At 36.5% G+C, this 72,089-nt stretch overlaps 1 protein-coding gene and 1 long non-coding RNA gene across 2 annotated transcripts; both read left to right on the top strand.

The window, feature by feature from the left end:
• The first annotated feature begins 17,921 nt into the window (after positions 1–17,921).
• LOC132627358 (uncharacterized) lies at positions 17,922–48,728 on the top strand. Its single transcript, XM_060342675.1, has 5 exons — positions 17,922–18,065; positions 32,178–32,187; positions 46,946–47,250; positions 48,348–48,531; positions 48,685–48,728. The coding sequence occupies exons 1-5, from the start codon at positions 17,922–17,924 to the stop codon at positions 48,726–48,728; spliced, it is 687 nt and encodes a 228-aa protein (XP_060198658.1).
• Positions 38,650–39,194, top strand: LOC132617172 (uncharacterized). Its single transcript, XR_009573730.1, has 3 exons — positions 38,650–38,706; positions 38,836–38,954; positions 39,033–39,194. It is a non-coding gene; the product is annotated as an uncharacterized LOC132617172 (long non-coding RNA).
• Positions 48,729–72,089: the final 23,361 nt, after the last annotated feature.

Genomic DNA, 72,089 nt, shown 5'->3' with positions numbered 1-72,089 from the left:
GACGAGTAAATTTCACTGGTGGTTATTGAACTTTGAGTTTTTCACATAAAGGTTACTTTTCTGTTTTGGAGTGCCCTGTCATATTTTCAACATCAAATATAAAATTCATGTGAGATTTACTTTTTAGTTAACTTGGCCAAAGTTGGATGACATTTACGCAATAAAAGATACACAAGTAATTTTGTGTGATAAACTTTAAGTTAGATGGCTTTTACGTAACAAAAAAAGAAAAAAGGGTTTTTTTGAGTGATAAAATTTAAGTTGGATGACTTTTGCATAAACAAAAAATGGGAAAAGTGTATTTTTGTGTGATAGACTTTAAGTTGAACCACATTTATGTAAATCCTTGAAAAGGGACTTTTGTGTGATAAACTCAACGTGGAATGATAACCGAATATTTTTATGCGAATCAATACGGATATGCTTAAACAAATTAGGAGGATGAGAAAAACCAAGAATATCTATCATAAAATTAATTGGTTACCTTTTGCAACTCGGAAGACATCGAATGTCTAATTGAAAGAAAATACACGAAAAATATTATGAAGTCATAAAATTTATAGCGACGGAAGAACTTGATTTTTTCTTTTTAAATATTGTATTTTAGTTTTATGATCAACTTAAATTTGTATGAACGTGCCTTACATGAAATATGACATGTTAAGTAATTATACCCATTGTTGCTATCATTATAACAAAATGGAGAAACATATAACAAAAAAATAAAAAGTAAAACAAGAGAAATTGGGCTCTTACGATCTACATACAATTACAAATAATATTATCTAATATATTTTACTATGATTGAGATTGACTGGAAATAACGTGCAACTGCACGTTTATAGAAACTGGTAATATAATACAAACAAAGATTTAATGCGGGCTTGTCCCTCACTCACATAAACCTTGTCAAGGAATCACTTTAAATGTTTGAAAAATATGTTCGAAAAAAGACATACCTCAAATCCCGCTAAAATAGCACCAACGGAATTTTCAAGGTTCAACAATCACTTTACAATAGATTTAGATGATAAAGATTAGAACTTTAATCGCTTCTATGAGTTTTCCTTCAAGTTCGGAAATTAGAGCTTTTTCTAAGCTTTAAATCTTATTCTTGAATCCTCCATGAACCACTCATGGATTGTTATTGCTTACGATACCCTACACTAGTCCAAATCGTCTAAATAATTTCAATAAGTATCAAAGAACATACCTTTAAGAAGTTTCCCAAAGTCTCCTTCAATTTTGTCTTTCTTCAGTTTTCAAGGATCTATGGTTTTGAAGGATGAACTAGCGTTGATTGATGTTAGATTGATGCTGAAATGATGGGAATTGATCAAGAACTTACCTTATATGTTTTGGGAAGCCTTAGGGTTGGTTTTCTCTCAAAACGTCGGTCAAAATGAAGTGGGGAAACGTTTTATGAAGTTAGGCTTTTATAAAATTCGGGAAAAATCTCTTCAGGCATAAAATGACCTGGCGCGGCGCGTGGGGAGTCGCAGCCCATGCCGCGCATGGTATATGTTTCGACGATGTCAAAATTTTGAGATTTCTGAAAATTTGGCCTGGCGCTGCGCCCCAAGACCTGCAGGGCGCCGCACACGCCTTATATCCACTACACTAATAATGTTCAGTAAAATGGGTATAACTCATAGCACAAAGCTCCTTTTGAGCTCCACCATATATGGTTTGAAAGGTATTTCAAATACCTAAAACTTTCTTTAAGATTTTTTTTCCAAATTCTCAATGTATGTTTACATAATTGGCCTAGAATTCACACCTACCAAAACATAGACAAGTTTAAGAACTCTTATGAACTTCACTACCTGATTTGATTTCCAAAACGACTATCTTGCACCCAATTTCACCCCTAAGGAATTCATATAGCTAAAATTCCATATTAACACCAATTAAAACATTCACACTAAATTTGGATTCATGGAGTGTTTCATTATCCCCCCCCCCCCCCCCCCCCCCCCCCCAAGAATCATTCGTCCCTGAATGAAAGTCATGACCTAAGATCTTCACTAAACCTCAAATTTCTCAGAATATTTAGAGTTCTCTTACAAGACGAACTATCCCCAAGGACCACATAACTACTAAACACCCAAAGAAATGATATGGTCCTCACAAGGATACCCACAACCAAATCATTTGAGCTAGAACACAAAAGAAGGAATTCATACTTCAACCTACACCTTCGCAAGGATCCAATAACTGGAAAGTTCAACACATACCTGTAATAGGAAATAGGTGAGGGTATCTCTTCTTCGTGTCCTCCTCTTCTCCCCAAGTTGCTTCTTCAGTAATATAATTTCACCACAGGACTCTCACCGACATCTTTCGTCCTCAACCTTCTAACTTTTCAATCAAAGATCTAAATCGGTTCTTATATACACCTTAATTCTCTTCCACCAATAGTGTTTCTTTAAATCTTTATACATCTTAGTGGATCCCGGATGCACAGAGTAGTTAGAGCTATGCACTTCCACCATCAACTCTTATCGGAGACCATCAACATTAGAGACACATAAGAGCCCTTGCAATCTTAGAACATCGTCATCTACTCCAATGGTGAATGATGAGAACTCACCTCTTTCCGCTCTATCTCACAGTTTCACCAGAAGTCCATCTTTATATTGCTTGGACTTAATTCTTTCCACAATATCAGACCGCGCTTGCGTGATTCCCACTAACTCCCCATCCTTAGTTTCATCGAGTTGGACTCCAAGACTAGAAAATCTTTGAATTTTCCTGCCCATCGGCATATCTTGAGCATGAAAATATGCTAGCATACCCATAGATTTCCTACTCAAAGCATCAGCAACAACATTTGGTTTACCAGGATGATATAAGATGTTCAAGTCGTAATCTTTCAAGAACTCTAACCATTTCCTTTGCCGGAGATTCAACTCTTGCTGCTTGAAGATATATTACAAGCTCTTGTGATCAGTGAAGACATCACAATTCTCCCCGTACAAGTAATGACGCCAAATATTTAAAGCAAAAAACACAGCAGCCAATTCCAAATCATGGGTCAAATAATTCTTCTCATGTTTCTTTAACTGTCATGAAGCATAGGCAATCAACTATCCATTTTGCATCAACACGCAACCCAAACCAATTCTGGAAGCATCACAATAGACTACATAGCCACCAGACCCTAAAGGTAGAGTCAGAACATGAGCCGAAGTCAACCTTGCCTTAAGCGCTTGAAAGCTCTTTTTAGAGGCTTCAGACCATTGGAACTTAGCAGTCTTCTGAGTTAGTTTCATCAGTGGTGCGGCTATAGATGAGAAACCTTCCATGAACTTCCAGTAGTAATTTTCCAAACCCAAGAAGCTATGAATATCCGTGTAATGTAGATCAAAGTTACAAGAAGGCATTTCACAAGGAGCCAAGCTAAGAACCTTCAAACATTGCAAGCTTTATGGATGAAGATGGAACCTATGGAAGACTCCAACATGGAAAAATTGAAGATATTTAATATATTAAGTGTTCTACCATTTTAATTTGCTTGTAACTTTAAAGAAGGACAATTAGGAATTTCTTTACAACTTTTAGCCCTTATTATAAATAGTAGAATATTAGGTTTCGTGACTAGTTTTTGATATATGATAATTGTGCCTCTTGTGAGAGCTTGAAACCCTTTGTTGACAACACTTTGTCCTAGGATTTGCAAGTAAGGCTACAACCTTCTTGAGGATTCTAATAGATTAGATGCTCTTAATTCCCAATTAAGTGGTGTTTTGGTTAGTTCACCATTACATCTTTTAATTGTTTGAATTTAATTGTGTCTATCTCTCTTTAATTTCTATCTTTTAATTTTTATCTTGTTCTTATTTTCTTGTTTCACATCAATTGGTATTCAGAGCTTGGTATAATTGAGTATTCTTATACTCAAAAATACCAAAAAGGGGGGGGGGGGGGGGGGGCTTTGTTGATTGGAAATCTATGATTGAAAACTTAAATTTGATTGGTGCTTTGTTGTTGAAAGAGGAAAACCCAAAAAAACTCCATGACCACCATTAATGGAGCTTGAAAAGGAAATATGAAAAATGGGTTTGTCAAAATTCTTAATTGCTGGGAAAAGTGATTATTGGGTTTTGGTGATGATGATATTGTGAAGCTATGGTTAAAATTTCAAGTCATTTGATAAAGATTTGAAGTAGTTTTGATACTTGAAGAAGCTTCGAACAAGAAAAAGACTATAGAAAATTCAAAGATAGCAACCTTTTTTTTTTCACCACATCCAATTTTTCAACCCATTTAAAATATAACCTTCCAACTTGTTTTTCTCATCTTGTCTTGTTAATTCTATATAGTTTACTTTAAGTATTAATTCATACTTAATTTTAAACTAGTTCTTGTCCGTTTAATTTTGTTCGTGCCAAATTATTTCGTGCTTTTTTTCTTTCACTTCGTTGTATGTTTATTTGTTTCCTTGTTCTTTAGTTTTTAATTGTCCTTTCTTGATTTACATAAATTTCACTCCATCTCGAAGAAGTAGTACCACTTGTGAATTATTTGGGCTGTGTTGATTCTCAACCTTGGGTTATTCAAGAGTGGTAAAAGGCAAGAGTGAAGTGAGTTCATTCGAGAGTGGCCGCAAAATCCCTTGGTCTTGGAGTGATACACGAGTGTGAGTGACAAACTGAGAGATACATTAAGTGAGTGAGTGGTGAGGAACTTTTTCTACTAACTATTTGTTTGTTTTTGTAGGTACAATAACTCAATTGAAGGAAGAACCCTCCAAAACGGAAATGATGCTTCAAACATTATTGGAAGAAATGAAAGATATGAAGGGAAAATTGGAAGATGTGGATAGAAGGGTGAGAAACCAAGAAATAGCAAAGAAACCACTTGAGATCTTCAATCCCACTGGGCAAAGACGAGGGATCGAGTAAGACTCCTCTTGATGCAACTCCATCACACCTCTTGATGCAAATCCATCACACTTGATTGTGCAAGATACCCTCTCCCCTAATACTACTTGACCAACAGGGGTTCACAATCAAGATACACTTCCACAAGCAAATTTCCACAACATGCCACTAGACCTCAAGTGAGAGCCCAACATCAACAACAAAACCTTAAAGAGCATGATTCTTTTGATGGTGATAATTATGACTATGGGGTAGAAAATCGTGTTCAACAAGAAAGGTTAGGTGGAAGAGGAAGAATAGGAGGAAATGAAGGTTGGCAACCGGTTGATGGTAGGGAATACAATAGAAGGAATAATGATGAAGATCGAGGATTCAACAACATCAAGGTTACACTTCCATTCTTCAAAGGAAGTAGCGACCCGAATGAATACCTTGATTGGATAGTGAAGCTTGTGAGGCAATTTACTCTCAACAATGTGAGTGATGTTAAGAAAATGAATTATGCGATAAGTCACCTCGAGGGTTTTGCGGGAGAAAATTGAAAGAGATGCTTTGGTGAATAGAAATTTTGTTACAAGTTGGGGTGATATGAAAAGATGTATGAAAGAAAGGTTTGTGGGTCAAAATTATGAACAAGATACACTAAGGAGCTTTACAATTTTAAACAAGAAGGCAAGAGTGTGGAAGAGTATTATGAGGAGTTAGAGCTTACTATTCTTCGAGCTAATGTTGATGATGAAGAGGTGAGTATTATGGAAAGATTTATTATGGATTTAAATAAGAAGATAAGGCAACCATCAGATTTGCATCATTTTGCTACTTTATATGATGCTTATAAAATGGCACTCAAAGTGGAGGGATGATAACGTCCAAATCCACTCCTCAAAGAGAAAGTGTACACGGTCGTATGCAATATATTTTACCCAACTATGAGTCGGGGTCGATCCCACAGGGAACAATATGCTAGGCGATTAAGAAAGTAAGGAACTTTCACCAACTAAGCTAAAGCCAAACGATGGATAATATTTTGGTTTTTGGAGAAAATTATAACTAATGCAAAAATGTAAACTAACCTAGAAAGCAAGTAAAATGATCAATGGTCACAAGTTTGGATACAAAGGAAATTACACTCAAGTAACGATCCAATGTATTTCATGATTTTACAACTAAGAGCGGGTTTATGTTAATAGATAATGATTTCTAAAATATCATTGAAAGTCTTCCAACCAAATCAATGAATTTCACTCTAAGCTTTTCCAAGCCTTAGAGTGTGATATTAGGCACAATCAATTTAACCTCAAGTAACTATCCTCTTCCGAGCTCAAGTTATTAGATGGGTTTAATGACCCAAATCCTTGTTAACTAATCTTTCCCAACCTAGATTTCCTCTTCCGAGCTCAATCTAAGTAAATGAGTGAGTCCTAGGGTTAGCTAATCCCTTTGGAAACATTCAAGACCGAGATTAATTAAAGAAACAATAACCCTCTTCACTAGGAATAAAAATCATTCAATACATAAGCATAACACGAGTTTCAAACCAAACTTTAATCAAGAATATTTTCATAAACAAGATTCAAGTATAGAAATGAAATACTACACACTTAAATATTCAATACAAAACAAGGAATTGAAGAAAGGATTAAGAAATATCTCATTGAAGTGCTTCCAATCTTCGCCTTCAATGGTGTAGAAAAACCCTAGCCTCCAAGCTTGTAAGAAAAATGGCCAAAGATGAAAATGTTTTTGCCCTAAGCCTCTCTTTTATGCCCCAGATTTCAGATTTGCAATTCTGCCCATTTTTGCGAATCTGTCCAGTTTTTGCAAAACTGTCCAGTTTTGACAGTTTTGCAAATCTGTCCAATTTAGCCTCTTTTTGACTTTATTTTCACTTGGTTTCTTCTGATCACTTCTAAATCATATAAAATCAACTTATCAGACTCGCAGGTCACGCTTTTTCTATCTTCGTATGTTTTGCTCTATTTTGCTCCATTTTGCTCCATTTTGGTCTATTTTGCTCCGTTATGCTCTCCGGGCATCTTATCCTACAAAACAACATAAATACACAAAAAGTAACAACAAAAGTGCTTGAAGAGTCACAAAAGCTTAAGGAATTAGCATCGAATATCCCGTAATTTCACGGCTCATCAACACCCCCAACTTAAAGTCTTTGCTTGTCCTCAAGCAAATCAAAACAAAAATCTCAATGAGGATCCACTTTAAGCACAAAAACATGACTTTGGTTGGTACCAACAATTAGGCTACAAGCATGTGAAGCTTCAACCAAATAACTCCCTCATTTCAAAATACAATTTCAAGAATGCAATAGAGATTTAAAACCATCAAGCAACAACACTCAAGCCTCAATAAGTGACTCAAAACCACTAGCTTACTAGATATGCTCATTTGACTCAACTTGGAATTTTTGAACATCACCAATCTATCGTAATCCATATGCCCTCACAAGAAAGAAAGTCCCAAAATCACTATATTCACAACAATAACGCAAGGGACAAATACACAAAGTCACTCACACTCAACAAAGAAATTCTAGTGCTTACAAATATCACACCATAAGCTTGCCCTTATTTTTAATCATCACTAACTCAAGAACATTCAGTTGGAGATCGCATAGGGACTTTTTAAGCTCGTAATGTAGGCTTAGGAAAGGGTAGGATAAGTATTTGAGATACAAGTGACTACGCCCTCCTTGAACACTACACAAACTTTCCTCTTCATTTCAAAACATCACTCCTTCCTTTGCATACTAATTCCCCAATTATTCCAACTTCTTTTTGTGCACCCATTTTCTTGATTTCTATTTTTTTTTTACAAAGATACATTTTTTTTTGCACAAAAAGTTTGCAACCTTTTTGTATTTTTCAAATTTTCTTCCTTTCTTTTGACTTTTCCACAACACCAACCTTCACCACTCTCAAGCAACACTAACACCCCCAACTTAGGCTTTTGGCCTCAAATTCACAAGTTCATGTTCAAGGAGGGAAATGTTCAAAAAAGAGACTTTTCATCGAACAGGGTAAAGGCTTGTAATGTGGCAATCAAAGAAAAGGTCATAAGCTCAAATGGGGTTACTAGTGATATTATTTATGCAATGGTAGGCTAGAAAGGCTAAAGAGGTTTTTTCAAAAATCACAAAAATATCCCAAGGTCATATCTCCAAACAACAAAATCAAAATTATTGAAAGACTAACCGGGCAAGTTCTAGATGATAAAAGTAAACACAAGAATTATTCAACAATCACTCATACACATGGCATATGAACTAGTCAAGATGGATCAATTTCACTTCCCAAGCAAGAACAACTAGTGCAATATCTCATAATCCAAAGTAAACACAACTGGTAGGTAAAGAGTCACCAAATGAGCCAAAAAGTTGTCACAAAGATCATTCTTTCCCATGCACCTTGCTTTTCAACTTCCACAAAATAATTTGGAGGGGTATTCACATTTTAATTTCACATGCAAGAGACTAACTCTATTAGTACCAAACAAGCCAAGAGTTTTCACATTTTTCCTCAAAGAAAATAAAATAATAAGAGTGACTAATCCACAACATGTCAAAAGAACAAAATTTTTAAATTTTTTGATTAAGTTTCAAAATATAATGTGCTACCTCGTGCCACCCCCAACTGTAAACATTGCAGTGTCCTCGCTGCACATAATCAAAACAAAACATAAAAATAGATTTTTTTTTGTGTGCAACTGGACAGTTTTGCACATAATCAAAACAAAACATAAAAATAGAAAAATATATATATTTTTGTGTGCAACTGGACAGTTTTGCAAAAACTGGACAGTTTTGCAGAAACTGGACAGTTTTTGCAACTGGACAGTTCTGCAGAAATTGGACAGTTCTGCAGAAACTGTTCAATTTTGCAAAAACTGGACAGTTTTGCAAAAATCGTGCAAAACAGTTTTGTTAACAGTGTTGCAATTTTCAGCAGCTACTGGTTTGGGGCTGTCCGGAAATCCGACCTGCTCAAAACAACTCCAAAAATTCTGAAACTTTGCAGATTAGTCAAAAACCATAAACTAAACTATTCTAAAAAAAAAAAATTTCAAAAACGATTTAAAATTTTTAAAACGATGGGTTGTCTCCCACCAAGTGCTTAAGTTAACGTCGCGGCACGACGGTTACCTTTACCACTTTTCCCTCCATTTGAAAGATATGAATTTGCGCCCCAACTTTGAATCAAGATTCCGGTGATGCTCATGGGGCGGTGGTAGAAAAGCAAAGAGGCCAACTCTCGGGTGTCGCATTTTGCACTTCTTGGCCCTTAAGTGAGGCATGCCATTTTGTCTTCTTGGCATAGCAAACTTCAAAATGAAAACGCTTTCTTCTTCATCTCCAAAATTCTCCATTGGATCTCCGTATCTGACTTCTTTTTATGCTTTTATTGAGCCGGGGGTCTTTCGGAAACAACCGTCCTACCTTGGTAGGAGTCAGGTCTGCGTACACTCTACCCTCCCCAGACCCTACGATGTGGGATTTCACTGGGATGTTGTTGTTGTTGTTGTTGTAAGCAAGCACAATGTTGAAAAATGGTTAGAATGTGGTCCAATGCGCTTCAATTTCAAATTCACTTCATTTTTGACATCCTCACCCAAAAATGAACTAGAGTCTTCAAAAACCATTTCATGAACTTTTTTATGCAACTCTAGTATCATTTCTTCAATCTTGGCATCTTGCATTATTTTTGGATTGGTCGGTTGACAATTCATCATTAGCTCTTGAAAATCAATGTTGACCACTTTTTCATTGGAAACTAACTTAAAACTACTAGCCATGACTATTTGATGTTGAGTATTGCATACCTCAACTTTTGCATTCAATTCGGCTTTCAAGTCACGGATAGCAATTTCAAGTTCCTTCAACTCTTGACTTTGCTCAACATGGATTTTAAAAAAAATTTCCATCATCCTTGAAATGCCTTCACGATGATCTCCATAGGCTCCAAGTTGTTGAGCTTGAGTCATAAGCCAATCTTGGCTCACAATTTCCACTTTGTGAAGGCTTTCTTCAAGTTGAGGGTCATTCAAAGCTTGTAAAAATCCACCCTTGGAGACATTCATGTTTTGGCCACTTTCTTGCCTACTTTCAACACCCTCAAGTTGTTGAGCATTATGAGTATGAACCAATGATTTCATTTGATCCTCCAAGGTGTGAATAGCTTTGTCATTGCAATTAATTGCTTGCCTCAAGTCATCAAGTGGTTGCCTCAAGTCCTTAACCGCTAAGTCCTGTTTTTTCACTTTTTCAAGGATGGTCTCCAACATGAGCATTATCCTCTCATTTTGAGCATTTGAGGCTTCTTCCACTTCCATATCCCTACTATTATCAAAATCAAAACTAGAATAGTCATAGTGGGGGTTCGGGGAAGGGAAGGACAAATAAGCACAATTGTCCCAATGATCATGTTGACCACCACACCTATCACAAATACTCCACTCATAGGTTTGGGATTGTGCGCACAATCCGCCCCCGGGAGAATTCAAATAATTTTGCCATGAGTGTGGTCCTCCACAGTAAATACAAGGGTCATCAAAGTATGAACAACTACCATCCGACCAATTTTCATTATATGATGCCATTTTTTTTTAATTTTAGAAAAAGCAAAAACTGGACAGTTTTGCAGAAACTGTGCAATTTTGCAAAAATTGGTCAGTTTTTTTTTTAAAGATAAAATAAAGCAAAGAAAGTTTGGACCAAAGCAAGTTAGCTTAAATCCCAAACTAAACCAACTACGCCAAATTGTTCCCCGGCAACGGCGCCATTTTTGATAACGTCCAAATTCACTCCTCAAAGAGAAAGTGTACACGGTCGTATGCAATATATTTTACCCAACTATGAGTCGGGGTCGATCCCACAGGGAACAATATGCTAGGCGATTAAGAAAGTAAGGAACTTTCACCAACTAAGCTAAAGCCAAACGATGGATAATATTTTGGTTTTTGGAGAAAATTATAACTAATGCAAAAATGTAAACTAACCTAGAAAGCAAGTAAAATGATCAATGGCCACAAGTTTGGATACAAAGGAAATTATACTCAAGTAACGATCCAATGTATTTCATGATTTTACAACTAAGAGCGGGTTTATGTTAATAGATAATGATTTCTAAAATATCATTGAAAGTCTTCCAACCAAATCAATGAATTTCACTCTAAGCTTTTCCAAGCCTTAGAGTATGATATTAGGCACAATCAATTTAACCTCAAGTAACTATCCTCTTCCGAGCTCAAGTTATTAGATGGGTTTAATGACCCAAATCCTTGTTAACTAATCTTTCCCAACCTAGATTTCCTCTTCTGAGCTCAATCTAAGTAAATGAGTGAGTCCTAGGGTTAGCTAATCCCTTTGGAAACATTCAAGACCGAGATTAATTAAAGAAACAATAACCCTCTTCACTAGGAATAAAAATCATTCAATACATAAGCATAACACGAGTTTCAAACCAAACTTTAATCAAGAATATTTTCATAAACAAGATTCAAGTATAGAAATGAAATACTACACACTTAAATATTCAATACAAAACAAGGAATTGAAGAAAGGATTAAGAAATATCTCATTGAAGTGCTTCCAATCTTCGCCTCCAATGGTGTAGAAAAACCCTAACCTCCAAGCTTGTAAGAAAAATGGCCAAAGATGAAAATGTTTTTGCCCTAAGCCTCTCTTTTATGCCCCAGATTTCAGATTTGCAATTCTGCCCATTTTTGCGAATCTGTCCAGTTTTTGCAAAACTGTCCAGTTTTGACAGTTTTGCAAATCTGTCCAATTTAGCCTCTTTTTGACTTTATTTTCACTTGGTTTCTTCTGATCACTTCTAAATCATATAAAATCAACTTGTCAGACTCGCAGGTCGCGCTTCTTCTATCTTCGTATGTTTTGCTCTATTTTGCTCCATTTTGCTCCATTTTGCTCCGTTATGCTCTCCGGGCATCTTATCCTACAAAACATCATAAATACATAAAAAATAACAACAAAATTGCTTGAAGAGTCACAAAATCTTAAGGAATTAGCATCGAATATCGCGTAATTTCACGGCTCATCAAGGGACATCAAAAGGAGAACAAGTCCAAGACTCAATCTTTTTCATCATGGGTTAAAAATAAGAAAGTTCGGAAATCATCTTCTACTTGGGACAACTCCAAAAGTTCAAAGCAAGAATTCAAGTCCAATTTTGACTAAGACAAATTGAAGGTTCACTACAAGGATGGAGGTGAAAAATCTAAACGTGAAACTCCATCTAAAATAAAGTGTTTTAAATGTCAATGATATGGGCATAACGCAAATGAATGTCCTAATAGAAGAACAATCATTGCATTGAATGATGGTGGTTATCAAACGGAAGATGAATCTAGGGATGACCATGAGGGGGATGATAGTAGTGATGAGTTTACTGGTAGAGGGGATGGAGAAGAAATTAATGATGATGGAAAAATTTCTCTTGTTGTAAGGAGACGTGTGAGTGCTCAACCGAGGGAAGATCTTGATCAAAGAGAGAACTTGTTTCATAATATGTGTAGAGTTCAAGAACAATGATGTTTCTTTTTCATTGATAGTGGAAGTTGTGCAAATGTTGCTAGCGTATCTATGTTGGACCAATTGAAACTTCCAACAAGAAGGCATCCAAAACCTTATAGATTGCAATGGCTCAATGAATATGGTGAACTCAAGGTGATCAAGAGAATGTTGGTAAAATTCAAGATTGAAAGTTATCATGATGAAGTGTTTTGCGATGTTGTACCAATGCGAGCTTGCTATTTATTATTGGGAAGAGCATGGAATATGATGTAGGGTCTAAACATGATGGAAGGTCGAACAAATATGCATTTTTAAGGATCGTGAAAAGCACATTCTTAACCCTCTTTCTCCCTTTCAAGTAGGTGAGGAATATAAAAAAAATGGGAGAGTTGAAAGAAAAACTTGAGAGAGGAAAGAAAGAGAGGAGTAAGGAAGTGAAAACTGGTAACTTGAGAGTGGAAAAAGGAGAGATTGAGATATCAAATGAGAAGGGTTATCACAAGAAAAGAGAGGTGATAAAGAAAAACAAAAGATCAAAAGAAGAGAGAAGATGTGCATGATTTTGCAAAATCAAGAGAGCATTGAAGAGCAAAACATTGAGGATGATACTCAAGTCATACTTATTAGACCTCAAGGTTATTATTTTCTTTCTAATAATGAACTAACCCCTTTACCTTTGCCAAGTGTTGTTTCTTCTTTGTTGCAAGGTTATAAAGATCTATTTCCGGAAGAAATGCCGAGTGGATTGCCTCTTTTAAGGGGAATCGAGCATCAAATTGACTTTGTTCCGGGTTCTCAACTACCCAAAAAAAATGGCTTATAGGAGTAACCCTCAAGATACCAAAGAATTACAAAGACAAGTGGAGGAACTTTTTGGTAACGGATTTTCGGGCCATTAATCGAATTATGGTAAAATATCGACATCCCATTTCTAGACTTGATGATATGATTGTGTGGTTCTATATTGTTTTCTAAAATTGATTTGAGAGTTGATACCATCAAATCCGAATAAAACGCTGAGATGAATGGAAAACCACTTTCAAAACTAAATTTGGTTTATATGAGTAGATGGTTATGCCTTTTGGGCTAACCAATGCACCAAGCACTTTTATGTGATTAATGAACCATGTACTTAAACCGTTTATCAATGATTTTGTTGTGGTTTATTTTGATGATATTTTGGTGTATAGTAAGTGCTTGGATGATCATGTAAAACATTTGAAGTTGATATTTGATGTGTTAAGAAATGAAAAGTTGTATGTGAATTTAAAAAAGTATTCTTTTTGTGTGAACCGTGTTGTTTTCCTTGGCTTTGTTGTAAGCTCAAGAGGAGTTGGGGTGGATGATGAGAAGGTAGAGGCTATTAGGCGTTGGCCAACCCCTAAGTCCATTAGAGAAGCATTCACGGCTTGGCAAGGTTTTATAGGAGGTTTGTGAGGGGTTTTAGTTCTCTAGCCGCTCCTCTAACCGAGGTCATTAAAACGGATAAGCCATTCGTTTGAGAAACTTAGTTCCACTCCTTTACTTCAACTTCCTAACTTTGAGAAGATGTTTGAAATTGAGTGTGATGCTAGTGGAGTAGGCATTGGTGCGGTCTTGATGCAAGAAGGTAAACACATAACTTACTTTAGTGAGAAGTTAAGAGGAACTTCATTGCAATATTCTACCTATGATAAAGAACTTTATGCTTTAGTGAGAGCTTTAGCAAATTGACACAATATTTGTGGCATAAGGAGTTTGTGATTAGAACCGATCATGAGGCTTTGAAGTATATTAGAGTCCAAAATAAGCTTAATAAGAGGCATGCCAAGTGGATAGAATTTATTGAGTTTTTTTCCCTATGTGATTAATTATAAGAAGGGAAAGAGAATATTGTGGTGGATGCTTTATCTAGAAGCTATGCATTGATGAATACTTTGATTTCTAGATTGATGGGTTTTGAGAGTTTGAAGGAGTTATATCCTAGTGATGTTGATTTTGGGAAAGTATTTGGAAAGTGTCAAGTAAGCTTGAGTGGATATTTGAAAGTTGTTAAGGAGGGTAATGAAGCTAGAACTCCTAGGTTTGAGTTGAAGGAGGGCTATTTGTTTAGGAATGGAAAACTTTGTGTACCTATGTCTTCATGGAGAGAGCTGTTGGTGAAAGAGGCTCACAATGGAGGCTTGATGGGTCATTTTGGAGTGTCAAAAACCTTAGTTAATCTTAGTGAACATTTCTTTTGGCCTAAGATGATAAGAGATGTGAAAAAAATTGTGCTAGGTGTTTGGATTGTAAGCATGCAAAATCTTGTACCCAACCCCATGACTTGTATACCCCTTTGCCTATTCTTAGCGGCCTTTGGCTAGATATTTTCATGGATTTTGTTGTTGGCCTCCCTAGAACTAGAAATAGTAAGGATAGCATCTTTGTTGTTGTGGATAGATTTTCTAAAATGGATCACTTTATTGCTTGTCATAAAAGTGATGATGCATCTTATGTTGCTACTTTATTTGTTCATAATGTGATAAAATTACATGGTGTTCCCTGAACAATTGTTAGTGATAGGGATTCAAAATTTCTTAGCCATTTTTGGAGGTGTTTGTGGGGAAATTTGGGAACCAAGTTGCTATTTTCTACTTCTTGTCATCCTCAAACGGATGGTCAAACCCAGGTGGTTAATAGAACCTTAGGTAACATGCTTAGTGCTATGGTTAAAGTGAAGTTAACTTCTTGGGAGGATCAATTGCCGTTAATTAAGTTTGCATATAATAGAACTATTCATATATCTATTGGTATAACCTCTTTTTAGTGTGTTTATGGCTTTAATGCCTTTACTCTATTAGATTTAACTCCTTTACCTAAAGATGTTATTGTGAGTATAGATGCAAAACTAAGGCAAAAGATATAAAGAGCATCCATGAGAAGGTAAGAATGCAAATTGAGAAGGCCAACAAAGATGTAACCAACATAGCCTACAAGGAACGAAAAAAAGTCACCTTTGCACCTAGTGATTGGGTGTGGGTTCATTTTTGGAAGGAAATATTTCCAAGCAAAAGGAAGAACAAGCTTATGCTAAGAAGAGATGGACCCTTTCAAGTGCTTGAAAAGATCGGAGATAATGCTTACAAAGTGGACCTACCAAGTGAGTATTTGGTCCCTAATATTTTCAATGTTAGTGATTTATCTCTTGTTGACGTAGATGTGGAAAATTCGAGGACGAATTATTTTGAAGAAGGGGAGAGCGGTGTAGATCAAAGTTACACTACTTCAAGAAGGCATTTCACAAGGAGCCAAGCTAAGGACCTTCAAACATTGAAAGCTTTATGGATGAAGATGGAACCTATGGAAGGCTCCGACATGGAAGAATCGAAGATATTTAATATATTAAGTGTTCTACCATTTTAATTTGTTTGTAACTTTAATGAAGGGCAATTAGATCTTTCTTTACTACTTTTAGCCCTTAGTACAAATAGTAGAATATTAGGTTTCATGACTAGTTTTTGACATATGATACTTTGTGCATCTTGTGAGAGCTTGAAACCCTTTGTTGAAATTCAATATTTTGTCCTAGGATTTGCAAGTAAGGCTACAACCTTCTTGAGGATTCTAATAGTTTAAGTGCTCCTAATTTCCAATTAAGTGGTGTTTTGGTTAGTTCACCATTACATCTTTTAATTGTTCGAATTTAATTGTATCTATCTCTCTTTAATTTCTATCTTTCAATTTTTATCTTGTTCTTATTTTCTTATTTCACATCACCGTCGCACTCGTGGGTCTTAGCCAGTCCTTAACAGCCGAAATTTTCTGAGGATCAACCTTCATACCTTCGTTAGACACCACAATACCACATGGCCCAAGAAAGCCACAGAGTTAAGCCAGAACTCAAACTTAGACAATTTTGCATAAAGCTTGTTCTCCTCAAGTGTCTTCAAGATTATTCTCAAGTGACCTGCATGTTCCTAACGACTTTTCGAGTACACCAGAATATTTTCAATAAAGATAATAATGAAACGATCAACGAAAAGTTTGAACACTCGATTCATCAAGTCCATAAATACAACGCGTGCATTAGTCAGAGTAAAGGACATCACCAGGAATTCAAAGTGGGCCACTCCCACAAGACCCCTAGGAAGAGATACGTGTGACATTTTGACCTATGTGCATAAGTATCATTTTGCCCGAGCGACGTCAATCTATTATTACAAGTAGTCTTATAAGTAAAGTTGTCAGAGGAATTTAGTATTTTACTTCATGGACTATATCATCTATTATGTATATATTAGATTTAATTACTCTTTTAACTATACTAAGGAAGAAAATTAATAATGTTTCAGAAAAATATTTTTTACGAGAAACATCCTTAGAGTTTTGAAAGCTACTTGTAAAACAAAAAGGTTTTCTGCACCCACTTGAAAAATAATAATTAATCTAAAGTAGCTAGATTACTATACTGTTTTCGGCTCCGCGAGTGATATAATTCAACAACATCCCAAAATAACCCAAAAAAAAAAGACAAAAAAGAAAGACTAAAGTCTAAAAGGCATGTATTTCAACTTTCATAATAAGTATGTCAACTCCAAGTGCAAAGGGTGAAAATCTTTTCCCACTAGAAAAATGCATGATTAATAAAATTACAAATATATGTAAATATATATACTGTAGCTGTTTTTTACTAGGAAGGTGATTGGGAGTCATGTCCATCTTGTGGAAATATTCCAAATCAGAGTAGTCATAGAGCGATAGCAGCTGGTAACTTTAATGGAGTATATAATAACATAGACTCGGTAGCCTTTTGTGAACTCATTTATTATCTTATAGCGTTACCTTGAAGTCATTGGTAGGAACCCATAAATTTCAAATTTTAATTTTATGGAGCGGAGAATAAGAAATATGACAACTACATGATGTTCTAATTGGTGATGTCACTAGCTTATTGTTTTAATGTAGGGGTATCAAATGGGCGGGTTGAACTGAAATTGGTCCAATCAAAATGAGTTGAGGTAATAAATGAGTTGGGCTAACATTGACCCAAAAGTAACGTGGGCTGAAATGGGTTGGGTCATGACCCACCCAACTTGATCCAATTTTTTTTAAGGGTCTATTTTGTAGAAAAACATTTTTGCGGAAATTATTTTCTAGAAATACATTTTTAGCGAAAAATATTTCTGCGGATTTTTCGAAAATATTTTTGGGCTAAGTTGGGCTAGTATTGGTCTAAGTTGGAGATCACTTTAAAATGGGTTATGTTGGGTTGGGCTAAAATCAGCCTAATGTGAAATTATCTTGAACACAACCCGTAAAATTTTGGGCAGGCAACCACCTTTTGGGCCAAATTTCACACCCTATTTTAATGCATCATGTTTTTGTTGACCTCCAGAGAACGGTTTGGTGGAATCTATAAAAGGAGTTACATTATTGGAACTAAAGTAGTACTAATGAATAGGCAAAATTTTACAAGAAACACCTAGAAAAAAAGTTTCTAAAAATACCTAGCACTCAACAGAAAAAAAATGGAAAGTAGCCGGAGGTCTAAATCAGCTAAGGCAGGTCCAAAATTGGAGAGGAAGTATATGGAGAAACATAGAAGGATTTATATGAAGTATCTCATTAACCAGCTATATTCCATGCTCCCTGCTCATGCCTCTACGTCTAAGGTTTGTTTTTTAAATTTCTTACGACTGAATTCATCGAGGTTTGGAAATTATTATGAGTTCAAAATATTATATTTATTAAAATTTAGTAATTTTGTACGTATATATTCATGTTCTATATCGAAATACTGTAAAACCTTGAACATGTGAGTTGTAAACTATTATGATTTTTGGAGAAAGATGCAAACAACAAGGTAGAAATATGAATAAAAATTGTCTCATATAAATTTTAGTATCATAAGCCTTTATATAGGCACATAAATAGAGTAGTAGACTCTCTCCTACATCAAAAGTATTAGACTATTACTAAAACTAAAAGACTGAATATTATACTAAATTAACTATTAGACTTCTTCTACAACTAAACAACTAATTATTCTAGAAAATTGTAGCAGTAACATCACTACTAAAAAAATAGGGTTTTTCCACCAAATAATTTTGACCTCACTTTTTGGTCGAAAAAAAATCGATCACATGAGGTCAAAATTTTCATAATTTTTTTTTTTTTTGGATTTCGACCTCACGTGGTGGATATTTAAACGGGAAATAAAATTTCGACCGCATGAGGTCGAAACTTATTTTTATACAAATAATAAATAAATAAAAACATTTTCAAAAAATTAAATTATATAAATGAAACAATTAATTAAAAAAAGCATATTTCGACTGCATGCGGTCGAAAATTAAGTTAAATCTGACTTAATTATTTCGACCGCACGCGGTCAAAATAATAAAGTTCAAATGTTTAATATACTCCCCCAACATCAATTGTGCAATTCTCAACCCAAAATATACCTAAACCTAATTTTATACCAAAACTCCCACCCCCAACACACCCCTACCCCGCCACCGACGCCCCATCTCCACCACACCCCTCCCCGGCGCCGACGCCCCATCCGCACCACACCCCTCCCCGGCGCCGACGCCCCATCCCCACCACTGCTTGTCCTCCGTCGCCGCCCTTGCTGTCTGCCGCCATTAAAGGTAAGTAATTTTTTTGCCATTTTTTTTTTCAATCTCATTTCTATCATTATTAGTTACATCACTTTGTAATTGTAGTTTAATTAGTAGATTACTTATATTTATTGTTAAAGATTGCATTTGTAGCTATTTGTTAAAATTTTACTAAGTGTAAATTGAAATTGAAATTGAATGTTGTTGAAATATATTTACTGTTTCAATTTCCTTCATTCTTTTGTTCCTCTTTATTGACAAAAACCTATGAAATAGTCCAATAAATAAGAAATTTGAAAGTGAAAGAGACATCCATTCTGTCGCGGTAGCTCTCTGTTCCTGTGACTGTGTAGTACTTCTTTGCAGGTAATAGAATGGACTGGAGTTTGATATTTACAAAACTTGTGAATGTTACACTGGAGAACTACCTCTTGCTATAACATCTTCCCTCCTTTTCAGGTCCCAAATGAAACCAATAAAACAACCAATTAATAGTATATAAAATGCCTAAAGAGAAATATAGTCAATACCATAGATTCTTTCAAACACTAATTCAAGGAATCTTACAAGCTTACCTGTTTTTTTTTTCTTTTTTTTTCAGTTCAGCTTCTTTAGCTTGGAGTTCTTTCTCTTTATATCTTCTTACTAGTTTTCCATTATAAAGCTTGTTATACCCCATTTTAACCGGGTTGAAGCGGAGTACAACATATTGGTGATTCCTATTTGTTTTATTTTTAGGAGTCGCCACCTAATTAATTTTAAGGTGAATTAGGGCACCTAATTACTAACTAAGGTAAAGCTAACTGAACCTCCGTTAATAGTCTGCTTAATCAGTATGATTCTAGGTAAGGGTTCTATATTATCCTAAAGGGAAGGGATTAGGCATCCTTTAGAATCCGTTAACTACGGTTATCCGGCCAATCTTAGGTTAATTAATTGAGGTTTAAATTTAAGAAAATAGCTTTGAGAAAAGAAAAAAAAAAGAAAAAGAAAGAAGAAAAAAAAAAGATAACTTATATCTAACAAAGTTTAAAATATTATCATATGAATGATGCACTCTATACGGTGAAAATAAGTACTTAATGTTCAGAGTGATAATCCTAAATGATAGAAGCTACCCCTTTCTAATCCTATATGAATCATAGGCTCTCCACCTAATTTTAAAACACACACAATCCAAAACGCAGACAAATCGGCAATCATAAAATGGATGAAAGAAAAAGAATGATAAGAAAAAAAAAGAATAAAATGCTACAGCCGGCCTCTAACGAGTTTCGCCTGCCCGATGTGATCTAAGAATTGCGGCACGAGATGACTCTATGGATGGGTGTGCTGAGTCTCCTCTTGAGACTTTGTTTTGATAAAGTCCCAAATTAAGACTCCGTTTGCTCCGATGTGTACATGTAAAAGAAACGGGAAAAGAGATAAAGATTAGCATCCAACTGTGACAAAGCTATTATTGTTCTGAGAAAAGGTAACAGATTAATTAGTTCCTTCTTTACTTTAACCCAAGTATAGAAAACAACAAAAAGAAGCTAAAAACATGAGCGACATTATTTTCAAAGCGAACCACATAGAAGAACCACAAGCAAGAGCTAACTAATACCAGTAACTGAGAAACAACCGTGATAAGAAACTACCTATAACATGAACGCAAATAAACAGAAACAAGAATTTCAAAGCAAACCACATAGAAGAACAGGATTGTAAAATGAAAAGGAAGAAGGAAAATCACTTAAACAGATTCTGAAAGAAAAGGGGAAACTAATTAATTGAAAACACCACAGTGAGGGAAAGCTAAGGCGAAACCAAACTTGAAATTAACAAAATATTCATAACTAGTGACTCTGTTCCGTTGGCAAACCGCTAACATTTAGTTACGTTTGGCATGGTATGATTATTCTTGGATCATGAACAAAATTAGCTAAATGTTTAATCGAAATCCAGAGCCAGAAAAGGTAACGTATTGGTTATGCTTAGTTCTATCTCCGTTAAAAACAACAAGTTGTTGAGTTTTAACTAGTTGCTCTTAACATTGACCTTCACCATATACTAAGGGAGAAAACGCAAAGAAAACACAGTAAAACTTCATATTTTCATACAGTAGCAAGGAAAAGTAATTTTTTTAGCTAGATAAAACAAACTTAAACTAATCTTATACGAAACAGACACATAGAGTTAAAAGTAGAAGAGTTCTAAAATAAAGAAGGAAATTACTGACACTACTAATCTAATCTACTTCTAATAAAGCTAATAAATCAACTAATCTCTAAACTAATATAAAATTATAATCGGCAGAATTAAAATAGAAATGCTAAGATAATGAGAGAATTACCTTCTTCGGGTGCAGCGAAGTGGGTACGGGGTTTCGATATCCGCTCGAACACTTTTAACACTCAATATCCAGAAGTAAACAAGACTGCTAAAATTAAAATTTTTGCTTAAGGGATTTTTAGCGACAAAACGAAAGCTTTCAATTTCTATGGAATTCAGGCTAAAGGACTCAATTCTTTAGGGGATTTTGTGCGGCTGAGAACTTAGTTCTTGGGGAATTTCATGAAAAAATCTCCAGGTTTTTGGGGGGGGGTTTCACTAATCCGAAAAAATCCTCCCCTTAAACGGGCTTGAACAGGTACTTATAGGAGGTGGGACTGCTAGGGTTTCGCTTGCAGCAAAGGGAGATGAGAGCGGGGAACAGGATGTGGTGGAGAGGAGATGACGATGACGATGAAAGAGACAGGGAACAAGAGAGGATGGGGGATGGCAGCGAGCGTGGGGGGACAAGAGGGAGTGGAAGAGACAGAGGAGACAAGAGAAGATGGGGGAGATGAGGGAGAGAGAGAGAACAGCGAGCGGGGGGAGGCGGCGATGAAGAGGAAAAGGGAAAAAAAAGAAAAGGGGGAGGGGTTTAGGTTTAGGAAGGGAATGGGTCGGGTAATATTTTAGGCAATGGGCTGGTTGGGTAGAAAAAATATGGGTTGAGTTGAATTAAAATGTTGGGCTGGTCCGTTTGGGCCGGTGATTAAAATGTGGATTGGGCATTAAAATGGGATGGGATGAATTAAAATGGCTGGTAAATTAAAATGTGGATTGGGCATTAAAATGGGCTGGGATGAATTAAAATGGCTGGTAAATTAAAATGTGGATTGGTTTTGTGAATTGATCCGAAAATAGTGTGAGTTGGTTGGGCTACTACATTTTAAATAAAAGACCTATTTAAATAACTTGTGTTAAAATATTACTCGATATAAAATACGCAATTATTAGTACTCAGATAATAAAAAATGACGTTGTAATAGCCGTGCAATAATATTTCGAAAATCCACAGTAAATAAAAATTATTATTTAATTAGGCGATGATAAATGCGATGTGAGTGCGTAAACCGGTAAAATGTGCTAAATGATAGAAAATTGTGAATTATAATAATAGTAATAAATAATAATAATAATAAGTGATAAATGATAAATGATGATGAGGATAGCTAGTAACTGTAATAGAATAATGCAATGCCGATATTGATAAAAGGCTAATAATTATAGTAAAACATAATGTATATTTTTTTATTTTCCAAAAATATTAGAAGCATAAATAGGTATTTCGGAGGAGAGGCGGGACAAAATTGGGTGTCAACAACTTGTCCCTCTTTGCCCGGTAATGATGAAAAGAGTTGGCGGGCAAAGATGTTGACTGAGTAGACTATTTTGTCCCGGCTAGAGGAAACATGAGAGAATTATGACCGAATTCCGGTCTCTGAGTTGCCTACATATCTCGGGTAGCACGAGAATCAGGTCGAGTGTAGTTCTGGGATGACTACGACACCAATGACCGACAAATCACGATTGGTGCGAATCTTTGCAAAAATATTGTCCCAGTGTCGAGTTATGATGACACTGGGTATTGTGATAGAACCCTGAAAATTGAGTGTGTTGGAACGCGAGTGGGATATTTGGAATTGGAGCCGAGTGTTCGAGGTAGATCTTTGACCCTTGTCGGGAAGTCTGCTTATCCTTCCCGACGTATTGCCCCAGTTCGCTGCCGAAGAAAAAGTTTCACGCTGCGCTAAAGCTCCTGCGAAACTTTAAACTAGATAAAAATGGTCAGTAAAAAATAAATATTGAAGTAAAGCGATGCAAGTGTGGTGCAATGCGGCTACGAGCGCACGCGGGGGCATTTGAAAATAATAATAAAACTAGGCAGGTGCGGTGCGACGTCTTATGCAGAAATTTTTCAAAGGGCGGTGCGCAGCCCATGCGACATGAAAGGCGGTGCACAGCCTTATGCAGAAAATTTAAAGGGCGGTGCATGGCCCAGGCAGTATATGAAAGCGATGCAAAGGGCGGTGCGCAGCCTTATGCGGAAATTTAAAAGGGCGGTGCATGGCCCAGGCAATATATGAAAGCGATGCAAAGGGCGGTGCGCAGTCCATGCATCATATGAAAGGCGGTGCGCAGCCTTATGCGAAAATTTTAAAGGGCGGTGCATGGCCCAAGCAATATATGAAAGCGATGCAAAGGGCGGTGCGCAGCCCATGCATCATATGAAAGGCGGTGCACAGCCTTATGCAGAAATTTAAAAGGGCGGTGCATGGCCCGGGCAATATATGAAAGCGATGCAAAGGGCGGTGCGCAACCCATGCCTCATATGAAAGGCGGTGCGCAGCCTTATGCGAAAATTTTAAAGGGCGGTGCATGGCCCAAGCAATATATGAAAGCGATGCAAAGGGCGGTGCGCAGCCCATGCATCATATGAAAGGCGGTGCACAGCCTTATGCAGAAATTTAAAAGGGCGGTGCATGGCCCGGGCAATATATGAAAGCGATGCAAAGGGCGGTGCGCAACCCATGCCTCATATGAAAGGCGGTGCGCAGCCTTATGCGAAAATTTTAAAGGGCGGTTGAGCACGAAATGTCCTATTAAAGGCGGACTAGCCTAAAAAATGTTCAATTGAAGGCGAACAAGCCTATATGTTCAATTAAAGGCGAACAAGCCTAAAATTTCCTATTAAAGGCGGACAAGCCTAAAATGTCCTATTAAAGGCGGACGAGCCTAAATATCCTATTAAAGGCGGACGGGCCTAAAATGTACTATTAAAGGCGGACGGGCCTAAAATGTCCTATTAAAGGCGGACGAGCCTAAAACGTCCTATTAAAGGCGGACGAGCCTAAAACGTCCTATTAAAGGCGGACGAGCCTAAGATGTCCTATTAAAGGCGGACGAGCCTAAATGTCCTATTAAAGGCGGACGGGCCTAAATGCGGTGCTTTTGCGAACAATGATGATGTGCCTTTGCAGGGCATTTGAAAGTAATAATGTAATGTAGGTGCGGTTGCTTTTGCAGTGCGGGGCATTTGAAAACAGTAGTGCAGTGCGGGGCATTTAAAGCAATAGTGCATGCGCATTGTATTTGAAAGCATTTATGCAAGACATTTGAAAGCAATAGGAAATGTTTGTGCATCGACACGTTTGAAAAATCATTTGCAAGACTCAGGCACTAATTCGTTGCGAATCTCGTAAATTATTGATACTCGAGAGGCATAATTGTTATAAGCAAGATCAAACCGTTCGACGTGCAATCCTTGCAAGGCTGCGAACATTATATATTTCAGCCGAATTTGGAACTGTGACATATTGTGAAACAAAGCGAGCGTCCTTTCTCCAAAGTCTTCCCTTTGCCTGATGACTTTGTTGGCCATATACTCTTTCATGTTTCTCGATATCACCCTTAAAATTTTGTCCCAGTTTTTGGCATAGGAGGACATTGAGTTTTACGATGACGCCCTTAAAATCTGCCCCAGTTTCTGGCATAGCGGAAGGTTGAGCTTTTACAAATGACGAAACCGAGCCTGACATAGGCTTATGCAGAACATCAAGAAGGCGGTGCTCAGCCTTTTGCGGAAATTACAAAGGGGCGGTGCACAGCCCATGCAACATATAAAAGGCGGTCAAGCCCAAAATGTCCTATTAAAGGCGGACGAGCCTAAAATGTCCTATTAAAGTCGGACGAGCCTAAATGTAGTGCTTGATTTATGTTTAATAAAATTAGTGCGGTGAGATGAGTTTGACGCAGTACGTAATTTGCAGCAGTAAATATTCATGATGTAGTGCCGAAGATTTGGGGACCTTCTACCCTGCCAAGATTTACATCTAAAACGTTCCTGCACTCAAAGAAAATTTGTGAGTTTCAAGTTTAATTAGTATTAAGTTGGCTTTGCCCTTTGCTTTATCTGAATCTTGCAATGGCCGACTTGATACTGTGCGATATCCTTCAAGAATAGCTAAAATATGCCCCTGCGTTACTCAAAGAAAATTTGTTAGTGTAAAATAGCATGGTTGCCTTGCATTGAACACCAAAGCTTTGGCGTTGAACCTGCATTTCTCGTGGTGATGGCATTGCAACAATCTGGTGACGCTAATATATTGCTCGAGATTTCGATTCATGCTTTTTGTCGAATAATGATAGGCCATTTGCAAAGCTGCCCCAGTGTTGCTTCGTGGGAAAAATGGAATTTTCCACTATATTAAGACCGAACCCAACATGGGCGCCTACGTATCCCGCTACTAACAGGAATCAGGTCGAACGTAGTTCACGTTACAAAGCTTTAGCAAAAATTACAAGAAGGAAAGCTGATTACGAGGCAAGTGGGTGGAGAATGCTAGTGACGGTAGATCCTTTCAATCATCTTACTTAGTTCCACGCTTCCTTTTCAAATGTCTCGGTGCCAATTTTGATGGATCACCGGTAACAATAATTGCATTTGCAACTGGAGGGTCATCATTGTCGCACAATTTATTTTGTTGCACGCTTATCTTATCCTTTTCGATCATGTTCTGAATCTTATGCTTAAGTGCTGGGCAGTTTTCTGTGTCATGACCTGGAACATTAGAGTGGTAAGCACAACTCTTGGACCAATCAAAATCTGGCGGTAGGCTTTTAGGGATCCATCCTTTCTTTGGTTTCAGGAGTCCATTGACTTTTATTCTCTCAAATATGCTGGTTAATGACTCTTCAAGAGGAGTAAAAGTGCGGAATTTTACGTGCTCTGACTGTCGTAAGCTAGACTGTGCTTGATCGGGTTGATATTGGAAGCCTCGTTGGTGAAGAGATATATGATCACGCGAAACTTGATAGTTCTGTCGTGATTGCGGCTGATATGTAGACCTGACAGCTGAGTCGGTTTCTCTCTTTTTGCCTTGCAAGTTGTTGAAGATTTCAGCTTGAAAAGTTGCTTGTACTGATGAAGGGTCAATGATTCTTCCTGCTCGAACGCCCGCTTCTACTTGCTTTCCAACTTGAATTAGATCAAAAAAGTCACGTAACCGCGCACATAACAACTTTTCATAATATATGCCCTTTTGTATTTGGATGAAAGTTGAAATCAACTCATTCTCGGGCAATGGAGGGCGTATTTTTGAAGCTTCCAATCTCCATCGGATGGCGTATTCCTGAAAAGACTCATGTGGCATTCTTTCTACCTCAAGCATATCATAAAGATTTGGACTAACCCCGATGTTAAACTTGAATTGTTCTACAAAGTCGCGGGCCATGTCCTCCCACGTGTACCATTTGCGAAAGTCTTGTTCTGTGTACCAATCTAATGCCAACCCTGATAGGCTCTGAATGAACAATTTCATTCGTATGGCTTCATTTTGTCCAATTCCCATTAATCTGCTACAATAGTCCTTCAAGTGCGAAACAGGATTTCCTCTGCCATTGAAAGTGTTGAATTTTGGCACTTTGACTCCCGGCGGCAACTCAACATTTGGAATCATGCACAAGCTTTCATATCTTAAACTTTGGACATTTCTTGCCCGCATCTCTTCTTCGACAATTCTCCTTAAATTTTGAAGCTCTCTATCCGAGTCATCCCAATTGATTGCATTCGTTTCATTTCTTAATCTCTTGTATTGGCATACCGCTAGCTGATTTTGCTGGTTTTCTGTGAAGGGTGCTGCAAGTGCAGGCTTTTGGACATTAGGTATCAACGTGACTTGCAAAGCTTCTGGTTTAGTAGAGAATCTTGGTGGTATATATGTAGGAGCTGGGTGGGGAGAAATAGTGAAAGAAATGTTTTGGGTCGAGCTGGAAGCTGAACTTGTGTTAGGAAGAAGGCTGAAGGTATTTCCCAAATTGACCAACACGCTTCTTTGTACTACATTCTCCTCACTATCCTCATTTTGCGCTTGCACCAATCCCACACCGATATTGAATGATTCATATCTTTTTGCCATTGTATCTTGTCCTTAATGCAGATTCGCAGCCAACGCAATGTTCAATGCTAGGCAACCTCTAAAGGATTAAAACTTAACAAGTAGAAAATAAATTCAAATAATTCTCTTAGCATCAAGTAATCACAAATAAATTCAAGAGCGAGCATATTACAAATAAATTCCAGTAAATCACTTAGCAAGTAAGCAAGCGAATGACTTACAAAGTTTATAACACAAACATTAATAACACGTCCTAATATGCAGGGACCTCTTTATGCCAGAGGTAAGCCTAACGCCACATATTCGAGAATATGATAGAGGGATCCAAGCCATTTAATTGAGACACTTGAGTTTGGAAATAAAAGGCCAAGTTCCGTTGAAATAACAAAAGCGAGTACATTGATGAGACAGTAAACCAAAATACATCAAAGATGGTATAATGTAAGACAATCCTAAAACTTGGCTTAAATCTTTCGCACTTGATCATGCCGAAAGCACTTTTCCTTCGCAAGAATTTCAATCCGAAAGCACTTTGTTTTCTCCATTAATGCTCACTGGATTGGGAATTTGAATCGAAACGTCAATCGAACACGCAACACAACTTTCTGATTTGGAGCCAAACGTGCTACTATTACGCCACGAAACCTTATGGTGTCTTTATAGAATTGAAAGTATATATATATATATATATATATATATATATTTGGACGAAATCAGTATTTAGTTAGCAATGTGTCCCGCTGAGGATAACCGAGTAAAGGGATTTTCTTCTAAGGGTGGTTGCTCCTCTCGGTTGTGCCAATGATTTTCTTTAGCTACTAAACCAGCAATTTTTTTTTTTACCGGAAGCTATGAAGCTATATATCTTAGTGTGTGCGTGTGTTTTGGTCCGGAATGTTCATTTTCATGGTCTCTTTAAAGACGAGGATTACAATCACAAACAGTTCGATCGTACTTTTGACCACGAAGCATATAAGAGTGAGAGTAGAAGCAACGATTCTGATGGAATTGGAAAATAACAGGAAAAGAAGGCTCGCAGCAAATGCTCTGAATAACAGCGAAGGTCCGGACATAAACGTAGGCTTTTTTTTTCTTTTTTTTTTCAGAATTAAGACCATATATGAAGCTCCTGAATTTTCTAATTTTGAGAAGGTTTATCATACGAAGATCAATCTATCTTGTTGCCTTCCTGCTATGCTGGTACATACATGCTTATATATATATATATATATATATATATATATATATATATATATATATATATATATATATATATATATTCATTCTCCTTTTCTATGTAAATGAATTTGAAGTCTATTTTCGAGCATGCTAAAGAGTGATATCGTGAAATGTAGCTCTTTTTATACAAAAGTGCAATTCATTAACATGCCTAACCATCTTTTTTTTTTTCATCAGATGCAACATCTATTCTCTAAGGGAAGCGACTGAATTTCAGCAAATTGCAACAAGCTGCTTAGTAGCTAAGAACATAAAAAACGGAACAACTAGGAGGTCTATAATACAGTGCAAATGTTTGGCCAGATACGCCAGGCATTTGCCTTAAAGAACTGGAACATTTCCTCCCAAAGTGTAACAGAAAACTCAGCTCAAACATATAGCAAAAACTCAGCCTTTTATGCGTGGCAATTACAGGTCAAATACATGGCATCAGGGACTTTAAAATAACAGCAACAAACCAAGCAGCAGCCATTCTTGTAACATGACATCAGTCCATAAAAATAACAAATGGGGGAACTGCACTACTGTGGTGAGCCACAACTGCTATCACTGCTCATGGAGCGTCCAAGCTTGCGACATCCAGATGTCATATATTCTTGGTGTTTCACTCCATTGGCCTCAGACCACACAAAGAAAGAAAGTGAGTGAAGAATGAGTATCGAGAAGTAAAGACATAGGCTGGATACTTACAAGAGATTATAAAGTGTTTCAACTGTTGAAGCATTACCACAACTTAGTCATCAAATAAACACTAAAGTTTATATTTTAAGCGTGGCCGAGCACATACACACATACTTATTCAGATAACAGAATCTTAAGCAACAGGTTTAGTTATTGAAACTTTCTTGTCATTCAAAGTTGGGTCCTACTCTTAAATTAACCAATCAGCTCACAAACAAACACTTGAAGTTACAAACATTGTCCAAGAACCGGCACAAAAGAGAACATTAAATCTTTAAAAGGCAAAACCATTACATGAGTTAGGATTGTCCTGAGGTTAAGCCAAACATCTCAGAATACATAATTTGCTGCAGAAATTTATACTAATTACTTGGGAGGATATGGGGATGCTCAAACTTGGCATTCACAGTCAAATTTCCTTTACTCTATCATTAACTTGGTTCAATTCAAACAAACAGTAAGGGATCGGCAAAGACAACTTATACATATTCAAAGAGTTTAAAGAGATGATCATGCAGAGTTCCAAGTTAAAATCCTTTTCTTCATTCTCTTTTTATAGTGCTGTATTCCTACTTATTCCTTTTATCTTCTCCACGAAACTGAACAAATAGTTGAGCTTAATATCTGTGATCCATTCACATAAACATAGGGCTTATTTATAAAATGCACAGCAAACAACCTTCTCAAGCCATGAAACAGAATTGAACACAGAGCTACATTTCCCAAAGTTCAAATCACACACACCCATATTAGGACTGCAGGATGTACAGATACAATCTGTGTATCTTAAGCTAACAAAATGATTTTAATGATACACATATTGTACTTCTAATGCAAACACATCATCAATAGTATTCTACTCCATTTTTACCTAAGCTAATCCTAATTGAAGGAACCTAGGTAGAGGATTACAAACACATCTACCAACACTTTCCTCATGGAAAATCAACTTGTAAAATAACACGGCTACCTACAGCACCACAAAGACTCAGGATAGCATATTGAATTGAATTTCATACTCACAAAGTAAAGGATTTAATCATCTAAGCTTTCAGAACTAAAAGGACTCACATACTCAACACTCAGTCTAACAGCCCAGAAGAAACAACAAGAGGCAGTGTGTCTAAAGCCATACCAACATTTGAATCCAACACACATAAAACAGAGCTATCGAGAACTCAAGTATACAGCCAGATTAACAATGTTGATATTTAAAGCAATGGTTACTTTCAAAGAGAAAAAAGACTAATTCTGAGAACAGTTTCAAGATGGAGATATGAACTGCATCATTTTCATCAGGATATTGGCTTAAATTAAGCTACTCCCAGAGCAGCGATCAGCAAAAAAAGCACCTTAAAACCGTTTGAGATTTGAAACTCCCCCAAGTCATGCATAGAAGAAAAGTGTGAAGGATGAGTATTTGTGCATAGAGAAACTGTAACAAGATAATATCACATCTTGGTTTAAAATGTTTGAAGAAGGATCCTGGCAACAACTTCCATATTCGATGTTGTACAAGATCCGAAGGCTATCGAAGAGACTAAACCAAACCCAAACTTGCCTTAGCTTACAACCAACCAGATGACAATAGTAGCAGAGGAATCACTTAATAGAGATTTTTACACCTTTTTTAAACTGCAACTTTTCATCCAAGAAACCAATAAATTAGCCTAAAGAGTTGCAACAATTCCCACCCTTATTTAGGATACTAAGGAAACATCAATAGGCTAGAGGTTTAATATCTCAACAAGATAACCATTAGTTTATTCAATGTGCAACACTTCAAACCTCAAATTATCCAAGATGCAACAACAAGCAGTCAAGTTTTCTCAGAAAATACAACTTATGTAAACAGTTTCAACCCCATATGTAGTAGGGTAATCAAGTGTAGTGATCTGTTCTGCTTGTTTTTTTGTATGACAAGAACAATAATTCTTAAGGGCAGGGATCAAAGGATAGGATGTGGCAGTAATTGATTAATAGCAGCACCAAGGTATTACATTGAAGCATAGCAGGGAATTTAACAACCAAACAACCTTTAAGAAGCAACCATATTTGACCTCAAAGATGTAGGGTTAACCTAATCAATTTGCAGCATAGCAGTAGCAGTTCAATCACTTTTTGGCCTCATTTACAATCAAGAGTTCATGCCAGGACATGGTAACAAATAGCCTTACAACGGATGATTCTTATACCTCACAATACCATTTCAAGGAGTGAAGCAGAGTGCTGAAAAGCAACCTCTTGACACAGCAGACAGTTTATGGACTTGCAACAAGAATCATGGTGTATTTATTCACATGAGTAGCAGTGATAGTAGAAACTTGCCTCTCAATAAGTCATGATAGCAATCAATATAAAGGACTAAAGGGATTAGCAAACTTATCTGATAGTACAACAAGCTCCAAGGAACTCTAGTATAGGCTCAATAAAATGCAGCAAAGCCCCAGATGTGCAGCAGCTTACGAGCAGTTGGGGATTTGCAAATTTTCCCAAGTCATGCAAAGAAAACAAAAGGGGGAAAGGAGAGTATCCAACAACAGTTTTCACAACAAACAATAGCCAAATGAAATAAAGATTCTTCTCTTAGTTTAATAAATATCACCACTTAATCTAGGTTTGAAAAAAAAAAAATAGCTCAAGGAGACAAAGGATTCAAGTTTTAAGGCTTTTTAAAATAGTTTCATCAACACAATCTCATAACTTAATCAAGAGTTTACATGAATCGTCACATGCTAGTCCTTAAGGTAGATTTCTTATTGAAATGAGATACATGCTATTGAGAGGGAACATACTCAAACTTAATTGTTTGCAAAGCACATAATGAGATAACCTTGAAACATATCCTAACCTCAGAAGGCCAAAACAAAACCTAAACAGCGATGAACTTTTTATGACTTCAAACACCTAAACTTGACTCAAAATATTAGCTGAGGGAGGGAACTCATGTAACAGATATTCGAGCTGCTTTGCCCTCAAAACTAGTAGGCTAAAATCTGAATCTAAATACAGCACACAAGTCATTGATATTCAGGAAACTTATAGTTCTCATGATATGCAATTAATTTAGTATGTTCATAATCAGTTTCTTTATAATATATCTCAACAAAAAGAGAAATAAGCTTCCAATAAGATTAGTGAATCCTTATCCAATGTGACAGATCATTTACGATACACCAGATTTATGCTTAGCATGGTCAAGCCCTTAATTCATTTAAAGAAAATGTTTAATAATTGATGAAGCCTAGGATAGCCTCCTAATCATCTTGATTTAACTAAATCAATCTTTGGTTTCAAGTGAGAATACACAAACATGATATACATCAAATAATGATCCATTTTGTAAGCTAATTCTTAACTAAATAGCCAGACAACTTCAAAAGTCTAGACGTGGTGAACACTCAAAACTTCATAGATAGACACTTAAACTAAGGCACTCAAACGAAATGCAAACAGAATGAACAGACGTTTACTGGACTGAACAGCTGAACTAAGCATATATGCGACAAAAACTGACATAGACTGACTGACAAAGCTAATGAGCACACCAATTCGAGTCTGGTTTATACTAGACAGGTCTGTTACGATTGGAAAAAATGAACTAAACAATCCCTATCAGCTGAGTACTCATCTAGACAGATCAAATGTTTCAATTGTAACAGCTGAGTACTCATTAAGATATTGCTAATCTTCACAGCTTTAAAACTAAAGAAGCCTCGATACTATGTTGAATATTGTTTCAGACATATAAATCTAATCTAATCAAAAATATTTTAAACAAAGCACATAAAGAACACATAATGCAACATTATGGCAGAACTATCCTACAAAAAGAAATGATTCCCAAACTTGGCATGTCGTGGTTAGACTTGGATCCTTCTATCATTATCACGTTACATATAATATGCTTGTTGGTCGTTGGGTTATGAAACCCGTCGACAATTTGGTAGGTTTCCTAATTGTGGAGTCGATACCTAGGATCGACCCACCTAAGGTTTATGCATGCATGACTTAATAAAATTGGTGGCAAAGATCTATCTTAAGTTTTGTAAGATTTGGTTTACTAGACACAAGGTTCCCGAGCGGACTACTCGAGTGAGAAGGCTACGCGGTCGCCGTTATTCGGGCACCCCGCGCATATGCCAACTCTCCTAAAATTTGGATTCTACGAAGAAATTTGCGGGTGCGCAAAACACACCTCGCGTGTACGTGTGATAGTGTGAGTTCTCCAGGAGTGGAGGAAATATGACCGGAATGCCAATTTAAGGAAAGCAGTAACATATTATTACATAGAAAATTTCACATAATAAAACAATCACTTAAAAGAACATAAAAGAAAAACAATAAAGGCAAAAATAAAGAAAAACAACCAAACATCCAACAAATTAATTATTAACCTAAGTTGTTATGGTCAAGAACCTAAAAATCCCCAGCAGAGTCGCCAAGCTGTTATACCCCATTTTAACCGGGTTGAAGCGGAGTACAACATATTGGTGATTCCTATTTGTTTTATTTTTAGGAGTCGCCACCTAATTGATTTTAAGGTGAATTAGGGCACCTAATTACTAACTAAGGTAAAGCTAACTGAACCTCCGTTAATAGTCTGCTTAATCAGTATGATTCTAGGTAAGGGTTCTATATTATCCTAAAGGGAAGGGGTTAGGCATCCTTTAGAATCCGTTAACTACGGTTATCCGGCCAATCTTAGGTTAATTAATTGAGGTTTAAATTTAAGAAAATAGCTTTGAGAAAAGAAAAAAAAAAGAAAAAGAAAGAAGAAAAAAAAAAGATAACTTATATCTAACAAAGTTTAAAATATTATCATATGAATGATGCACTCTATACGGTGAAAATAAGTACTTAATGTTCAGAGTGATAATCCTAAATGATAGAAGCTACCCCTTTCTAATCCTATATGAATCATAGGCTCTCCACCTAATTTTAAAACACACACAATCCAAAACGCAGACAAATCGGCAATCATAAAATGGATGAAAGAAAAAGAATGATAAGAAAAAAAAAGAATAAAATGCTACAGGCGGCCTCTAACGAGTTTCGCCTGCCCGATGTGATCTAAGAATTGCGGCACGAGATGACTCTATGGATGGGTGTGCTGAGTCTCCTCTTGAGACTTTGTTTTGATAAAGTCCCAAATTAAGACTCCGTTTGCTCCAATGTGTACATGTAAAAGAAACGGGAAAAGAGATAAAGATTAGCATCCAACTGTGACAAAGCTATTATTGTTCTGAGAAAAGGTAACAAATTAATTAGTTCCTTCTTTACTTTAACCCAAGTATAGAAAACAACAAAAAGAAGCTAAAAACATGAGCGACATTATTTTCAAAGCGAACCACATAGAAGAACCACAAGCAAGAGCTAACTAATACCAGTAACTGAGAAACAACCGTGATAAGAAACTACCTATAACATGAACGCAAATAAACAGAAACAAGAATTTCAAAGCAAACCACATAGAAGAACAGGATTGTAAAATGAAAAGGAAGAAGGAAAATCACTTAAACAGATTCTGAAAGAAAAGGGGAAACTAATTAATTGAAAACACCACAGTGAGGGAAACCTAAGGCGGAACCAAACTTGAAATTAACAAAATATTCATAACTAGTGACTCTGTTCCGTTGGCAAACCACTAACATTTAGTTACGTTTTGGCATGGTATGATTATTCTTGGATCATGAACAAAATTAGCTCAATGCTTAGTTCTATCTCCGTTAAAAATAACAAGTTGTTGAGTTTTAACTAGTTGCTCTTAACATTGACCTTCACCATATACTAAGGGAGAAAACGCAAAGAAAACACAGTAAAACTTCATATTTTCATACAGTAGCAAGGAAAAGTAATTTTTTTTAGCTAGATAAAACAAACTTAAACTAATCTTATACGAAACAGACACATAGAGTTAAAAGTAGAAGAATTCTAAAATAAAGAAGGAAATTACTGACACTACTAATCTAATCTACTTCTAATAAAGCTAATAAATCAACTAATCTCTAAACTAATATAAAATTATAATCGGCAGAATTAAAATAGAAATGCTAAGATAATGAGAGAATTACCTTCTTCGGGTGCAGCGAAGTGGGTACGGGGTTTCGATATCCGATCGAACATTTTTAACACGCAATATCCAGAAGTAAACAAGACTGCTAAAATTAAAATTTTTGCTTAAGGGATTTTTAGCGACAAAACGAAAGCTTTCAATTTCTATGGAATTCAGGCTAAAGGACTCAATTTTTTAGGGGATTTTGTGCGGCTGAGAACTTAGTTCTTGGGGAATTTCATGAAAAAATCTCCAAGTTTTTGGGGGGGTTTCACTAATCCGAAAAAATCCTCCCCTTAAACGGGCTTGAACAGGTACTTATAGGAGGTGGGAACTGCTAGGGTTTCGCTTGCAGCAAAGGGAGAGGAGAGCGGGGAACAGGATGTGGTGGAGAGGAGATGACGATGACGATGAAAGAGACAGGGAACAAGAGAGGATGGGGGATGGCAGCGAGCGTGGGGGGACAAGAGGGAGTGGAAGAGACAGAGGAGACAAGAGAAGATGGGGGAGATGAGGGAGAGAAAGAGAACAGCGAGCGGGGGGAGGCGGCGATGAAGAGGAAAAGGGAAAAAAAAAAGAAAAGGGGGAGGGGTTTAGGATTAGGAAGGGAATGGGTCGGGTAATATTTTAGGCAATGGGCTGGTTGGGTAGAAAAAATATGGGTTGAGTTGAATTAAAATGTTGGGCTGGTCCGTTTGGGCCGGTGATTAAAATGTGGATTGGGCATTAAAATGGGCTGGGATGAATTAAAATGGCTGGTAAATTAAAATGTGGATTGGGCATTAAAATGGGCTGGGATGAATTAAAATGGCTGGTAAATTAAAATGTGGATTGGTTTCGTGAATTGATCCGAAAATAGTGTGAGTTGGTTGGGCTACTACATTTTAAATAAAAGACCTATTTAAATAACTTGTGTTAAAATATTACTCGATATAAAATACGCAATTATTAGTACTCAGATAATAAAAAATGACGTTGTAATAGCCGTGCAATAATATTTTGAAAATCCACAGTAAATAAAAATTATTATTTAATTAGGCGAAGATAAATGCGATGTGAGTGCGTAAACCGGTAAAATGTGCTAAATGATAGAAAATTGTGAATTATAATAATAGTAATAAATAATATTAATAATAATAATAATAATAATAATAATAATAATAATAATAAGTGATAAATGATAAATGATGATGAGGATAGCTAGTAACTGTAATAGAATAATGCAATGCCGATATTGATAAAAGGCTAATAATTATAGTAAAACATAATGTATATTTTTTTATTTTCCAAAAATATTAGAAGCATAAATAGGTATTTCGGAGGAGAGGCGGGACAAAATTGGGTGTCAACAAAGCTTTGATATGAAAAAGGAAAAAAACAAGAGAAATGTTTAAAACCAACAAACGAGTGTGTTCCACTTTTAAATTTGTCACTAAAGCTCTAGTAAGTTTTCAGTAAGTTGTAACTTTAAAGCATAAGTCATTGTGAACTTATTAAGATTTTGTCTTACAGTAAGTTCTATGTTGCCTACATCTCTGTTAGCTAAATGTTTAGTGAGTTTTCAAGTTCTAACTTTAAAACATCTTGCATCTTCTTAAACTAAACCTTCAATAAGTTCTAACTGTTAAGCATATATACATCTTTTTCCTGATTTATAACAATCTTGATCAAGTTCTTTAAAAAATGAAGTAGACAATGTTTGTTATATTGTGAATGAAAAAAGTGGAAATAAGTGAACACAAGGTTGATTCATTTCATTCATCTCCTTGTTCGTATCTAACTACACCATAATCTCATATTGTGGTTCATTAACCTTTCATTTATTTTAAGCAACCATCTCTAATTCTTAGCCAAGACATTTACTAAAGATAGCAACAATTGCGAATGTTGAAGATTGTCGCTCTAAGAAATCTGGTGGTTTGCTTTTTTATTTCTGTTTGAGTGCTTTTAACAATGGCTATAAGATTATTTATCTATATAACCATGTTTTTCTCCTTACTTGCTAAGGTGTTCCGATAATATGCAGGACAGCAGGAGTTAGTATGTAGCCAATATATCAAGTATACTTATGGTTCAAGTTTTTTGCTAGGCTTACTTGAATTTTCTTTTTCTTTTCTGATGTAATTATCTTGACAGTTAAACAAATGAGTAAACCAAATCTAAAGTTGTTACTTGTCCTAATTTTACAGTTGACATACAAGCTTCTTATTTATAATAATAGGAGCACTATACCCTAATATTTGTAGCTTTACTACAAATACTGAAGTCCAACCAAAATATGCAAAGAAAAAGCAGTAGTATTTATAGCAGATAATTTATGTGCTAGGCAGAAACTGAAGATTTTATCAAAAACAAAGTGGGGTTTATCAAAATCATGTGGCTTGAGTAGTTTAATTGTTAGTTGAATGGATCTGTTTGGTTTATATGTTAGTCCACTATTGGCTTAATTAGAAATTATGTGATTTGTTTGTTTAAGCAATTAGATAAATCACACTTTGCTTAGCCTAAATTAACAGTTAACTACTTGTTAGGATGTTAGTAGCTAAGCTAATGAGTTTTCAACTCTTTTCTAGCTTCAATTTGATTAGTATAGTGGTTGGATACTATTACAGTTAGCTTCTACGGACTAGACTGCATATTTTAAGAGTTGATCACTCATAAACGTATAAAGTAGATCAGTGGTTCAATGATGGTTTCAGACTTACCTTAGTTATAATTAGTCAAGTTTCCTTTAATCATCCAGGTGGACCTACAATTATGCCTCGTCATACCTTATTCTGGCATAACTTTATTTCCAGTACATTAGATCTCACGTGCTTGACAACTCTGTTTTGAATTCACTAGTGCATAAGGATAAAAGTTCCAGATATGAAACAAATATCAAATTAATCTTCAATGACAATATCAGTTTCTTCACTCAATGTTAATATACCATACCTTATGTTATCTTTTCATCTGCATTGGCTTCATAAACAGCTTTTCATTTTCAGGCTTGAAAGCAACCTCTGCTCTGAAAGCAACTTCAGCTATCTGGAATCAGCACATTCATAAGTAAGAATAGAAATATGGGTTTGACTTATTAGCTGTAGCACAGGTTATGGTGTACGTTGAAGCCACAAAATTTAAAACAAGATATCTGAATGCAGGAGCCTGAAATGAGGACACTGAAAGTTTAACTAACCCTGAAAATGATATAAATGTTTGGCTACTAGCAGTAGAAAGGTTCAACTCCAACAAACCTCTAAGGCTGACTACTTTTTTTTTTGGCAGTAGCAGCTGAAATTCCATATTGCAGAAGCATTTTTTTTTTGCAGAAGCATATTCAGATTTTTGTAACAGCTTTTGGTTCATGTTTTTAGACTGCATATTCAGAAATGTGTTAAAGGCGAAAGCTATTATAATTTAACTAATACAGAGTTGTTGATTATTTTCCATCGTTCATGTTGATTGTAGCACAATACTGCCTGCTAATACAGAGTTGTTGATTATGGAGAAAAGAGTGAAATAGGTTGTGACTACTACTGCTAATACAGTGTTGTTGGATTTCTTGGCATATAGTATATCTCCCATATTTCATTTTTTTTACTTGTGGCTCGTTTAGATATGAAATTAGTTGTTAATCTTGATTTGTTTGCAGACGCTCGAGAGGGGTCAGGAAGTACCTCAAGATGAAGTCTTCAAGATTACTCACACGAGGAGTCGAAGAACGCCGATGGTACAGACCAATGGATTGAGCCAAGGTCTTAGCAAACCTATGTAAGTCAATAACTAACAATGATAACTACTTTTGTTTTAACTAAATTTACCTACTAACATTGTATCCTTCGACTTCAGACCGAGTATCAACAACACAAGTTGGAATATTGTGCTAGTCAGCCAGCCGAGACGTCAATGACCAACGAGGTAATTGATCAGCAGTGGATGGAGAAGGTTGCTACCCCGACAAGGTACGAGACAATTTATGGGATCCCTAATCGAGCCTGTCGTCAATTCCCGTCGTTCCTTGTAGGTGTAGGTGCTACTTCTGAGGGGGCAGTGGATCCTAAGGAGTACTAAGAAATGAAGCAGAAAGCTACTCAACTAACACGTACACTTAGTGCCACGGAGGCAAGGATGTTGGGTATGCAGACCCAAATAGACAGCTTACTCAATTCGGGGGCCTTTCTGATTCCCCCGTGTCCCGGGGATGCTTGTAGGTCACAACCCAGTAGACGACGTAGGTCGCAGGCCAACGTAATTCATGGTCTTGTTGATGAGGATAGTGGGGAGGATTCGAATCATGTCTCTAACACCCAACGTTGACTTTTTTGATTCGTATACTTTTGGACTCTAATATTGCTATGTTTTCTTGGATATGTATATGATATTTGATTGTAGTTTTAATTCGAATTAGATGTACTTTTGAAGATGAATTTGATTGTAGAAAGTAGTTTATGGTTGTTTAACTTTATGGTGTTTTAAGTGTTTGAATGTAGTTTTAAGGATATTTAGAAGTACTTTGAATTTGATAGTGAATGTGTTGTAATGATGAATTGGATGTGTTGCAGAATAATGTTGATTTGGTTGAATTGGCAGGTAGGTTGCTGTAAAAGCAGCGAAATGCTGATATATTTTTCCCAGATTTTCGACCACACGAGGTCGAAATTCAGCTGAGATATTGCTAAATTTCGACCTCACTAGGTCTAAAATGTACCTCCACATTAAAATTTCGACCACATGAAGTCGAAATTTAGCAACAATGTTGCCAGATTTCGACCACATGAGGTCGAAATTCTGGGCAACATGTTAAATTTCGAGCTCTTGTGGTCGAAATTTAAAATGTTGTCCAGGATTTCGACCACATGTGGTCGAAAAAATTAAATATTATTTTTAAAAAACCACATTTTTCGACCACACGAGGTCGAAAATATTATTTTTTCCACCTCCTGCGGTCGAAGTTTTTTAATAATATTTAAATAAAATATGCAGTTTTCGACCACACAAGGTCGAAAACTATATTTTCGTAATGTCAGTAGAAATTTTTTTTTCGACCTCGTGTGGTCGAAAAAGTTCGACCACATGAGGTCGAAAAAAGATTCACCCTATGAATTAGCGACTTGTCCTTGAGGTCGAAAATTTGGTCGAAAAATGGGTTTCAGCGACCTCATGCGGTCGAAAATTTTGGTTGAAAAACCCTGTTTTTTAGTAGTGAGATGCAAAATCAAACACTCCTCGCTTCTGTTGCAGCAATCTAGAAAAGTTGTTCCTCCTTAATTTCGAATCTAGCAATTTGTGCTAGTGGATTTGTTTTTTGAGTATTTTTGAACTTGCACACATCGATAACATGAGCCTTTATTCCTTCTTCTTAAACTCAATTTTCTTGCATTTTTTATCACATGCTTCAAGTATTTCTCAGTAACAATTTTTATATTTCATCTTTTGAAAGTAATTGTGTAACTTTTATTTTCAAGCGGAAGAGAATTATTCTTACACATTTTAAAATTGCTTAACTTCATCTTCGCTGACCAAATATGATAGCTTTCACCAGTGAATGTTTCTGAGACATTCAAAGAGTGATATTGCTTGTCATGGTTGAAAAAATAAGGTTAAAAGTATTATGGATTAAAATTTGTATTGGTTGAAAATAGCCCTAAGCATTAAAAATAAGCAGGGGTTAAAATGAGTTGAAAATAGCCCTGAGTGTTTAAAATAAGCACGGATTAAAATGGGTTGAAAACAACCCTGAAAGTTAATAATAAGCAGGGGTTAAAATAAGTTGAAAATAGCTCTGAGCGTTAAAATAAGCTATATCTGCTATTGCTTTAAAGTTGGTAACCGCTAGGTTTACATCCACAGACTAAAAATTTCAGAAAATTGATAAATCTCTCTCTATTGCTTCATTCGATACCTAATTTTTTCTAAATTAGTGGCACATCTAGTTATATAAGAAGGTACGGTTTCAGCTGAGCTTGAACATCTTTTATTCACAGAAGCAATGTGTCTGTGCATGCATGTGTGAAATCACTAAAGTTTAAAGTTAATACTAAATTCTGAATCCATAACTTTTAAAAGTGTAAAAGGTTCAATGATTAAAAAAAAAAAAAGGATTGAACCACCTAAAATTCTGAATCCGCCTCGAGATGAGATCAGTGTTCCATCCAGGGGCGGAGCCAGTGTATGTCCAGGGGGTTCATCCGAACCCCCTCGGCGAAAAATTACAGTGTATTTTTAAAGTTAAAATTATTTTATTATGTATATATAATAGATGTTGAACCCCTTGACTTCTTCGTATATTTACCTTTTAGAATTTTTGAACCCCTGGATGAAAATCCTGGCTCCGCCACTGGTTCCATCACCATCTAACTCTTGTGAGTGGGATCATGCATGCATCCAATTATTTTCGTTTTCCCATAGGAATAATGATCACTTGCTCTTAGCTAACATTATTTGCATGCATGTAGAGGCCAGCCTCCAGAGAGGATGCGGTTTATGGGTGGTGGGTTCATAACTTTATATGAATCCAGTATTTTTAGCACAGAGTATACATTTATGTATAAGAATCTACTAAAATTGCAATAAATGATGGATATGAACTCATAACTTTAAAAATATGACGGGTTCAATTAGTGGCGGAGCCAAGATTTTCGCTAAGGGGTTCAAATTATAATAAAGTAAGCACGCGAAGAAGCCAAGGGGATTCAACATCTACTATATATATATATATATATATATATATATATATATATATATATATATATATATATATATATATATATATTGATAGACTATGTAATAGTCTACGTAAGTATTGTAAATATTCTTTTCCTTATGTATAGTAATTATGTCCTATAATTTAGACTAGTATTATGCTGATAGTGCGATACCTACTTTGTATATATTGACTTTCATACATCAATACAAATCACGGATTGATTTTCTACATGGTATTAGACTAGGTTTCTCCTAAAAACCCTAGCATCCTAAACGCTAGCCGTCCACCTCCCTCTCTCCTAACCCTAACCCTAGCCGTAGCCGCCACCCCCTTCCTCCTCCCTCTTCTCTCTTCAATGGCTGACAACAAAAATTTCCATTCTGCTTTAACTGTCACGAATGTGAAATCTTTAATACCAATTACTCTAGACATGGAAACTGGTCATTATCACGAATGGGCGACACTATTCAAAGTTCTAGCCCGTGTCCACTCCGTACTTGAGCACATCATACCACCAACTGACACCACTGAACTCACCGCGTACAATGCAACGAAGGCGGCTAATCTTCCACTCTGGAAACGGCTAGATAAGGTGTTCCTTCAATGGATATACGCCACCGTATCCCATGATATTCTTACCTCTATTCTCGTGGCGAATAATGTTGCGGAGAAGACTTGGAATCGAGTTGCTCAACTTTTCCAAGATAACAAGCACTCAAGGGAAGCATATCTTGAAACTGAATTCGCCACCACAAAAATGGTCGATTTCGGCTGGGTTATGGCCTATTATAATAGGCTGAAGTCACTCGCGGATCAGCTTGCCCATGTAGAGTCGCCGGTGTCCGACCAACGTATGGTCTTGCGCCTCCTTGCAGGCTTACCGAATACATATGCACTCTTTGTCACCACCTTCCAGTAGAAGGATGTGCTGCCCTCTTTGTCTGAAGTATGCTCTAGACTCAAGCTCGAAGACGTCGCAGCCAAGGAACGCGACTCTACTTGTTGATAATAATACTCCCTCCACGCCACCTGGCGGCACCAATAATTCAACTAACTGTCGTGATAATAATCGTGGCAGGAATTCCAACAGGAACAAGGGAAAGGGGAACAACAACAACAACAACCGCGGGAAATCCGGCAGCGGCAGCGGCGGACAGACCAGCCACGGCCAGTGGCCGACGGGACAGCCACCGGCAGAGGGCTACTACTGGCCTGCCTGGCCGCCACAGCAGTGGCCACTACCCCCCTGCCCATATCCGACAAGGCCGTGGCAGCAGCGTCCCACGACGCCACGGCCCGGCAGCGGCATTCTCGGTGCGGGTCCACGACCTCAGCAGGCTTATTCCATGCATGGTTCGTCCTATTTTGGGTACACTCCAACAGACGTGGAGGCATCCATGCACACTCTGTCCATGCATTAACCGGATGATAATTGGTACATGGACACCAGAGCAACTCCCACATGACTGCCAACTCAGGTACTCTCATGTCTTATTTTAATTTGAGGCAATAATTCTGGAATCATTGTTGGTAATGGTAGCATTATTCCAATTCGAGGATATGGTCATACATCCCTACCCCCACCTAATCCCCAATTACGTCTCAAAAATGTCTTGCATGCTCCAAAACTCATCAAAAACCTTATTTTTGTACGTAAATTCACTAAGGACAATAATGTGTCTGTTGAGTTTGATCCTCTTGGGTTTTCTATGAAGGATTTACCGACGGGGAGCTACCTAATGAGATGTGAGAGCACCGAGGAATTTTATCCTATCACTTCCACAAAACGGACCACTCCACCATTAACCTTCATTGCCGCCTCACCTAGCTTGTGGCACTCCCGACTCGGCCATCCGGGAAATGCTATCCTTAGTTCTCTTCATAGTAATGCCTTAATTGAATGTAATAGGGCCCGAACTTCTTTTTGTACCTCTTGTCCTTTGGGGAAACACGTTAAATTGTCATTTTATGATTCATTGTCATTTACTACTATGCCATTTGATATCATTCATTGTGATTTATGGACATCTCCTGTTTTGAGTTCTAATGGGCACCGCTATTATGTTTCTTTCTTGATGATTATAGTAATTTTCTTTGGAATTTTCCAATCTCTAAGAAGTCCCAAGTTTATTCTACTTTTCTATCTTTTATGGCATTAATACAGACTCAATTCGAAAGAGACATTAAAAACATTCAATGTGATAATGGGCGGGAGCTCGCCAATGGGCATTTTCAATCTTTTTGCGCCTCCAATGGTTTAAATTTCAGATTTTCTTCCCCCATACCTCTCCTCAAAATGGCAAAGAGGAAAGAAAAATTAAATCCATTAACAACATAGTGTGCACTCTTCTTGTCCACTCCTGCATCATGCTCTCCAAATGGCCACATACCTCCTTAATGTACTTCCCACCAAGTTCCTTGGGTATAAATCACCAACGAAAGTTCTCTACCAACGAACCCCATCCTATTCTCATCTCCGAGTTTTTGGGTGTCTATGCTATCCACTTTTCCCATCTACCACTATTCATAAGTTGCAAGCAAGATCTACCCTGTGCGTATTTTTGGGCTATCCGTTGAATCATAGAGGCTATAAATGTTATAATTTATCCACCAACAAAATCATCATATCAAGGCATGTCATCTTTGAGAAAAATCAATTTCCCTTCTCAAAGTTGCACTCTCCAACCCAAACTTCTTATGATTTTTTGGACTATGTGATTTCTTCATACACCCTGCATTTTCTGTCACAGCCTACTCCACCCGTCGTTCCTTCAGTCCAGCCCGACCCCTCCTCCACACTGCTCCACTCGTGACTGCCCAGCAACCCCTCCCCCTACTGTTCCACACGTGACTGCCCAGCAGCCCCCCCAACTGCCCAGCAGTCCACTCGCACGGCCACTGCCCAGCAGCCCCTCCCCCCCACTGCCCCACCTGTGCCTGCCCAGCAGCCCACCCGCTTGGTCACTAGAAGCCAACATGGGATTTTCAAGCCCAAACAACCGTTTAACTTAAACACTTCCACCATCTCGCCTATCCCACGAAATCCTATAGGTGCTTTAAATGACCATAATTGGAAAGCTGCCATGGTTGATGAATATAATGCTCTAATTAAAAATAAGACGTGGGAGTTGGTTCCACGTCCCATTGATGTGAATCTTATTCGTTCTTTGTGGATTTTTCGTCATAAAAAAAATCTGATGGCTCTTTTGAGAGGCACAAAGCCCGTCTTGTCTGTAATGACAGGTCTCAATAGGTTGGAGTTGACTGCGATGAGACTTTCAGTCCGGTTGTCAAACCGGCTACTATTCGCACTGTCTTGAGCATTGCACTTGCACACTGTTGGCCCATTCATTAGTTGGACGTCAAGAATGCTTTTCTATACAGTAATCTTAATGAGACTGTTTATATGCATCAGCGTATTGGGTTTAAGGATCCAAAGCATCCCCATCATGTCTGTCTCTTGAAGAAATCGATGTACGGACTTAAGCAGGCTCCCCGTGCATGGTTCCAACGCTTTGCAGACTATGTCTTTACTATTGTTTTTTCACATAGCCGATCTGATCACTCTTTTTTTATTTATTGTTGAGGTTCTTACATTGCTTACATTCTGCTATATGTTGATGATATTATTCTCACAGCTTCCTCCGATGCCCTCAGAAAATCCACCATGTCTCTGCTTAGTGCCGAATTTGCTATGAAGGATTTGGGTCTTTAAGCTATTTTCTGGGTATTGCTGTTACCCGGACTTCACACGACATGTTTCTCTCTCAGAACAATTATGCAGCAGATATTATAGAGCGTGCGGGCATGACTGCCTGTAAGCCGAGTCAGACACTGGTCGACACCAAAGCCAAACTTGGTGCCACGGCCGGGCCTTCTTGCGATGATCCTACACAATATCGTAAGTTGGCCGGCACGTTGCAGTACCTTACATTCACAAGACCAGACATCTCCTATGCGGTTCAACAAGTATGCCTTCACATGCATGATCCAAAGGTTGCACATATGCATGCTCTTAAACGCATAATCCGATACATTCAAGGTACTATTGAGTTTGGTATCCATCTGTACAAATTCTCCATTGCCTCTCTTGTTTCTTATACAGATGCAGATTGGGGTGGTTGTCCGAACACTCGCCGATCCACATCCGGTTACTGTGTTTTCCTTGGTGATAATCTCCTCTCATAGTCATCCAAACGGCAACCTACTATGTCTAAGTCCAGTGCCGAGGCCGAATACTGTGGCGTCGCTAATGTCGTCTCTGAGTCCTGTTGGCTTCGCAACCTTCTTTTGGAACTCCGTTATCCCATCGGATAGCTACATTGGTTTATTGTGATAATGTTAGTGCCATATACCTATCAGGTAACCCAGTTCAGCACCAACACACTAAACATATTGAGATGGACATACATTTCGTACGTGAGAAAGTTACCCGTGGAGAAGTTCGTGTTCTTCACATCCCGTCCCGTTACCAGATCGCAGACATCTTCACTAAAGGTCTTCCGCGCGAGCTCTTTGATGATTTCAGGGACAGTCTAAGCGTATGACAACCTTCCGCTTCGACTGCGGGGGTGTGATAGACTATGTAATAGTCTACGTAAATATTGTAAATATTCTCTTCCTTAGGTATAATAATTATGTCCTATAATTTAGCCTAGTATTATGCTGATAGTGCGATACCTACTTTGTATATATTGACTTTCATACATCAATACAGATCACGGATTGATTTCGTACATATATATATATATATATATATAAACAATAATTAATCTTGTATATATAGTGTAATTTTGCGTCGAAGGGGGTTCGGATGAACCCACTTCCACCCACTTGGATTTGAGCTGAGTTTAATGCTAACAACCTTAATAGTTGAACCCATAAAGCTTAAAAAATCCAGTATTTTTCTTAACTTTTTATTTGTTTAGGACCTAGCTAGCAACTCAAAAAGAACTAGAATCCATAACCCTAAACATCAAATCCTAGATTGACGATCTACATGCATGTATATTTCTCCTATATGCATCATTTACAATTTGAGTGTTGCAGGACACAGTGGCGGCGCCTGATCAAGTACATGCAGCAGAGAAGTACATAGCTAGGTTAGATAAGAAATTGGAGAAGAAGAAGAAGAACCGCTTGGAACAATTGAAAATGGCCACAAAGACAACTAAGTCACCCCCTCAGATCGAATTCCACGAAATGGCCCCAAACATGATCGTGGTTCTGATAACTTGCCTTGATAATTTAGCCACTTTTAATAACATCATTCGATTATGCCATGAGGAAGATGTTGAAGTTGTGTATACCAGCTTTCAACTCAATGGAAACTCTACACTGCAAATTTCTCATGAAACTAAGGTAATGATGGTATTATAAGGGTATGTATGGTAATAATGGAAAACATTTTTTGGAAACATTCTAAAAATAAGCTGGAGCTTGGACATATAGAATCTGTTGATATTTGAAAAAAAGTAGTATTTATAGTAAAGTTGAAAAAGGGCATATGTTTCAGAATCAATTGCACGGTAAGCTGCTATAGCTCTTGCCAGCAACCCTGGTATATAAAGTTGTCTTTGTGCATGAGATTTCAGTTGAAATTTTGTGAGTAAAAACTTGAAAAACTCCTAAAACTTCACGCAGTTCAAGCTTCAAATTTCATATTGCAAATTTGAAGTTGAAATAATCAACTAATTTGATAGACAAACACTCATTTAAAATTTTGAATAAATATTTATAGACAAATGAATCCCTCATTTTTGATGTTTTGTTGACTGAAATATTATTCACAATAATACTTTCCATCAAAAGGGAGAAAACAACTTCCGTAACCTTCGGATGGAATCCCTCATTTTTGATGTTTTGTTGACTGAAATATTATTCACAATAATACTTTCCACCAAAAGGGAGAAAACAACTTCCGTAACCTTCGGATGGAATCCCTCATTTTTGATGTTTTGTTGGCTGAAATATTATTCATGATAATACTTTCCACCAAAAGGGAGAAAACAACTTCCATAACCTTCGGATGGAAGTAAAATTCCTTCACTATTAACTCATATCTAGACTAAAACAGATCATCAGATATTATCTTGTTTACTAAAACTAATGTTAATCTTTAATATTCCCTTCTACTATTTTCTTAAGCGTTTTTTTTTAAATATTTTGACTCACTACCAAAGTTGACTTGTATTTCTTTTCTTGCAGTTTTCAAATATGTAGTTTTGTTTCTAAAAATTGAAGAATTTATAACCAAATTCAGAATCAACATTAAGTCTATTAACCCTGGTACTCTGAATCCCTTCACATAAATTGGGATAGAGGAAGTGCTAATTAAATAATGATTTTTCAAGAAATGACTTCCGCTGTGCTAGAAAAACCATAAGTTGTCAAGTGTCAACTTCTTGCAAATCAAACTAGATTCGTTTAAACTTACATTTAATGTTTGATCTATTTAGGTGCAGATCAACAGAAGTTCAACAATGGAATTTAGAGCTACAACTTTGTGTGACAAGATGAAGGAATTGATTTATGGACCATCTTGCAGCAATGATATGGAATCCCAACTACATTTACGGGACTACATAATTGAATCTGGACTGAAAGATTTTGATGCACTGGAGTTATTACCAACAAGAAGTCAAAATCCAAACATGCATTTTGGACTGATCGATTTTGATGGACATGACTTATTGCCAACAAGAAGTCAAAATCCAAACATGCATGCTGGACTGATATAATTTGATGCACTGGAATTATTACCGACAACAAGTCAAAATCCAAACATGCATGGTTACATGCAAAATGTTCAAGAAACCCCTAGCTCTTTGTGGAACTGAAACAGTTTTTCATTGGGCATGGAAACAATTGAGATGTAAATTTTCATCTCCTTGTTTAGTATTGTGATTCATGCAGATGAGTATTTGTTGTTAGTCTCAATTCTTCGATATTCAGATTGGAATAAAGAGTACTTATCTTAGCTCTGTTTCATTTGTTGATAATTAATAAGCATTTACAGATTATGATAGGAAGCGCCTAATCCTAACAAGTGGTATCATAGCGAAACTCTTGGGTTCGATTGCCAGGAAAAACATGATGTGTGTGTGTGTTTTTGGGGGAGAGAGATGTAAGAGCCATGTCGAACATGATACTTGCTTGATAAGCTTGCTTAGAACTTAGAAATAAAGTTGTGCCTTTGCGATCAGTGATAACTTTTGGCATGATATCCTTACTAATCAATCTACTAATCACACCTCAAGTTCAAATTATTTGGGGTCAGTTATATTGAATCATTGTATTAATTTCACTTTGTTCAATTCCATCTCATTGCAATACCAAGTAGCCCTATCGAACTTCTTTACCTATTGAACAAAGATCTTTTTTGGCTGCTGCCTTGGATAGATACTACTTCTTTCAAACCCTCATCTTATCAAATATCCGTGGAGCCGGTAGTAACACTCTTGTTTCGTGTTTTAGTTTTCTACATTTTGTGGTTGTTAGCGAGAACATGTATCTCGATTGATGGATTTCTTACCTAGTTCTTCTTTCTTTGTGTAGCATGACCATGGTTACAAGGGAAATGAAATCCATTATTCTGCTCTGATACCATGAAAACTTAGCGATTTGAACGAGTTTTAGTGAAATATAGACTAAGGTTGAAGTTGGTTGAGAGAAAACTAGAGAGAGAAAGTGTGGAAATTTTCCAGATATTTTCATTCAACTAAAACTGTCTTTACAATGAAAGTGGGCCGGCTACTTATATTTGGGCCGAACCGACTTATATATATATATATATATATAAAATAGGAGAGATACAAGCAATGTGGTTAAGCCAAGTGTCAAGTTAATAACAATGTATTTTTGAATTTTAATTGACAGGTAAAGTTTTAAATATATGTAGTTACTTTTTAGGATTTGATTCAAAAACTTATATTTGAATTCAAATTAAAAATGATTTATTTCATCTCAAATTTGAAAAGTTTTATTTGAAAGTAATTAACAGAAGGGAAAAAGATTATTTGATTTTGAAAAATAAAACTTTTTAAATTTGAGATGAAATAAATCATTTTAATTTGAATTCAAAGATAAGTTTTTGAATTAACAAAACATATCAAGTTTGCTCGGCCTAAAAGTTTTCTCTAATTCGAATTTGAATTGAACAATAGATCTGTACGAATTTAAATGAAGATAAATATCATTAGCATTCTTATCAACAGTTTGAATTTAAATTGAAATATAAATCATTTATTTATAAGTTGAGCTTCTTTCAGTTACTATTTAAGATCCAATTACATGTTCAACCTTGGTTTTTTTGGTGAAGACTTACAAGAAATGTATTCAGCCAACAATAAAGGTTTGTTTCTAAGATTAGGCATATCATGGTATAAGCTAAGGAATTAACAAGCACTCACCTTCATTCTATTAGAGATATTTAGGCTTCGTTAATTTAGTCAAATTCGTTTTATGAATTCGTACTTCCTTTCTAAGGGGCCATTCTTAATGCAAGGCTACGTAAGTGCCTGAATTATGATATAGTATTTGTAGCCGTTGCAATAAATTATATTTATTGTGTTTGGTTGTAGAAACCAGCCGAATTTGTGAAGAGAAACTAGCCGAATTTGTGAAGAGAATGAGAAAAAAATATTACTCTTTGCCTTAAATAATTTGAATTTTGCAAAAAATACTTATTCTCCTACATGCAGATTGTGATTACGGTGACTATAATGTCTATTTGTGACTTTTATGCAAAGGTACGTTCTCCTTCTTTTTTTTCTTCATTTAGTGATTGTGATTATAATGTACATAATAATTATGGTTTCTTTATTATTTTTTATTTTTTTTGCTTAAAATTTAAACTTTCATAATAAACTCATCCTTTCTCGAAGTTTCTATCAACTTACTTACATTGTTCCTCACAGTTAAATGGAAAAATTGCATAAATTAAAGTTATTCAAGAGAAAGATACCTGCCTAACTCTACTTAAAAATATATATGGAACTAAACAATTTATGCTCTTAACAATCACCAAATTGTTAAAAGTCTTTGTCGTTATGATAATGAAGCAGACTTCTGAATTATAGGTTTAAGAATTTAAGAATATATGTATAACGACCCGTTTGGTCGTTTTGAGCTTTTGACTTCTTTTCCCTAATATACCCTTTCCGTAGTTTTAAAAGGTATTCTTGACTTGCAAAAATCGGTTGCACGATGATTTAATTGGCGGGAAAATTTTGAAATATATTTATTTAATGTGTGTGAGTAGTTTATTCATAGGAATATGAGTTTCACCCATATAAGGTACAAGTTGATAAATAAAGTATTTGATGGAATGACTATATTTTAAAGTATAAATTGATGAATAATGTAATTGACTAAGTGGGTCAATTGCTAACTTATACATAGTGGCTTAGTAAAACGATTATTTTGGACAATTGTTTAGTTAGTAATTAATGGGCCAAGTCCACAACTCTTTTAACACCATAGGTTACACGGCCCATATACAAGAATGATTTAAGTTAATAGGTTTGGACATTTTTTTAGTATTAGCACAAAAACCTTGAGACATCTACTCAAAACCTACGACGAAGAGGAGAAATTGAGTGCCTTAGGTAAGAATCTGGTTAAAAGCTTTAGTTTGACTTGAATTTATTGCGATGAAATATCTCTATTGCCACTGATTATTATTATTATTATTATTATTATTATTATTATTATTATTATTATTATTATTATTATTATTATTATTATTATTATTATATTTGCTACTAGAATGAAATTAATACCTAATATTAATCGGAAAGAAATTGCTGGTGCTTGGTTCCTTTAAGTTGGGAAATAAATTTGTAGATATCTATTATGGTTTAATGATGACCAAATGATTAGAATGGATGTATTTAAATGAAAAAGTTTGGCTTCCACAATATTTGATGTAGAGAAATCACTGGGCATTGAACGTATATATGCCCAGTTTATAAATTTCACTTCTTTTGGACTAATTTAGTGACCAAATCCACAATACTCCTCACGTTTCCTCTAAATGGGTATGACTTAATGTTAAAAAGGATCTACGGAAACAGAATGGATGCTGGTTTTTTTTTTTTTTTTTTTTTTTTTTTTTTTGTGTTGACGTTTTCTGTAGCAAGTCTAGGGAAAATGAAGGGGTTATACGCATCAGGTCATTTAAGCATTAGGATAATTATGTCTGTTGGTTCAGTAAGAAACCGTTGTTGAAACAAATTGTTTGTGCTTTGTTAGCGGCATTAAGAGAGGAAATGGATTGATAATTGGTTTCTTTGCTTAGTAATTTTGCTTGCCCGATTGTGGATAAAGAGAGGTAGAAGGTTGGTTTGTTTATGGAATGGAACGAGAAAGTAGAGTAAAAGTCTGCTAATGTGAAATTTCTGAACTACGAGAAGATAGGGAACATTCAGAGACGCTCAGGAAAGGAAAGACGACTTTGTGAGTTCGTTGGCTCGACTTTGAGGTAGGTTACGGTTTACCTTATGGTGAGACTTCGATTAGCAAAGCATATGTTTAGATGATATTGTTGGAGAATGCATGTAAGCCTTCGGGTGCGAAGTTGGGATGGATATTGTCTTAGGTTGAGCATTGTTGTATGATTTGGGGGCTAGCCCCCTCGTTGTATTGCTAACTCATCTTGATCCATTTACTTGTTGGCTCGTTGACACGTTGAGATATTGGTAATTGTGACTAGTGATAGATCATAGCCATGATATTGCGGTACTTTACTTGATTGATATTGAGATGAGAATGGTGATTCCATTGTGGCTTATTGTGTAGCCTTATTGCTGATATTACTTGTATGCCATGTGTGGTACCGTTTTGGATTGAATTAGTTGTTAACATTACATTTCATCATACTCATATGCATTTTCATGATACATTGATATATGCATGGTTATGGAACTAATGATGATATGTGAGAGAGTGTAGCCTCCGAGGTCTTTGCCGGAGAGCGTAAAAGAGAGATGAGTGTTTGTTGCCCGAGATTTCTTGCCGGGAACGATGGAGTGTCCGATGCCCGAGGTCTTTGACGGGATCGTGAGAGTGTGCTCGTGATCCGAGGTTATATTTCGAAACGAGTGGTACATGGAATTCGCGGGTCCCCCATGGGTCTTGATCACCGAGACGTGGAGTTACTCCATCCGGGACATGTTGTACAAAGCTACATATGCATTGCATTCAGCCTACATACACTATTGCATTGCATTGTATCTTGGTTCATGTTGATTGGTTTGATACTACTGTGATGTATTGATTCGGATTGATTATACTGAGACTTGGCACAATTGGGTTTAGATGCTATAACATAAAAGATGACTTGTTCTGTGGATATGGATTCATGTTGACTTGTACTTGTTGGTTTATGTGTTTATCTTGCTTGTTGTCTTTATATACGTTAGCTAGTCTTAGTCGGCCTATGATACCTACCAGTACTTGTTGTTTGTACTGACCTGCACTTGCTGCATTCTTTTATGAATGCAGAGTACCAGTTGAGATCGACTTCTACTCTTCGTGGCTAATATTCGAGGATTGCTGATTCGAGTCCTTCAGGGTGAGCATGAGGACATTCGCTGCCCGAAGACTCTTTTTATAATTATGTCTTTATTTTCATTCTGAGACATGATCTTTGAGGCTACTATGTATTATTATGATTCAGACTTGTAGTATTTAATTAGATGCTCTTGTCTGACTAGACCAGATACTGGGGTGGATTTCATTTACTTCTGCATTTTTTTTTATATTATGATTGTGAGACTTACGCTATTTTACTTATTTCGCTATTTTCTCTTATTTGTGAATGTTGAGTTAAGGGTTCGCCAACCGACTTGAAAAAGGTAGGTGCCCGCATGACTTAGGAAAAAATGGGTCGTGACAATATGTAATCTTCAACTCAAATTCAAAATTATTAAATTTTCAAATCAAATTCAAATTCAGATTGAACATCAGATTACGTGGAGAAGAATTCTATAGATTCTTGGGTTCTATAATATGTCAAATACGAAAATTTATGTTTATCATTAAAAAATAGTTTAAATATTAAATTGATAATTTAAATTATAAGTAGTTATTAGTTATTACAATTGCCAATTTTTTTATATCACAATCGAACAATTGAGATTAGAGTAGGCTATCAACTTTGATAAAATCCTAAAAAATAACTACATATATTGAAAACTTTACCTTTCAATTAAAATTCAAAAACTTTATCTAAACAACTATCTCTTAATTAAAATTCAATCTTATTACATACATTGTCTTAAAATTGATAATAAACTCATCCTTTCTCGAAGATTCTGTCAAGTTACTTACATTGTTACTCAAACTTAAATGGAAAAGTTGCATAAATTAAAGTTATTCAAGAGAAAGATAGCTGTCTAACTCCACTTAAAAATATATACGGAACTAAACAAGTTATGCTCTTAACAATCACCAGATTTCGTTGAAGGGCTCAACAAGAAAACTTAAGGAGAGGAGTAAAGGGATGGACCAGAAGATTCTCATGTGCAAATAAATTCAATAGTAGAATGACAAGCTAATATTTTTTTTTAATTTCATTTCAATTGTATATATTATGTTTAAATTGTTCTACCTACGCTTATTTGGTGAAATCTGAATGCTAAAGAGAATAACCGTCATATAATATTATGTGCTTCGTAAGAGATATTATATTTCTAATTTTGTGTAATAATTGTTGTTGCCATATATTGGAGCATTTCAAGTCAACAAATTTCCATTCTCCATGCTCTTACTGACTGTGTTGTCTGATAACGTCCAAAATGCACTCCTCAAAGAGAAAGTGTACACGGTCGTATGCAATATAATTTACCCAACTATGAGTCGGGATCGATCCCACAGGCAACAATATGCTAGGCAATTAAGAAAGTAAGGAACTTTCACCAACTAAGCTAAAGCCAAACGATAGATAATATTTTGGTTTTGTTTGAGAAAATTATAACTAATGCGGAAATGTAAACTAACTTAACAAGCAAGTAAAATGATCAATGGCCACAAGTTTGGATACAAAGGAAATTACACTCAAGTAACGATCCAATGTATTTCGCGATTTTACAACTAAGAGCGGGTTTATGTTAATAGATAATGATTTCTAAACTCTCATTGAAAGTCTTCCAACCAAATCAATGAATTTCACTCTAAGCTTTTCCAAGCCTTAGAGTGTGATACTAGGCACAATCAATTTAACCTCAAGTAACTATCCTCTTCCGAGCTCAAGTTATTAGATGGGTTTAATGATCCAAATTCTTGTTAATCAATCTTTCCCAACCTAGATTTCCTCTTCCGAGCTCAATCAAAGTAAATGGGTGAGTCCTAGGGTTAGCTAATCCCTTTGGAAACATTCAAGAACGAGATCAATTAAAGAAACAATAACCCACTTCATTAGGAATAAAAATCAGTCAATACATAAGCATAACAAGAGTTTCAAACCAAACTTCAATCAAGAATATTTTCATAAACAAGATTCAAGTAATGGAATAGAAAGCTACACACTTAGATATACAATACAAAACAAGGAACTGAAGAAAGGATTAACAAATATCTCATTGAAGTGCTTCCAATCTTCTCCTCCAATGGTGTAGAAAAAACCCTAGCCTCCAAGCTTGTAAGAAAAATGGCCAAAGATGTGTTTAACAAACCCTAGTTGGCCTTTTAAGTGAACTGGAATAGCAGAAATCGTCAAAGCCCAAGTTCTGCTCGGACTGAGCCAAAAAATGTTCAACGCGATCGCGTCACGTTTCTGCGCGATGGCGTGAAATTATTTATTTTCTTCAGCGTGATCGCGTGACCATCGACCGCGAACGCGCAGTGTCACTGACGCGCGTGGGCGCGATCGCGTGACTTTTCTGCGTGATCGCGCAGAGCAATTTTTCACCAAAAATTCCAGAATGTCCAATTTTTTCCAGTTTTGCAGCTTTTTTTCTCTTTTTTTGCTTGTTTTCCACACTTAGGCTCTAGGGACCTCGTTTTACCTGAAACATACTAAAACCACGTAAAATAATATAGACTTGCTTAAAAACAAGTAAAACTTATAGCCGAAAGGCGTCGATTTTAGCGTAAAATCATGCCTCATCATAACCCCCAACTTAAAGTATTTGCTTGTCCTCAAGCAAGCCATACAAAACAACGACTCAATCTAACACCTTGATATCATAGAGTAACAATGTCTACATTGGTTTTGATTCTGAACTACCGGCATGCATCATTTTCTTCCAAGGACCATCCCAATTTTCTATTTTAAAGCAATATACACAACTCAGGAACACTACAACTAACAATGAAGCTTCAATGCATGACATTACATTATCGAACATATTATGATGCACACAAACGCTACTTTAGGCGGTCACTTTATTTTTCTCAATTCTCATCCTTATGCCCTCACATAGACCAAAGAATATCCCAACACACATATATACAACAAGAATGGGACGAAGATGAAAGAAAAGGGAGAAACACTCACAAAGAAATTCATATCTACACATGCAAATACCATAGGCTTGCCCTTATTTTCTATGTTCTCATCCTAGGCTCGTTCGGTTGTGATCACATTAGGACTTGTTTCGGCTTGTAATGTAGGCTTAGGGACAGGTAGGATACTTTTTCGGATATTAGTGACTCACCCTCCTTGACACTACAACATCTCTTCACCTTTATTCGCCTCTTTTCTTTCCAACCCCTTTATTTCCTTTAAAGTTTAGACCTCGATGTGGTTTTACTCCTAACCAACTTACAAATCTTTTTGTGTTACAATTTTCTGATGATTTATATATATATATATATATATATACGCAACTACCACATCGAATCTCCACTAGCAAACTCCACCACCCCCAACTTATGTTTTTAACATCTACTCCACATTTAATTCACCCCCAACTTAGGCATTTTGCCTCATCTAACTAGTAGCATCAAAGAGGGAACGGGTGCGAAGAAGGATTAATTGCACAAAGGGTAAGGTTTCATAATTGGCTAGCCAAGAAAAAGGTCAAAAGGCTCAAAAAGGGAAACTAGGGGTATTTGAAACTTTTGGTAAGGCTTATTTAGGCAAAGTGACTATTTACACAAAGAAAGCCTAAGATCATCTCACAACCAAACTAACTTTCGGATTTCATACAAGACCAACCGGGCAAGTTCTAGATTATACAAGCATAAACAGAATCAAACTAACAGCTCACACACACATTGGCATAAGGACAATTATTTTTACACTTGTGACCTCCTAAGTAGTCATTTATCACACACAATACCCCAATAATCATAATGTCATATAAAGAATCAATCATGTTACTCGATATTGTTCCAAGTATGCATTTTTCAAAATTTCGAGGGGTCCGAAATTTCCAACAAACCACAATACATGCCATCAGTTACAAAGTAATACCAAATAAGCCAAAATTACTCTACTCAACCTAAGCAACATCCTAAACATGCTAGTTTCAACAAAATAAAACCCCCCTCAGGAAAGGAACTCTGGCAAAGAAAAGCCGAAGGGGTTCCTAAACACATATTTACAGTACAACAATACCAGATAGCCACCCCCAACTAAAAAAGTTGCAGTGTCCTCACTGCATCACATAAGCATACAAAATATCTTAGGCATACCTGCTAGCACTGAGTGCTATGGTCATCTCTGCTCACCCTCAGAACTGGAGCTACTAGGCTCTGGCAGGACAAAATCTTCCTCGTTTTCCTCCTCCTCATGCTGTGCTCCGCATACACTCCTCAGAATGCTCATCATCTTGTTGAAAAACTTGCTTTTCTTTTTGGCGTGCTCTCTTGCCTTTTTCTGCCTCCTCTCCATCTTACCCTGCTTTTTATTTATATGCTTCAGTTCCTCCACCACACCTGCTAATGTCGGACCACCAGGACCAGAAGGAGCTGTAGATGTGCCCTCTCCACATGGGCCCGACGGGAGACTAGCCACTAGCTGTTGAATTCGATTGTCCACCCCATGGACCTGGGTGGAGATATACTGAAAAAGCCTGGTGGCATCTTGCAGTGGTGGCAAGAGTTGTATAGCCGTAGGAGGAGCAGGTGTCTCACCAGTCGAATCTGATGCAATAGAGGTGAACTGCCCAAATAACGGGGCTACTACATCAATCCTCCTTTTCTTCTGCACATTACTGAGCCCTCTCTTCTTCAATGGATGAATCGGTCCACCGGGCCCCTTTTCTTTGTCACCTGGCCTTGTGGGCACCCCATCAGTGTAGCACAAATAAGTGATCAACGACGGGAATAATAGACTCTTAGTCCTTTCAAGCACCACCTCCCGAATTTCTCGCATAATGAGCCTCCCCACGTCAACAGGAAATCCTTCCATCACAGCACAAATTAATTTTGCCCTCTCAAGGGGCACCTTTGAATCATGTTTAGAAGGCAGCACCCTAGATGTCACAATATCGAGCCAAGTTTTGGCCTCAGCAGTGAATTCTGCGGAGTCAATCTCCCTTTGCATTGTGGTCAACCATTTTGGTTGCTCCCCGCCATGAAGGTGGGTCACAAACCATTATTGCTTCATTTGTTCGTACCTCTGCGCCATCTCACTATTGTCACCATCCTGCAGATTATAGTAGGCATTGATTCGAGAAGCATTGCACAGGACATCTACGCCTCTGACTATGATAATTGCCCGATTTGTAATGTCTGCCTCTGCAGCATTTGCGTAGAATTGCCGCACAAGGGTATAATTTGCCTTTATTGGTTCATCCGCAAAGCGTATCCATCTGCTTGTTACCAGCCTTTCATAGAATTCGGCCATCTTTTCTTCCAAAATTTCTGTTACGATGCCCCTTTCTTCGATGAAGCTCTTTCCCAGCAGTCTATCATAGAGCTTCGAACATCTTGCTGACTGAAAGGTGGTGGTATCGTAGTATTGAATCAAGGGCACTTGGGCAACATTGGATGATGAAGCCATTTTTCAAGCTTAAGTACCTACAAAACAAACGCAATACATATGAACACCTAAAACGATGTATAATGAGGCAATTAGGTCAAGGAAATTGGTCACCAAAGTTTTTAGCAGCTCTGTGCGAGCATTCTGTTTGTGCACTGCCTGTTTTCCTTCAGCGCGATCGCGTAACAAAGGGGCGCGTCCGCGCCATTTCAGTTCTTTTCTTCAGAGCGATCGCGCAACAAAGGGGCGCGTTCGCGCCATTTTGATTAATCTTTGCAGCGCATTCGCGCAGTGTATCAGCGCGATCGCGCTGAGTCGGTTCAGATTTTCAGAGCGCATTTTCACAAACAGGTTATGGGCATGAATTTTGGGGCTTCGATTCAATGATTTTAAGCACGTATTTTGCCCCATCTTTTTCACATATCAACACCCAACTCTCCACTTACATCACTCAACAACTAACAACAATTTACATAACAGGAAATTCAACAATTTCATCAAATTTTTATGCTTAAGCAAGTGAAAATCAAAATTTTGATTCACAATTTCTAACATGAAAAGATGATAAAAACAACCCTATGGATAAGAGAATGGGAGAACATACCTTGTGGTTGCAAGTTGAAGAATTTTTCTTAAAATTTGAAGTTGGGTTTGAGAGAAAAATGAGAGAAAAGTGAGGGAAATGGGGGTTATGCCCCCTTTTTCTTCTGTGTTGTATGCCTGGGAACTGCGCATTCATGTGGCGCGTTCGCGCTGAACAAATATATTTTTTTTCTGTCACAACTTGCGACCTGACCTGCGACTCGCAGGTATGACTTGCGATTCGCAGGTTATGCCACCAGATTTTTTTTTCCAGCTTTTACTGGTTTGGGGGCTGTCCGGATATCCGACATGCTCAAAACAACTCCGAAAATTCTGAAACTTTGCAGATTAGTCAAAAATCATAAACTAAACTATTCTAAAAAATAAAATTTCAAAAATGATTTAAATTTTTTTTTAAAACGATGGGTTGCCTCCCACCAAGCGCTTAAGTTAACGTCGCGACACGACGGTTACCTTTACCACTTTTCCCTCCATTTGAAAGATATGAATTTGTGCCCCAACTTTGAATCAAGATTATGATGACGCTCATGGGGCGGTGGTAGAAAAGCAAAGAGGCCAACTCTCGGGTATCGCATTTTGCACTTCTTGGCCCGTAAGTGAGGCATGTCATTTTGTCTTCTTGGCATAGCAAACTTCAAAATGAAAACGCTTTGATTTTCATCTCCAAAATTCTCCATAGGCTTGGTTGGTTCAACTTCCATATCATTCACCAAGCACAACGTTGAAAAATGGCTAGAATGAGGTCCAATGCGCTTCAATTTCAAATTCGCTTCATTTTTGACATCCTCACCCAAAAATGAACTAGAGTCTTCAAAAACCATTTCATGGATTTTTTTATGCAACTCTAGTATCATTTCTTCAATCTCGGCATCTTGCATTATTTTTGGATTGGTCGGTTGGCAATTCATCATTAGCTCTTGAAAATCAATCTTAACCACTTTTTCATTGGAAACCAACTTAAAATTATAATCCATGGCCCTTTGATATTGAACATTACATGCTTCAATCTTTGCATTAAATTCGGCCTCCAATTTCCGGATAGCAATTTCAAGTAGCTCCATTTCTTGACTTTGCTCAACATGGATTTTTAAAAATTCCTCCATCATACGTGAAATGCCTTCACGGTGATCCCCATAGGCTTCAAGTTGTTGAGCTTGATTCATTAGCAAATCTTGGCTCACAATTTCCATCTTGTCAAGTTTTTCTTCATTGTGAGAGTCGTCCAACTCTTGTAAAAGTCCATCCATGGTGAGATATACCTTTTGGATAGTTTCATCATCTCCATGTTGAACTTCTTCCCACAATTTGGTCAAGACTTGCCCATAGCTTTGATTCCTCCCCATTATGCTTTTCAAAATTTCCTCAACTTCTTCTTTTTGAGAATTGGAGATTTCTTCATTAATATTTTGCTCTTCTTCAAGTTGAACCATTTCTTCAATTTCACAACTTTCGTTGTGGTCACAAGAATTTTCGGGCTCATCTTGTAAACTTGAAATCTCTTCTTCAACCATTTCATTTTGAGGAGTCGACACTTCCATGACAATTGAGGAATTGGCATCCTCAAATGAATCATTCATTCTTCTCATAGCTTCTCCATTTTATAAAACGGATTGTTGGACGAGTTTTCGCTCTTCCTCCATTTTAGCTTCTCGATCTAAGTATGTTTGGAGCATTGCCATGATGCCTTCATATCCGGCACTTTGTCCTTCACTTGTCATGTCATTGTCCCTATCAAACTCAAAAGCACAACTAGCATTTTCGTTAGAACAACTTGGGGGAGGGGAACCAAAATAATTAGGACAGTCACCCCAATGTCCACCTTGACCACCACATATATTGCAAATATACTCGTCATAGAATTAGGATGGTGCACACATCTCTCTCCCGAGAGCATTTTCACAATCTCGCCAAAAGTGGGGTCCTCCACAATACGGGCATGGGTCATCAAAATATGAATTGTAACCATCAAACCCATTTTCATTCCAAGATGCCACAGAGACAAAAGTAAAAATAAAAGAAAAACTAAACACAAAACACACAAGAAAATCACAAACACATTTTCACAAGTTTAGACAAAAGCAAGTAACCTAAAATCCCAAACTAACTCAAATACGCCAAATTGTTCCCCGGCAACGGCACCATTTTTGATAACGTCCAAAATGCACTCCTCAAAAAGAAAGTGTACATGGTCGTATGCAATATAATTTACCCAACTATGAGTCGGGGTCGATCCCACAAGGAACAATATGTTAGGCGATTAAGAAAGTAAGGAACTTTCACCAACTAAGCTAAAGCCAAACGATAGATAATATTTTGGTTTTGTTTGAGAAAATTATAACTAATGCGGAAATGTAAACTAACCTAGCAAGCAAGTAAAATGATCAATGGCCACAAGTTTGGATACAAAGGAAATTACTCTCAAGTAACGATCCAATGTATTTCACGATTTTACAACTAAGAGCGGGTTTATGTTAATAGATAATGATTTCTAAAATCTCATTGAAAGTCTTCCAATCAAATCAATGAATTTCACTCTAAGCTTTTCCAAGCCTTAGAGTGTGATATTAGGCACAATCAATTTAACCTCAAGTAACTATCCTCTTCCGAGCTCAAGTTATTAGATGGGTTTAATGACCCAAATTCTTGTTAATCAATCTTTCCCAACCTAGATTTCCTCTTCCGAGCTCAATCAAAGTAAATGGGTGAGTCCTAGGGTTAGCTAATCCCTTTGGAAACATTCAAGAACGAGATCAATTAAAGAAACAATAACCCACTTCATTAGGAATAAAAATCAGTCAATACATAAGCATAACAAGAGTTTCAAACCAAACTTCAATCAAGAATATTTTCATAAACAAGATCCAAGTAATGGAATAGAAAGCTACCCACTTAGATATACAATACAAAACAAGGAATTGAAGAAAGGATTAAGAAATATCTCATTGAAGTGCTTCCAATCTTCTCCTCCAATGGTGTAGAAAAAACCCTAGCCTCTAAGCTTGTAAGAAAAATGGCCAAAGATGTGTTTAACAAACCCTAGTTGGCCTTTTAAGTGAATTGGAATAGCAGAAATCGTCAAAGCCCAAGTTCTGCTCGGACTGGGCCGAAAAATGTTCAACGCGATCGCGTCACGTTTCTGCGCGATCGCGTGAAATTATTTATTTTCTTCAGCACGATCGCGTGACCATCGACCGCGAACGCGCAGTGTCACTGACGCGCGTGGGCGCGATCGCGTTACTTTCCTGCGCGATCGCGCAGAGCAATTTTTCACCAAAAATTCCAGAATGTCCAATTGTTTCCAGTTTTGCAGCTTTTTTTTTCTCTTTTTTTTGCTTGTTTTCCACACTTAGGCTCTAGGGACCTCGTTTTACCTGAAACATACTAAAAATCACGTAAAATAACATAGACTTGCTTAAAAACAAGTAAAACTTATAGCCGAAAAGCGTCGATTTTAGCGTAAAATCACGCCTCATCATTGTCTTATGCACGTTTGCAGATAAGAGGCTTAATCTTGATTGAGAAATTAATTCCTTTTTTTCAACTGCTACTTAGCCGTAGATATTAGTGTAAATTTTAAGCATTGTCTTTTATAGATTATTCGTGTTGGTCAGTAGTTTTAGCAATTCATGGTTAGAAGTGATGTGTTTTTTTTTTTTTTTTTTTTTTTTTTTTGTGAAAGTAGTTTTGCATTCTCTTGGCTTAATTCATCTATTTACTATTCTTTCGTAATTTTTTGAAAAACAAATAGAAGGTGTTTAGTGATCTTTAATGAGTACTGTAGAAACAGAACTTCTTATCAATATGAGTCTACGAAATCAGTAAATAAAAATATTTGAGTTGATATAAAAAAAATTATGAATTTAAATTGAAAGACAAAGATTTTTTAATTGAAATAAAAAAATTTAATTGAATTTAAATTGAAAGCTTAAAAATTGAGTTGAGATAAACATTTTTTAATTAACATAAAAAAATGAATTTGATTTGAATTAAAAGATAAATATATTTTATTTTTTAATGAAAATTTAAATCCTAATACCGCGCACGTTGGACTATGGATGTTATAGGTATTATCTTTCCTTCTTACCAGGATAGATAGCTTAGAGGTTTCATATAATATTTTTACTTTTTAACATCGTAACTAAAATCCATTTAGAAAATTTAAAAGAATTATCTAGATAATCATAATCGTGTAGGATTAGGATTAATAGGATTTTAGATATGTTCTACTTCAAAAAGCTACCAATTGCACTGGTATGATTATCAAATTTGAGTTTAAATGAATTTTAACCTCTTATATATATCCCTTGGATAATACACAATGTAATATTAGATATTCTTTCAAAATACGGGCATTATAAATCAAGCCGAACATTAAAAAAAATCCCTTTCTTGCATCTTATTTTATTTCTCAGGTAATCGGTTAAGAGCTAACTCAAATTTTAGTATACAAATTTCATTTTTATGCATTTATATTTGTTGAAATTTATATTATGTTATTTATTCTTTGGTGACGTATTTAATTCGTTGTTATTGTTTGATTTGCAGAAAAAAGAATGAAGGAGGAGAAAACGAATGACCAAGTACAAAATTAGGAAGGAGTACAAATAAGAAACGAGGATGAAAGAATAATGGTATCTTACCTACGATTTTGAGATGCAATAACATGAAGCTTTGGTCAACATCAACGACCAATTCAATAATATAGAGTGTGTTTATCTATTAACTTTGATTTGAAATTTTAACATCTTAAATTGAGTGTAGTAAAACATTTATTTAATTGAAAGATAAAAAAATCCTTTTTTTTTTTGTATAAAGAGGAAATAAGGTAGGAATAATAATTTGAAGAATGTTATTGCGGTTTGGAACGTGTAAATAGTGAAAGATAATATATGTGAAATCAAATCGTTCTAAAATTAGATTTCAAAGCCTCTTTTCTTTTCGAAAAAATAAACAGTACAATTCGTATTGATAAATATTGTGTTTTCTTAGTGGTAAATAATCATAAAGCAAACATTCCAAGAGGTTAGTGTTATGAAAGTAAAATTGAATATTATTCTCTCTTAAATTATCCCAATATTTCAACCAAAAAAAATAAAAAAATTATCCCAATATCAAAAGAAGAATAGGAAGTAAGGATGTTAAGTCAAGTGACAAGCGAATAATAAAAGGTGTGGTAACAATTTTTGACAATATTAATAGGCAATATAGTAAAATTAAGTGAGGTTATTTTTTGAATTGTAATTAAAAGATAATATTTTTAAACTAAGTATGATTTACTTGGACATTTGAATTGCACGTTAAATTTGAATTAAAAGATAAAATTATGTTTTTTTTTTTTTTTGGTAATTAACACTTTTCATTAATCACCAGTGGTAAGCTTTACAATTCCATAGTTTAGCTATCACAGCCAACTCTCAACTAGTCATTACTTACACTTCAAACTCTAGCCTATATTGCACAGTAAAGAGATATATGGAGGTCAGAACTGGTAGCTTTGTAGTAGTGCGGCAATACTAGGCCCAGACATTGCAAATATAGGCTATTTCTCTTGATATGCTTTCCACATCCCTGCTTCTTTTTTCAAAGATCCTCAGATTTCTCTCAATCCAAATGGAATGAGTGACTTCAGTATACATCATCCTAAAAATTCTAGCTCCTTGGGATCTCCCTTTTCCACGTTGGATCATCCATGTTAGATGTTGACTCCATGTTTGTGTTAGGGAGTACACGGTTTTTGTCCATCGCAGCACCCTGCACCATATTTGCTGTGTATATTAGCAAGTCACAAACAGATGTGCTCTATCTTCATCACATGATTGACACAGTATACAAATTGGCTCCACCCTTATGCCCCATTTGATGAGCCGATCAGCTGTTAACATTCTCCCATGTAAGCATAACCACATTGTAAACATAGATTTTGGCCTGGCATCATTTTGAAATACCATACATTTCCAACTGACCCTATCCATATCTCCCAGCAAGTGAAAATACATGGACCTAACAAACTTCTTGCCATGTTGAGTTGGGTTTTGAAATTGGTCAAATAATCTCCTGGAAGCAATAATTTGTCTGACCATCCAGCAGGCCTGGTTAGGGACATTCATATCTGCAAAGTCTTGATCTTTAACATAATACGCATGGACCCATTTTATCCACATTTTGTCTTGCTTACTAGCCAGGTCCCAGCACAACTTAGCTATGGCAGCGTGGTTCCATATATGAATATTAATGAGATTGAGTCCTCCAGTAGCTCTAGGTGCACATACTCTCTCCCAAGCCACAAGTGTTTTCCTGGTAATAGTATTAACCCCAGACCATATATAGCTCCTACAATAAGCATCAATGGCCTTTACTACATGAACAAGCAGGATAAACAACTGGGCCCAATAGGCTTGAATGCCAAATAGCACACTTCTTACAAGATGTACTCTTCCCGCATATGAAAGTTTCTTAGCGGTCCAGGATGACACTCTTTTAGTGATCTTCTCTATTAGTGGTTGCCATTGGATCAGGTTCAGTTTCTTTGTGGAGAGGGGAATCCCTAAGTACTTAAAAGGTAATGTTCCAGCAGAATATTCCAAGTGTAGAAGGATGTTCTCCTGGTCAGTCCCCCCCCCCCCCCCCCCCAAAAAAAAAAAAAAAAACACTGAGCTCTTAGTTAAATTTGCTTGCAATCCCGAAGCTTGAGAGAACAGTACAAAAGCCTTGTCCAGAGCAGTAACTGAAGTTAGGTCACCCCTGGAGAAGAGTAATAAGTCATCCGCAAAACTCAGGTGGGTGATGCCCAATTTAGACTTGGGGTGAAATCTAAACAATTTGTGTGATTTCAGAGCATTCAAGCTTCTACTAAGGTACTGCATGACTATAGCAAAGAGAAATAGGGAGATAGGGTCTCCTTGCCTGAGCCCTTTGGCAACATAAAATGGTGTGGTAGGGGTACCATTAACTAGTACAGTGTAGTTAACAGTAGAGACATACTTGATTCACCCAACCTCTGAACTTAGTAGGGAACCCCAATTCTTCTAAAATTTGTTCTAGATATACCCATTCAACTGAGTCAAAAGCTTTTTGTAAATCTATTTTGATCATACACCTGGCTGAGATGTGTTTTTTGGAGTAAGCTTTAACTAGCTCATGTGCCAAAATAATGTTGTCAGCTATTCTTCTTCCTGGTATGAATCCGGACTGAGCTTCACAAATAATGTCAAGCATGATTTTATGCATTCTGGAGGCCAATATTTTAGAAGTGATCTTATAAAGGATTGTGCAACAGGCAATCGGCCTATAGTGTTTGACTGTGACTGGGCTTTCTACCTTGGGCACCAATGTAATAGTGGTGCAGTTGATTGCCTTATACATTTTCCCAGATTGGAAAAACTCCTTAACCGCTTGGCACACATCATTCTTAATTATCCTCCAAGCCTTTTTGAAAAATAAGGCTTTATACCCATCAATTCCCCGTGCTTTATCATCAGCTACACCACTGAGTCCCTCCCAAATTTCTTGGTCACTAACTTCAGCACATAACGCTACTTGTTGATGCTACAGTAACAAAGGACTGATAAGTTGGTATTTTACCAACTTATTTCTTCTTTAATCTTAAATTTTTGGTATGTTTTGATTGAGAAAATAGTGCATTTAATGTCGTTTACTTCCATTTTATAGGTTTATCTGATTTAGAAGTGATCGGAAGAAACCAAGTGAAAATAAAGTCAAAAAGAGGCTAAATTGGACAAAACCTGCACAGTTTTGCAAAACGGTCAAAAGTGGACAGTTTTGCAAAAACGGGACAGATTTGCAAAAAACGGGCAGAACTGCAAATACGAAAATCTGGGGCATATTTTGTCATTTTTTGGACTTGGAAAAATTGGGGAACTACAAAAGGAAGACTAGGGGGCATATCTTGAACATCTTTGGCCATTTCTTACAAGCTTGGAGGCTAGGGTTTTTCTACACCATTGGAGGAGAAGATTGGAAGCACTTCATTGAGATATTTCTTAATCCTTTCTTCAATTCCTTGTTTTGTATTGTATATATCTAAGTGTGTAGTATTTATTCCATTACTTGAATCTTGTTTATGAAAATATTCTTGATTAAAGTTTGGTTTGAAACTCTTGTTATGCTTATGTATTGAATGATTTTTATTCCTAATGAAGTGGGTTATTGTTTCTTTAATTGATCTCGTTCTTGAATGTTTCCAAAGGGATTAGCTAACCCTAGGACTCACCCATTTACTTAGATTGAGCTTGGAAGAGGAAATCTAGGTTGGGAAAGATTAGTTAACAAGGATTTGGGTCATTAAACCCATCTAATAACTTGAGCTCGGAAGAGGATAGTTACTTGAGGTTAAATTGATTGTGCCTAATATCACACTCTAAGGCTTGGAAAAGCTTAGAGTGAAATTCATTGATTTGGTTGGAAGACTTTCAATGAGATTTTAGAAATCATTATCTATTAACATAAACCCGTTCTTAGTTGTGAAATCGTGAAATACATTGGATCGTTATTTGAGTGTAATCTCCTATTATCCATGCTTGTGGCCATTGATCATTTTACTTGCTTTCTAGGTTAGTTTACATTTCCGCATTAGTTATAATATTCTCCAAAAACCAAAATATTATCCATTGTTTGGCTTTAGCTTAGTTGGTGAAAGTTCCTTACTTTCTTAATCGCCTAGCATATTGTTCCCTGTGGGATCGACCCCGACTCATAGTTGGGTAAAATATATTGCATACAACCTTGTACACTTTCTCTTTGAGGAGTGGATTTGGACGTTATAAAAAATGACGTCGTTGCCGGGGAACAATTTGGCGTATTTGGGTTAGTTTGGGATTTAAGCTAACTTGCTTTGGTCCAAACTTTCTTTGCTTTATTTTATAAAAAAAAAAAAAAAAAACTGACCAGTTTTTGCAAAACTACAAAACTGTCCAGTTTTTGCTTTTGCTAAAATAAAATAAAATAAAATAATGGCATCTTGTAATGAAAATGGGTTTGATGGTTGCCACCTATATTTTGATGACCCATGTCCATATTGTGGAGGACCCCACTTTTGGCAAGATTGTGAATATGCTCCCGGGAGAGAGATGTGTGCACCGTCTCAATCCTATGATGAGAATATTTGTAATATGTGTGGTGGTCAAGGTGGACATTGGGGTGATTGTCCCAATTATTTCGCTTCCCCTCCCCCAAGTTGTTCTAACGAAAATGCTAGTTGTGCTTTTGAGCTTGACAGGGACAATGACATGACAAATGAAGGACAAAGTGTCGGATATGAAGGCATCATGGCAATGCTCCAAACATACTTAGATCGGGAAGCTAAAATGGAGGAAGAGCGAAAGCTCCTCCAACAATCCATTTTAGAAAATAGAGAAGCTATGACAAGAATGAATGATTCATTTGAGGATGCCAATTCCTCAATTGTCATGGAAGTGTCTACTCCTCAAAATGAATTGGTTGAAGAAGAGATTTCAAATTTGAAAGATGAGCCCGAAAATCCTTGTGTCCACAATGAAAGTTGTGAAAGTGAAGAAGTGGTTCAACTTAAAGAAGAGCAAAATCTTGAAGAAGAAATCTCCAATTCTCAAAAAGAAGAAGTTGAGGAAATTTTGAAAAGCATAATGGGGAGGAATGAAAACTATGGGCAAGTCTTGACCAAATTGTGGGAAGAATTTCAACATGGAGATGATGAAACTATCCAAAAGGTATATCTCACCATGGATGGATTTTTACAAGAGTTGGACGACTCTCACAATGAAGAAAAACTTGACAAAATGGACATTTTGAGCCAAGATTGGCTAATGAATCAAGCTCAACAACTTGAAGCCTATGGAGATCATCGTGAAGGCATTTCACAGATGATGGAAGAATTTCTAAAAATGCATGTTGAGCAAAGTCAAGAAGTGGAGCTACTTGAAATTGCTATCCAAAAATTGGAGGCCGAACTAAATGCAAAGATTGAGGCATGTGATGCTCAATATAAAAGGGTCATGGATTGTAGTTTTGAGTTGGTTTCCAATGAAGAAGCGGTCAAGATCGATTTTCATGAGCTAATAGTAAATTGCCATCCTACCAACCCAAAAATAGTTAATGATGCCGAAGTTGAAGAAATGATACTAGAGTTGCATAAAAAAGTTTATACAATAATTTTTGAAGACTCTAGTTCATTTTTTGGTGAGGATGTCAAAACTCATGCAAATATGGAATTTCAGCGCGCTGGACCACATTCTAACCATTTTTCAACATTGTGCTTGGTTGATGATATGGAATTTGAACTAACCGAGCCAATGGAGAATTTTGGAGATGAAGAAGAAAGAGTTTTCATTTTGAAGTTTGCTATGCCAAGAAGACAAAATGACATGCCTCACTAAAGGGCCAAGAAGTGCAAAATGTGACACGCGAGAGTTGGTCTCTTTGCTTTTCTACCACCGCCCCATGAGCGTCATCATAATCTTGATTCAAAGTTGAGGCGCAAATTCATATCTTCCAAATGGAAGGAAAAGTGGTAAAGGTAACTGTCGTGCCGCGACGTTAAATCAAGCGCTTGGTGGGAGGTAACCCATCGTTTTAAAATTTTTAAATCATTCTTGAATTTTTATTTTTTTAGAATAAGTTAGTTTATGGTTTTTGACTAATCCGAAAAGTTTCAGAATTTTTGGAGTTGTTTTGAGCATATCAGATTTCCAGACAGCCCCCAAACCAATAAAAGCTGCTAAATTTTTTTTTTCAGCTGTCATAACCTGCGAATCGCAGGTCATGACAGAGAACAAAACAAAAAAAAATCAGGTGACATCACCTGCGACTCGCAGGTCGTGACAGAGAGTAAAAAAAAAAAAAATATATATATATATATATATATATATATATATATATATATATATATATATATTTCTCTTTTCCTTACTATTTTATGTTTTGTTTTGATTATGTGCAGTGAGGACACTGCAATGTTTGTAGTTGGGGGTGACATGTGGTAGCTAGCACATTATATGTTGGTTATGCTTTATTTGTGCCCTTGTCGGGCTTGTTTTGTGACTGTCGGTGTGGTTGTGGATAGACGTTGTTACAAATGGAACTTGCTCAAACTTTTGAAAATGTCGTTCTTTTGGCATATTGTGGATTAGTCACTTTAATCATTTTATTTCCGTTCTTAGTTAGGTAGTTTAAGAGTAAAAATGGTGTTGGGATGTGATTTTTTTTGCCGCTTGACTAACTTTTGGCTTACTTGGTACCAACATATTTAAAACCTTGGCATATGAATTCTTGAATTTTGAAAAAGAAAATGATTGACGTAAGGATTCGTTTTGTGACTTTTTGACTCAATGTTTGGCTCTTTTGTTCACTAAATAGTCTCTTAGACTAGAAGTAACTTTTTGAGTTCATTTGTTTCAATTAGGTTTTGGATACATATTTTACTTAGGTTTTCATGTGCCATGTGTGGTGAGGTTTATTTGTGAGTTCTTTTGCATAACTTGTGGTCCAGAACATGCCCAGAATGTGTTTTAAGGCGAAATCCTAGATTAACTTGGTTTGAAAAATGATATTAGGCCTTCTTTAGATCTTTTTTTTTGTGCCCTTAATTTCCTACCCTTGCATATTTCCCCTAGTCAACCCCTTTTAAGCCTTTAACCTTTTCTTTGGCAACCATGTTACAAGCTTTACCCCTTTGTTCTTCATTGACCTATCTTTTGGCATCCTACCTCCCTAAGTGTTTTGAAAGTTTAAACATAGGCTAAAAGCCTAAGTTTGGGGGTGATGGTTGGTAAAGTGTGATGTGGAAGTTGCTTGAAAGGTGAAAAAAAAAATGATGGATCACACTTTGCAGTGTCACTGCAACTCGCATGTTCGACATGCGAAGCCGCATGTGAAGTCGCAAGTGTTGCCATCAGAATCATAGAATTGGCCACACTCTGACACGATATGCGTTTGTAGTGCAGTCCCGCAAACACAACATGCGGGACGCATAATGGGCCGCCAAGCGTGCCACAGGTAAAAAAAAAATGAAGGAAGAATAAAGAGTTGTGAATAATGGGAAGACTAGGTGGTGAAATGAAAAGATGAAGAAAATGGTGGAAAAGTTTTAAAGGAAGTGTGTGTTGACACCCAATTTTGTCCCTCTCTTATTTAACTTACTCGGTTTTCTAAATTTATCGACGAGCTAAATACTTTATTTTCACAATATTTTATCGCTACTACTATTAATGTCACTACTTTTATTTTTAACCTTATGAGCATTACTTTATCACAAATTTTAAATGGTTCGCTATCGTTTCATTTTTTGGGCTCGAATCGTTAAATTAATTACAAGACAACACTTCGCAAAATATTTATTTTTACATGTTTATTATCTTTACACAATATATATATATTATACCAGTTATTAAATTAGAAGCCCAAAAATAATTAAATAGCGGAGGAAGGAACAACCATTTTCAGCCAAATTCATGATCCGAAATATATATACAATATTATTTCTCTACCCAAATAAGCAAACCACATTTTTATATCCAACCCACATTTATATCAGCCCATATTTAAATTAATAGGCCAGCCCAATAGAATTCGTCCGACCCGGCCCACTCCTTATTTTCCTCCTTACCCTAAATCCCTAAACCCTTTCTCTTTCTCCTTCAGCCTCATTTCTCGCCTCTCCCTCTCTCGTCTC

Source organism: Lycium barbarum, chromosome 1 (genome assembly GCF_019175385.1).
Source record: "Lycium barbarum isolate Lr01 chromosome 1, ASM1917538v2, whole genome shotgun sequence".
Taxonomy (NCBI): Eukaryota; Viridiplantae; Streptophyta; class Magnoliopsida; order Solanales; family Solanaceae; genus Lycium; species Lycium barbarum.
Note: the sequence above shows the minus strand (reverse complement) of the source record. Positions and strands in the feature narration are given on the sequence as shown.

Coding starts and splice junctions, on each gene's coding strand:
- LOC132627358 (XM_060342675.1), top strand. CDS start 17,922: ATGGAAAGTAGCCGGAGGTCTAAATCAGCTAAGGCAGGTCCAAAATTG. Junction 47,251..48,347: donor AAATTTCTCATGAAACTAAG/GTAATGATGGTA, acceptor TGATCTATTTAG/GTGCAGATCAACAGAAGTTC. Junction 48,532..48,684: donor GTTATTACCAACAAGAAGTC/AAAATCCAAACA, acceptor ACATGCATGGTT/ACATGCAAAATGTTCAAGAA.